The sequence below is a fragment of the Hydra vulgaris genome, chromosome 06, assembly GCF_038396675.1.
Source record: "Hydra vulgaris chromosome 06, alternate assembly HydraT2T_AEP".
Taxonomy (NCBI): Eukaryota; Metazoa; Cnidaria; class Hydrozoa; order Anthoathecata; family Hydridae; genus Hydra; species Hydra vulgaris.
In genome coordinates this window covers 44,966,184-45,038,272 of record NC_088925.1, presented here as the reverse complement: position 1 = coordinate 45,038,272, position 72,089 = coordinate 44,966,184, and the positions used below count along the sequence as shown (strand labels likewise).

The window sequence follows — 72,089 nt, the reverse complement described above, 5'->3', positions numbered from 1 at the left end:
ATGACCACTATGAATTATACAAAATTGAAAAATAATTTTTTTTATAAGTTTAAAAAAAAAAGTTAATAAGTTATATTAAATGATGTTATAAAATTTGTTATAATTTTGTATAAAAAATTGACTCTACGACTACCAAAAGCTTGTTGCTATGCAAAGTTATGTATGTGTAACAACAAAAATTTAACGTTGGCACATCGTTGTATTTTAAGTTAGCGTTGCATTTTAAGTTTATTCGACGATATACTTTGTGTTGTATGTTCATCGGAATCATAATTTGAATATAACTTTTCTTTCTCTTATGTTTATTTGTTAAGAAATATCTGGTCACATGTATATATGACGCATGCGTTGGTGTTAAGTTTATGATTGATATCATTGCCAAACAACTGAATGAGGTTTTTAACATTCTTTCACTTTAAAAAGATGCAATAACATTTCCGACAATCACTCCGTTAAGCTTAACGGATATATGTGAAAATATTTAAGAAAAGAGTCAAACTAAAAAAGTAAATTAAAAAAACCTGCAATAAATAAAGGAGATTATCAAAAAAGTAGAGATACGATGGAAAATGTAGGTTGACCAATTTCAGAATGTGTAACTAATCCCGCAAAAATCCCCTAAAATTTTTGGTAAACTTTTCCACCCACCCTAAGCTTAGTAATACTCCCCTTTCCTCCCCGTTTATTTTTTTTACTTGTTATCTACAAAAAAATTTATATCTTAAATCTAAAACAAACATTCAGTGAAAATCGGTCTTATTAGGAATTATAAACTCAAAATAAAAAATAAAAAATACTTAATTTGTAAAATGGTATCCGATCGGAAGATTTTGCAAACTGACCGAGATAAATATAGTTTAGAAGAAAAAAAATTCCCCCCAACTTTTTATGAAACCTCTCAACAACCCTCATCCCACCCCCTTTTACTAAATCTGGACTAAAATTCAAATCTCTCTCTTTATTATCAACCCCACCTTATTTTAAGGACTCGAGAGTAATAAGAGGTCAAATAAGCAACATTGGTACGGGAGGAGGCGAAAGCATCCTTGTTAAATGCATTTCCGTAGTGCTCTATGATGAGACCGTTAGGTCTCCTTGGAGAATAATAATTTTTCAATAATTTCATCTGGTTATTATGGTGCTTCAACAAGACCTATCGGTTTTGTCGCGGAAGAGCGTTTAAGGAAAAATTTCACGCTACCTTATTTACCTAGACCAGGTATCGAACCTTGGATCCCTCAATTATAAACCAGTGCTCCAGTCACTGCGCCACGGCTGATTAAATTCAGCTCTGATTCAAATCAACAACAAATAAATAAAATACATACCGGAAAAGACGTAGTTATAAAGTCGATCGAAAAAACAGTATGTCGAAAATACAGTAGGTTGAAAATACAGTAGGCTGGAATATCAGTAGGTTGAAAATTCAGTAGGTTGAAAATGAAGTAGACTTAAAAATTAGTATTTCATGTTTTAATTAGTAGTAAGTATGAAAAATCAAAAGTTGTAGGTTGAAAATCAAAAGTATAATATTCGATTATTTGAAAAATTTCAAAATTAGGTCCAATTTATATATATATATATATATATATATATATATATATATATATATATATATATATATATATATATATATATATATATATATATATATATATATATATTTATGACCCAATTGTGTAAACAATAATTTCATGATATGATTTGAAAATCACAAACAATTGCGGTATTGATCTTGAAAATCGCGGTATTATATCTTGATACCTGGAGGGGTAAACAAAATATTTTGAAAAAAAAAAGGGTTGAAATAGTGAAACTATTGTAACATATTGTTTTTACGGTAGTATTACAAAAATCTATCAGTTTGTAAATATCTTTTGAAATTAAACAAAATTCGCTTTTGGCTTCATTCTCTGATGTGTCGTCTAAATTAAATCTTTGATAACTGTGGTAAGGCAAAGTTAAGTAATCAGAATTATTAACATCGTAAAGTAATAGCTGCTCTTCGTTATCTATTATCTTATCAGAATGAAAGATAAGTAACTCGTTACGGACCTCGGATGACCATTTATTTAAAGATTATTTTCAATTTTGATTTTTTTTTGTGATGTCGAATGAAATTTTCGCTTCAAAAATATATGTATTTATATAGAAAAAAAATTTATACAGAACTATACAAAAACTCTTCATTCCGTGACGTTTTTATTGTAATTTTTGCAACGATATTTTACTTTAAACTTCTACGACAACAACAAAAATTATAGCTTTTGCAGTTGGCGTTTTGATTTTGTAAAATCGCTATTATCGGTACTGTGAAGAGGTCTGATGGAGATTATCTCTAAGTTTGAGAAGGTCTTCTTTTTTATGAATCTGTTTTATATTGTACAAAAAAAAAAAGCAATTATTCTGAGTACTCATTAGCTAATCAAATTTTAACTGATAATGATAGATTAAATGTGCAAAAGACATTTTAATTAATTAATCCAAAAAAAATCAACATTAATTTTTTTTCCTGATAAAGTTATAGGCTCATTACAAAAAGTTCTTTAGTTTGACGCTTAACACATCGATATTTTAATGTGGCTCTAAAAACAGGTTCAATTTCTAGTTCTTCAACAAATTACTTCGCAGTTAAAATGACGAGTCCAGTATATCTATATTTTTTTTAAAACACCATATTTTTTAACATTTCTATACATTTACCGAGATGCATGTCTGCTGAAATTTGGGGGGATTGTGCGGCGCGGGGCCCCCTGCGTGAGTCATTCAGATTGAATGTTCTATATTTTTTTCGTTGTAGATTTTTACATGCACATATACATACGTACATGCGTGAATGCATGTACGTATGTATATGTGTATGTGTACCTTTATCTTTGTATGTTAGAGTATGTATATTTTAATTTTATTTAGGTGCCTCAAGAAGTCCTTACAGTCTTATCACAGAGCCCCGCGTATGAGCATTTAATTGAAAGTTCACGCTTCCCTCCTAACCGGTGTCACAAAACTTGCCCTGAGGTGGAGTTTGAACCATGGATCCTTTGTTTCTGAGGCAAGTGCGCTACCACTGCACCTCGGCTGCTCAATTATGTTACTAATAATAATATATTACTATGTAAATATATATATATATATATATATATATATATATATATATATATATATATATATATATATTTATATATATATATATATATATATATATATATATATATATATATATATATATATATATATATATATATATTTATATATATATATATATATATATATATATATATATATATATATATGTATATATATATAAATATATATATATTAATATTGCTATTATTATATAGTAATACAGTATATATATTAATAATGTAAAAAGGTTTCGTTAGACAAACCCATTTTACAATGGTTTTTAGCAGTAGTAAACAGACGTTTTACTACTGATTTCCAAAGAATTGTTGTGCTAATAGATATAAAAGTTGGCTACGTTTGGAATTTGCAGCAGCTAATGAGAAGAAAACCAGGAAGACAAAAGATAAAGAAGCTCTTTATCATTGTACCTCTTGCAATTTGAACTTTAATAGAATGAGTTGCCTAGTCATAAAAAGCAGAGACACAAGCAAAATCCATGCTTTGAGACAAGAAGATCCAGTATTCAATATCCAAAACTGGAAACAATGTATTACAAATACATCTGCCCCAGCCTAATAGATGAGGAAGGGGCGCGAGGCTGGTCAACAGGTAAAAATTGTTTACCCCTTAAGTCTTTGCCTAGAAGGCCTTCTACCAAACAATAGCCGTATGCGTTTAACATCTGCCCAAGATGAGTATTTTTATCGAGAAACTCGATAAAAATACTCACATCTTTAGCTTTTACTCAACCAACAGCCCCAATATATATATATATATATATATATATATATATATATATATATATATATATATATATATATATATATATATATATTTTATTGAAATCAGTTTATATATATATATATATATATATATATATATATATATATAAATTGATTTCAATAATAAAAGGCAGCGTATAACTATTTTTAAAATATATTTTCATATAATAATATATTAGCAATATTTCGCTGACCTATTGTGGTCAGTGTCATCAGGTAATGAAAAGAAGAGAAAAAAAAAACGTTACAAAATAACATAAAACCAACCGTTTAAAAAAGAAAACATTAAAAGATTAAAATATTAAAACCAACCAAATAATATAATAGTGACATCAGTTAAATTTTTATCAAAATTGGTCCCCAAGTTTTGATAAAACTTTTTTACTGAATTTAACAAATTTAATTCAATTTAACAGATAGAATCTGTTTACTGTTTTAGTGAATTTAACATTCACTAAAAGAGTAAACATTCACTCGGTGTAGTTAAGGCAATTTACAAATTACTAGAATTCTTTTATTTGGAATTAGCATGGTTTTATCAGCGTATTATGTCCAAACAAGAGCTTTATGGTATAACTTTTTTTGGTTAAGTTTTTTTTTAATATTTAAAAAACTTTTCCTTTTTTATATATAATTTTTAAAACCTTTTTACTACCCGAATGAATCTGAAGAACACCATTTCGGAGTCTTTAGATCAATTCCGCTCATCGGCGTTAACATGAATTTAGTTAAAATCTTTTGAAAAAGTTCCTGAATTTACTATTGATCCTTGTTCTATACAGTTCTGACGTATATTAACTTTATATAGTTGTCAAAACACAATATCTCCATTAATTTTTACAAAAAATACTAAAATTCCGACCAAGAAAGAGCTTCCAATTAAGAAAAATTGCCAATAAACGACCAGAACAGATCATATTGTTAAACTATAAAGTTCATGTCACAAAAAAAACGTATTTCTTTAAAATCTTGGGTTTTTTCCCATTAAACATTTATATTTTATGATACGGCAAAATTTATCCTTTTAATTTTTTTCGTTTTTTCATAAGTTACGTATTTTTCATAGTTTACATAAATTACGGAAATATGTCGTAGTCAACAAAATATCATGCAAACGCTATAATATTTTAAAATTACCTTAACTACAACGAGAATGTAGGACAATCTACTCCGGAGTAAAATGTCCTATCGGACAGTTTACACCAACGGACAGTTTTCTTCGTGACAGCCCCAATTCGGACTTGGAAGGATGGCACGTTCTGTGCCCATTAGGTATAAATAGAAAAATTTATTTCTCCGATGAATGTTCTGCGCTTTATAAAATCTATATAAACTTTTAAATATATGCCGCCATAAGTAAGACTTCCATATGGCCGCTAAATGAATATTTTTTGAAACTATGCATGGAAAATCCCTCAGAGATATTATAGATGGTACCGTTAATAACAACAGTAAAAGCAAATTTACAAAGATCATTGGAAAATCAAATACTAACAGTTGATGAAATGGTTGAGTTTTGTATTGCTAATATAAACACAATCACATTTTAATAAATTACTAAAGAAACATCAATAGCTGATTAAAATACCAAAGAAATAGTTGGAGCAAGAAGAAGACATAATGTCTTATCACCGAGCACCATTTTTATAAAATCGTAGTTTACAAAATTTTATTATAAAGACGTAAATATATAAACTAGAAGATATGGTATTATTTTATATAAGTTTTGATACATAAAGTAGCAAACAGTAATTGCTAAACTGCTTACATTTTCTTCAGTAGCAAAAAAAAAAAAAAAAAAAAAAAAAGAATATTACACTCATACACATGCCATTATGAGAGAGAGGTAATATCATTAATAGACTTAGTTATATGGATTTTGATAATAAATGTTTTTTTAATTTATCTTAATTTATATATTTGAGTTTAACTTGATTTAAAAGAAACATTTCAAATTAAGCATAGTGTAATCCATAAATTAGAAGTTCTGTTTTGATTCCTTTTTAAATAGATCTAGAGAGGTAATCTTTTTATTAGCTACGTCTGAGAAAGTTTTCCATAGAATCCATATGGTTCACGATACTCAATTAAGTATGAGCTCAATTTCAAACAATATCTTGGAACAGCGACGTTGTTTTTCGAGAATCTTGTAGTGCACTTATGACAGATTTCGCTAAAATAGCATTCAAATATTTTTGGAGATAATCGTAACTTAGTTCTATACATAAAGACAAAAACTTGATTCAAATTGATTTTGTATATATTTAATGGTCCAAGTAAACACATGAGAAGTTCGTAAGGTTCTTCTTTCTTATCACTAAATACAATTTGACTTGCATGTTTTTGTTTACTGTAAAGCTTTTTTTGTTTTGTATGATTAGTACTTGCCCAAGCGATGTGACAGTATGTTAAATAACTATGAATAAAAACAAAGTATAAACCTTTTAGTGATTTAAAATTAAGAAATGGTTTAGCTCCATATAACATTCCATTAACTTTTTTCTAGACTGTTTATTTGAAAATTCCGTGGTAAATTTTCATCCAATTTCACGCCTAAAAAGTTTACTGAAGATTTCCTTTTAATAATAGTTTGTTTTTAATAAAATTTGGAAATTTCAATGGACTTTATCAATTTTATTTGATTTTTGGAATAGTATAAATTTATTTTTGTCAGCCTTCAGAGAAAGTTTATTACTTGAAAAACCACTCATTAACTTTTTCTAATTGTTCATCAATGTGTTTAAAAAGTATTTCAATATCTTTTTATGAATAAAAAAGATTAGAATCATCAGCAAATAGAATTTAAATTATAAGATTTGATGATAAATGTTGATCATTTATGTACATTAAAAACAATAATGGCCCTAACATAGAACCCTGAGGAACCCCACAAGTTATTGAATCGTAACATATGAACTGTTTTCTGTTCGTAAGGTAGTTTTTGAACCAAAGTAAATTTTTGTTTCTAATGCCATTTTAAGTTTAGTTATCATGGTTTACTGTATCAAAGGCATTTGACAGATCAATGAAAACTCCTTATGTAAAATAATCGTAGTTTAGAGCGTAGGGCATCTCTACGCAATTACTGAAAACGACTACGGCATGTTCAGTTAAATGCTTTTTTTTTAAACCGAACTGTTTTTTATACAGAACGTCATTCTTTGTTAGATAGTGGTAGAGTCTGTTGTACATTATAAGCTTAAGTATTTTAGAGAAAAAAAGCAAGATAGAAATTGGTCTATAATTTGAAATAAAAGAGTTAACTCCTCCTAAAAATAGGTGTGATTAGATCAATTTTTAAGTTATCAGGAACAATACCCGATTTTGAAGAAAATTTAAAAATATGAAATAACAATGGATCAATGTCATCAAATACAGACTTTACACCATTGACGCTAGTTTTATCAAAACCTGCACTTTTATTTTTTTTTAAGGCTGTTAAAAGCATCTCGCAATTCGTAAATTTTAAGATCAGTTTCGTCCATTTGAGTACTGAACCATTTTAAATAAGAATTAAAACTTGATGAGCTCAGCGAAATTGTTTCAGCTAAGTTTGGCTCAATATTAACAAAAAAGCTGACAAGTTAGTGTTAGCCCACGCAATGTAACCATAATAACCCGAGCCAAAAAGTCCTATAGAATCTTATAAAGTTTGGAACAAACAAAAAAATTTTAGATTTTGAACCTCATTAAATTAAAAAACATAAGTTAAAAAGTGTTTATAGTTATCAAAGATTTGTCTTTTTTTTGTTCCAAAATCCTATAGGTCCTATAGGACTTTTTAGCTTCGGTAATGTAGCTATGAATTAGGCTAAAGGTTATTAGTATAAGACTTTGAGTATTTATGAATGGGCAAGTTCTGTACAATAATGATTATTAATAATAACTGTTTTCCATCTTAGGGGATGAAATCATTGTCATTGTAAATGAAGCTATATATGTTAAAACTTGTTTGGAGCAGAACCTAATCTTAGGTGTTTAAAACGCTAGAGAGGAAGTTTATAATTATTCGGAAATTATTCCTTGTATTAAGTAGGAGTGCATCATATAAAAAACATCAAAATTATTCTAGAAATATTTATATGTTTCACTATTCCCCACTCTTCCATACATCTCAGTTATTACATAAATTTACAATTTTAAATTACTAACCGTTTATAAAAACAAAATACAAATTCTTCTAAAAAACCGAGCTGGAATACCAAATAATACTATCGGTACTAAACGTTACAAACACAAACGAGACTTTTTATACCAGTATCACTTAATCTCTTTTATAATGTGAGCAGCAACACAAAGTTTTTGCAATTGATCAATGGAAGACTTGATAGTTATCACGGTACCGTTCTTAGACGTATTAAATGAAGGGTTTAAGTTTATACGTTGCCGTAATTTTGTTTCTTTTTTTTTTTTTTTTATCGGTACTGTATTTCCAATATTCAGATTTCCGAGAAGTTTTTTTAATTTTGGTATTTTTTCTATATAGCTTAGCATTTTATTGTCTCTTCTTAGCTTGATCTTTGATATTTGCATCAACTCTTGTTTGAAATGATGGTATTGTGAAATTTGAAAGGCGGCTGAGCACAAACATGGATGTGGTTTTCGTTTTGTACAAAGTGGTTCATTACAGTAAGAGAATAAAAAGTTGTATGTCTGTTTTTTTCTTTTTGTTTAAAGAGTGGTGCTCATATTTTTTTTAATTAGTAGTTTCATCATAGATTTAGGTTGTGGATGGAATGGATTGGATTTGGGTTCACGCCTAACCAGTGGCTTAAGAGGCGTGAGTTTTTTACGTTCAATATTCAGGTTTTTTTATATTCAATGTAATGATCCTTTTGTGCTTGTTAAAAATCGCTTTTGTCATAAATAAGATAAAAGGTGGTTAACAATTATTTTTTGTTAAAAATTGTTTACGGTATTCCATATACTGTAATCGTTTGCTCTCATTCAAGTAGTTTTAACCAGATTGAGTGTGCTGTCATGGTATCATATTAAGTCTTTCAAACATAAAGATACTAATCTTTTGTCCTATATTAAAGGCTTTAATGGCATCATACAATCAATGTATTATCTGCGTAAGCGGAAACTTTGGCATAGATATTTTGGGCCATATAACTACATTAAAAGATTCATTTTGGATCTGTGTTTTTCCATGAAGTGAACGATTTAAGTATACATCTTACATTATTTCTACATATTTGATATTTAATTTAAGCATAATTTAAATAGGAAGGCCATGACAAAAAAATTCATGGTTTATACTCAATGGTTCCATTAGCTTTACCTTGATTGCATTAGCACTAATTCGTCAGCTAAGAACCAAGGGGCTGTATGTCCACATTTTTTTTGTTTGTTTGTTTATTATCAATAAATATTTTTCAACCAATGGAACATGTGTCCCCTAAATAAGATATCAACAAAAAATAAACTTTAGGAAATACATAAATAATCAATAGAACTTTCTAGCACAAAGTCTTTACATACTAAAATCTAAAACTCAATTTTCTCAAAAACACAAAAGTTGGACATTTGGTCTCCAGGTTCTCGGCTGACAAACTGTCTTTACTTATGGGACAGTGTTAGTAATGCAAATTATTTTTCTGTAAGATACTACATCAAATAAACATGCCAAGGCTAAAAATCTCATACCTTCAAAGTTGTCACAATTTTGTTTAAAGTAAACACAACAGTAATTTTGCAATTGATGATTTTTTTCATAGGTAAAACGGTGGTTACCATTTAAAACTTTGATCTGTTTTTTAAATTGCCAACAACAAGATCCAATGCGCTTTTAAAAATGTCATATATAATACTATTTAGTTGCTTCAATAACCTTGAATATGCTTTTAACAGGAAGTGCAGCTTTTGCTATCACTATCACCTAAGTATTTTGTGACCACAAGTTAATTTACTCTGTTGAGCAATTAAATATCTTTTCTTCAACAGCTGTTTCTATCCAACCGGCTGATCCAGGGTAGTTTTTACAGTTTTTAGATTATGCTTCAATGTCTAAAACCTTTCAATTTTAACAAAAGTCATCCCATTTTTTAAACTTTAAAAAATTTTTTAAGTTTCTATTTTTTAAACTATATCTCCTGTTTTGCCATGCATAATCATCAAAATCCTTAGTATCTACTATATCATTCGGAGATTTGTTTTCCCTCTAAGTATCTACTATATCATTTGGAGATTTGTTTTCCCTCCGAGTATCTACTATATCATTCGGAGATTTGTTTTCCCTCTTAGTATCAACTATATCATTCGGAGATTTGTTTTCCCTCTTAGTATCTACTATATCATTCGGAGATTTGTTTTCCCTCCTAGTATCTACTATATCATTCGGAGATTTGTTTTCCCTCTTAGTATCTACTATATCATTCGGAGATTTGTTTTCCCTCTTAGTATCTACTATATCATTCGGAGATTTGTTTTCCCTCTTAGTATCTACTATATCATTCGGAGATTTGTTTTCCCTCTTAGTATCTACTATATCATTCGGAGATTTGTTTTCCCTCTTAGTATCTACTATATCATTCGGAGATTTGTTTTCCCTCTTAGTATCTACTATATCATTCGGAGATTTGTTTTCCCTCTTAGTATCAACTATATCATTCGGAGATTTGTTTTCCCTCTTAGTATCTACTATATCATTCGGAGAATGGTTTTCCCTCTTAGTATCTACTATATCATTCGGAGATTTGTTTTCCCTCTTAGTATCTACTATATCATTCGGAGATTTGTTTTCCCTCTTAGTATCTGCTATATCATTCGGAGATTTGTTTTCCCTCTTAGTATCTACTATATCATTCGGAGATTTGTTTTCCCTCTTAGTATCTACTATATCATTCGGAGATTTGTTTTCCCTCTTAGTATCTACTATATCATTTGGAGATTTGTTTTCCCACTGAGTATCTACTATATCATTTGGAGATTTGTTTTCCATCTTAGTATCTACTATATCATTCGGAGATTTGTTTTCCCTCTTAGTATCTACTATATCATTCGGAGATTTGTTTTCCCTCTTAGTATCTACTATATCATTCGGAGATTTGTTTTCCCTCTTAGTATCTACTATATCATTTGGAGATTTGTTTTCCCACTGAGTATCTACTATATCATTTGGAGATTTGTTTTCCATCTGACTATCTACTATATCATTCGGAGATTTGTTTTCTCTCTTAGTATCTACTATATCATTTGGAGATTTGTTTTCCCTCCGAATATCTACTATATCATTTGGAGATTTGTTTTCCCGCTTAGTATCTGCTATGTCATTTGGAGATTTGTTTTCCCTCCGAGTATCTACTATATCATTTGGAGATTTGTTTTCCCTCTGAGTATCTACTATATCATTTGGAGATTTGTTTTCCCTCTTAGTATCTACTATATCATTTGGAGGTTTGTTTTCTCTCTGAGATCTACTATATCATTTGGAGATTTGTTTTCCCTCTGAGTATCTACTCTATCATTCGGAGATTTGTTTTCCCTCTGAGTATCTACTATATCATTTGGAGATTTGTTTTCCCTCTGAGTTCTTGTATATATGCATAGATTCATCAGTAACTGCTTATGCCGTAATTGTCAATTTAATTATCATATTTTAGTATTTTATACGTGACTTTTTTGGCATATTTATAAAGGTGGTAACTTGATGTTTCAAGTCCATTTTGACCTTGACCGAAAGTTTTCATGGCTTACATCACTTTTATTAATATCATACCCTGCCTAATTTCTTATTATCAAAAATGGAACCAAGAACAGCCAAAACAAACCAAGAACATATATTTTGAGTTTCTACTTAATACAACTACTTGCTTAACTTTCCTTTTTATGCACTTTTAATTTTTAAGATGTAGTTTCAAATATATTTTCAATATGTACATAGTCTGCCATATTTAAACCATTACTATTAGAATTATTTACACCAATATTAGCACATTTTTCTTTCTTTCTCAACCTTAAAAATTATATTTATGCTTTGGAAGAAATTTAATTAATAGATTAACTCTATCATTATTGTATACAAATATATACTATAAATAAATACTATAAATATAAATATATGCCACTACTTTCTTTGTGTATAAATTAGAAGCTTAAAAAGATGACTTATAATGAGAAGTCTAAACAAACTTTTTTTAAATGTGGTTTTGAAACATGCCTTAAGAGAGTAGAATGCATTTCTGACAAAACTAAAAAAAAAAACGATAAAAAACGTGAAAGTAAACATAGGTGGTTGTATAAAAATTTCATTTATCCTAATAATAAAGGTGAACTTTTTACCAATGATTTTTTATATAAATTTACTTTTAAATTACTTAAAAAGAAAAATTTATTGGGAGTTTTTCTCCTAATTAGTATTTAGTGTGTCACAAATCAAAAATGGAAAAAAAAATCTCTCTATGTTGTCGGAAAACAATTTGTGGATGACAATAAACTTGATTCTGTTTCTACTTTACATGCTAACTTATATTTCATACTCTATATAAAGCTGTTTCCGTTAATGAACATGGTCAAAACTCTTCAAAAGATTTGAATTATAAGTAAAGTAACATTATTTGCTTTTCAATGAAGTATATTTTCTGGAAAGGCTCAAGAGAGACTGGCTGAAAAATGTTTTTAAGATCTCCAGCGAAAGTTTTACTTAATAATGTGTCACAAAAAAATCTACTACTATTTATTTCTTTTTCATCCTCTTAATTGAAGACTTGATGCTTTGATTTACACATTTAGAAAATAATACATAACAGTTAGACCATGTATAATTATAACAACTAAATTTTGAACTAAAGTGATGACTCACAAACTTTGTTTATCTATTTAGATTAAGTGAAATTAAAATTTGTTTTTAAAGGTACCTTTAAAAACAAATAATTGCAGATGTAGCATTACAACTGTCATTAATATTATTATTATTTATTAATTACTATTATTTATTAATTTACCCGAAATAATAAATTGAATGTAATGACCCTATTAAAAGAAACCAAAAAATAATGTGCTATTATGACTTTCATTAACTAAGGTGGTTCACCAGGAAATAAATTTTTTTTTGTCAAATTGAATTTTTTTTTTAATTTAATGAAATAGTTCCAATAACGAATTTTAGATACTCGTTATCAAAAAAAGTTTTTTTTTTCAAAAACACATCAAATTTTAGCTAAAAAAGACCGAAAACTGTACACATAGATGAAACAAGAAAACTCAAAGATAAAATATATTTTTTTCACAAAACTTTGAATAAGAATTCTTGATAATATAATCTAGCTCTTGAACTAAAATGAAACTCATTGCATGGGTAAAAAGGTCAAAATTTAAATTTTACTATCACTATTAGTACTTTTTTGCATGAAAATATTATGAACAATGAGCAATAACAATAACTGTAAATATAGCACCTTACGTCTTGATTTTAGTTCATTCTCTAGATCTAAGTGATTACTGAAAATGCTGAAATTTCAGCACAATATCTCAAACCAATCTGAAAATATCTTGCTCCACGTAAACATAAATTCCTCACACTTTGCTGCTGCGATTGCCAATCGAAACCGTTACTTCCATAATTCTCCAGAAAACAGACGTCTGTTTATTACTGCTAGAAACCATTGTAAAAAGGTTTTGTCTAGCGCAAAAGCCCTCTATTCTCAGGCATGGCCTACTGTTATTATACGGCCTGATTTGTTGCATTTTCCGTGAAAAATTAAGAGGCCAGTTTTTTTACGGTTTATTTCTAAAATTTGAATTATGTATGAAAGGTTTATTAACAACAACAACGATAACAATTTATTTACCAGTGAATATTGTACAAAGGTGTTGAATAAAATATTGAATTATAATATTGTAACAATTACTATATAAATATTTGCTTGCATGCATTTGTTTATGCTTTTATAGTCATTTAATATGTAATATATTCTGAACTGATTATTATGTGAATTTATTCTGATTGATTGCCTGCTTCATTATATTCCATTAGAGAGTGGAATAATGAAATAGACACACAGACAGTCTATTATTATTACTGTATATAGTTGAACTGCTTTTTTATGCGATTTTATTTAGTGGAGATAATTCCAATAATAAATGTAAGTGAACTTTATATTTAAAAATAACTGTGTTACATTTTTTGATTTGTTTTAGTATTAAAATGGTTAATAAATGTGTTGTTACAAACTGTAAAACTGGTTACTCTAATGGTCCAAAAAAGTCAACATTTCATTTTCCTGAAGAATTTGATTTGCGAGAACGATGGATATACTTTGTTAATAGAAAAGATTGGGCTCCATCAAAATATTCAGCTATTTGTGTGAATCATTTCGATGAAAAATTTATTAATTACGGAAAAAGATGCACCTTGAAATGGAATCTTCTTCCAGTTCCAACTATTCAAACCGATGAAATAAGTGGATCGTCATCTCTAAGGGTTCCAAAGTTGCCCCGAAAAACACCAACTTTGAGATATTTAGGAAAAGATGAGTTTGAAGATTTTCAAAGTGTTGATAAAATAATTAATCTTTGAAAGAACAACATTCTCCACCAGGCTTTACATTTAAAAAAGTTCATGATAGTGTTGTTTATTATAAATCAAACAGTTGGTGTTCATGATAGTTCATGATAGTGTTGTTTATTATAAGTCAAAAGTTCATGATAGTGTTGTTTATTATAAGTCAAAAAGTTGTTTATTAAAAACAAACTATGTTTTGATGAAAAATCAGGCATTCCAACTGTTTTTGAGTCAGTAACTGTAAATAAAGATTTTTATGTTTCATTGTCATATAAAGGCTATCATATTTCTTTACCTGAATGGTTTCGTAGTGGTCATAATTGCAAATTAACAAACTGTAGTATGTTAGAAAATTTTCCTGTCTATATTAGAAATAAAGCCAATGATATGAATTCAATTTTGACAGAGTTAAATGAAATTAGATACTATTCTCCTCAAGGCAGACCTCCATATTCTGCATCCATTATACGTTATGCGCTAATTTTACGTCACACTTCAGCACAGTCTTATAAGTTATTGTTAGAACAACTACCTTTACCATCTTTTAGTTTACTTAGAAAAATCCAAAGTGATGATATAAATGTGTATAAAGCTAAAACAGTTTTGTTACAAAAACATTGTGTATCAAGTGATTGTGTGCTTCTTGTGGATGAAATGTATCTTCAGAAATCAGCCCAATATCAAAGTGGGAAATATATTGGTGAAGATTCAGAAAGTATTCTTTATAAAAATATTGTTGTTTTTATGATTGTAGGGCTTCAAAAAGCTATTCCTTATGTTGTGAGATCATCACCTGAAGTTTGCACAACAGGATCATGGTTGAAAAAAGAAATTGATGAATGCATTACCTCATTGCACCAATCAGGTTTTAAAGTAAGAGCTATTGTTACAGATAATCATTCTACCAATGTTAATGCATTTTCAGAGTTACATAAATCATATACTGGAGATGGAAAACTATTTATTTATCATCCAGCTTATAATGGAGTTTTAAAAACATATCTATTATATGATATAATCCATTTAATAAAAAATGTTAGGAATAACTTGTTGAATGGAAAAAAAATTGTTTTTCCTTCTTTTTCGTTTGATTTCTTCAGAGACAAAGTTGAAGTTCCAGCTGGTTTTATTACTTGGGATTTGTTTCATAAAGTTTATGAAAAATATCAATTATTAAATGGAAACTTGAAAAAAGCGAGAAAAATTAATTATCAGGTCACTCATCCTGGAAGCAATAAACAAGATGTTAACCTTGCATTAGCAATTTTTGAAGAAACAACTACAGCTGCGATACTAAGTTATTTTCCTGAAAAAAATGATGCAGCACAATTTTTATCATTGTTTCATAAGTTATTTATCACTCTTAATTCAAAGCAGATGTTTAATACATCCACTCAGCTCGGCAATGCTGCTGTAAAAGGAGATAAAAAATCCACATTTTATAGAGAAATAGCAAATTGGATTGAAATTTGGTCAACATGTGAATATTTTACTTTAACCAAACAAACTTCTCATGCTCTTATCACAACATTACGTGCAACTGCATCTCTTATTGATGATTTGCTTCAATATAGCTATACATTTGTTCTTACTTCCAGGTTACAAAGTGATCCTTTGGAGCTACGCTTTAGTAAGTATAGACAAATGAGCGGTGGTCGATTTCTTGTAAGTCTTTTAGAAGTTTGCAACAGTGAAAAGATTTTAGCAGTAAGAAGTCTTCTAAAGGAAGATATTAATTTCTGGGATGAAAATATTTATCAAACATTTGAATACTCTACATTAGAAAACATTATGCAAGATATTACATTGTTGTCTTCAGAGATATTAGAGTGTCAGCTTTCTGAAGATAGCATGGAAGTTGCTGTTACCATAGCAGGTTACATTGCTAAAAAATTGAAAAAAAGATTTAAATGTCTATCTTGTGGTCAAAAAATGGTTTCTACAGACCAAGATGTTTTTAATAACGAATATCTAAAAATATTATCCAGAGGTGGACTTATATGTCCAAGTCAATCCTTGTCTGATTTTATTTGTCATTTTTTTAGTATTCTAGATATTATTTCTCCTATTCTAATCAAACATTGCAGTTATTCTTTATCAATTAAAAGTTTTACAGAAGAAATATTTAAGATTTATTATAGCAGTGTTGATTTTACATGCGAGAATCACCAATAATGGGGAATTAAATATGGATCTCGAATTGTTATTAATATTTTTTATAATAATTTACAAAAAGAAATTACAGATTCTGTAAGAAAGGATCAGGTAAAAGAGTTTAAAAAAAGACAAAGAACTGATAGCTAATGCTAATAAAAGATTTTTTCTCAAATCCTTATTACATATAAAATTACAAACCTTTGTTTTTATTTCCTCATAAGAGTTGTAAGTAGTCTTTGCAATATGTAAGTTTGTTTTAGTAGCATTTTGATACATAGCTATTTGAAAACCTATTTCAGTATTTCATATGCTATCGGAATATACTGAAACAGGGAAACAGTTAGCAAAAAATATTGAATAGCATAATGTAATTACATGATGATAATCTCAAGTATTCCTCGACCATCTTAATAAAATAAACATGTGCCGTAAAAAAACTGGCCTCTTAATTTTTTACGGAAAATGCAACAAATCAGGCCGTATAATAACAGTAGGCCATGTCTCAGGTCATGAAATCTCGCATCTCATCTCAAAAATTAGGCTCTCGTGACTTCTGGAGAATCTTTAATAGTATTAATAATTCAGACTTTTTCACCTCACCTAAAGACAAAGCTGAATTGTTTGCTAAAAACTTTTCATCAATATCATCTCTTGATTCCACTAGTTGCGTTCTACCTGATATTGCCAACAAACAAATTGATCCACTGCTTGACATTTGTATCACTCCAGCTTCTGTATCTAAAGTGATTTTCTGTTTGGACTCTTCTACAGCTTGTGGCCCGGACAACATATCTGTTATTGCCTTGCAGAAGTGTTCTCCGGAGCTGTCGTTTATACTCTCAAAACTGTTCAACAAGTGCTTATCAGATTCTTTTTTTCAAGCATACTGGAAAGTTGCATCTGTTATCCCTATTTTCAAAAGTTCTGAAGAGCGATCTGATTCGTCTAACTACCGTCCTATTAGTCTTCTTCCTATCATAAGCAAGGTTTTTGAACCTTTAATTAACAAACACTTAACTTCTCATATTGAATCTAATAACTTACTTTTTGACCATCAATATGGATTTCGATCTTCTTGTTCTACAGCTGATTTGCTAACAGTAATAACCTATAGGTTTTATCGTGTATTAGATAAAGGTCAAGAGGTTAAGGCCATCGCTCTTGATATTTCAAAAGCTTTTAATAAAGTTTGGCATGCTGGTCTTCTCCATAAACTTTCTTCTTATGGTGTATCTGGTAACATCTTCAAGATTATTGAATCCTCCTTAACCAATCGTAGTATAAAAGTTGTCCTCGATGCACTCTTTTTCTCATTCTGTAACTTCAGGGGTTCCTCAAGGTTCTATTCTTGGTCCTATACTCTTTTTATTTACGTTAAGGATCTTTCAGATATTGTCACATCTAAGGTGCCATTGTTCACTGATGATACTACCATTTATTCATGTCTTGATAAGAAGCTAACACTCTCTGATTGCTTGGAGGGGGCATTTGAGCTTGAAAAGGATCTCACTTCTGCTACAGCATGGTGGGGCTCGCAGAGGCTGGTGAACTTCAATACAGATAAAACTGCAATAATTTAGATCTTTCTATATTTATGAACAGTAATGTACTTGATAAGTCTTCCACTCTTCATCTTCTAGGATTAATTCATACTTCCGATCTTTCTTGGAAACCATATATCAAATCTGTTGCAAAATTAGCATCTGCTAAGGTTGCATCTCTTTATCGAGCTCGTCACTTTCTTACTTCGGATTCTATTCTCTATCTCTATAAATCTCAAATCCGGTCTTGTATGGAATACTGTTGCCATATCTGGGGCGGTTCTTCTAATGATGCCCTTTCTCCTTTAGACAAGGTGAAAAAACACATTTAAAACATAGTTGGACTTGCTCTTGCAGCCAACTTCCAACCATTAATACATCGTCGTAATGTTGTTTCTCTTTCTCTTTTCTACAAATACTATATTGGGCATTGCTCTAAAGAGCTAGCGTCTCTTGTGCCATCTATTAAAATTCATTCTCGTTATACTCGTCATTCAATTAAGTCTCATCCTTTTTCTGTGACTGTTCCTAGGTGCTCCAAAAACTCTTGTTCGTTTAGTTTTTTTTTTCAAACGTCAGTCCTTTGGAATTCGCTTCCTTCCTCTTGCTTTCCTAATTCATATAATTTGCAATCCTTTAAGTGGTCTGTCAATCGTTATATTGCTCTACAATCTTCATCCTATCTCTTCCAGTAACTTCCAACTTTAATTAGTGGTTGCTTGCAGCCTTGTTGGAAGCGAAGATGTTTAAAAACAAAAAAACATTAAAAAATTTAAATAAATAGTGAAAAATGACAAATTGAGAAAACAACATTTTAAAAATAAAAAATGGTCTAAAAACTTCCAGATGCATACGATTTTTTAGCTTCAAGTTCTTGTTCTTTATCAAACCAGCTTTTAGAAAACCCTCCTGAATTTTTATTTTTTTATTTTTAGTTTTATCTTTTCTCTCCATATTACTAACTCGACACATGTCCTTTTTTGATGAATTGGTTACAGTCTTACCACTGTGTACAATATTAGGATATTCAAAAACACGTTTAAGACCAGATGTTCCTTAGTTAAAACTCAATATAGCTGAATTCACTCCAATTTCAAGGGTACCTTTCTTCACAAATACATTTTTGGGACACTTAGACAAAATAACATTATTGATCCCTTCATTACAATTTCGTGTTTCTCCATGAACACACTTTTTCAATTACTGGTCATCGCTTAAATCGTTAAAATCACTTAATATAATATAATGGACCCATATTGGTAGATTTACTTTTGGTTTATAGTTGTCATTTCCCAGGTAACCTTCTGCTTTTTTCCACTTACAAAAACTTTCAGATCCTATAGGACATAAAACATAACGACGCGATTGACTGTTGAAATTGGTACAGTGATAAAGTACTGCTTTGATGTCCTTTTTCATCTGGTATACTTTTTGTGTATCGTCTAACTTGCCATTTTTAGCAGTTTGGTGAATAGCTATTTCAAAATAGTTTTGGACTAAGTTCACTGCCCTTTCTGTCAGATTGTTTTTTCCAGTTAATTTTAGCCCTCCTTGTTTCTCTTTCTGAGGATTACGGAGGCGGGTCCTAATTCTCTTCTGAATGTCCCCAATTATATTATATTATTTATATTCAGTGATCAAATACAAATACAATAATCTATTTATAATTTGATGAAGAGGTGCTACACCAGGCCCCCCTATGCTGACGAACATGGAGATACAGAAGCTACAGACAAAGCAGCAATTGTATCTATAAAGTTACTTTCTTATGTTGTTTTTGAAAGCGTTGATGGATTGAGCGTTCACTGCTTCTTGCGAAAGCGCATTCCATGGGGCGACAATTCTATTTGAAAAAAAGTTATACCGCTCCTCGCAGTTTTTTACCATCTGACGTTCTAGTTTATGGTTATGGCCTCTTAGAATATACTTATCTTTACTTTTTGAAATTTTTTGCGGGACAACAAAACTAACAAGCTCGAGTTTACGAGTGATTTTGAGTTGCTCGATAAGATCTGCTCTTTTGCGGCGCTCTTCAAGAGTTGTTAAACCGAGCCGTTGGAGTCGATCTTCATAGGTCATGTGTTTAATAGTCGATATTGTTTTTGTTGCTCGATGTTGGACTTGCTCGAGAATGGCAATGTCTGATTTTAAATGCGGTGACCAGGCTTGTACAGCAAACTCAAGATGGGGGCGAATGTAAGTGAGATACAGAGTGCGCTATAAATAAAAACTGCGACTGCGAAATGTTTTTTTGAATCGCCCTAGCACTCTACTCGCTACTGATACGGCTGACTCTATTTGCGGTCTAACGTTAAGGTCATTCGAGACCATCACACCAACGTCTCTTTCGACTTTGGTTTCTCCGAGAGGACGACGGGTGCCGTCGACGTTTGACATTGAGTATTTGTACATTGACTTGTTACATCCGCGCCCAACATGCATTACTTTGCATTTCTCAACGTTGAAATGCAAGAGTCAAATATGTGACCATTTCACTGCTCTGTCAACGTCATCTTGGAGAGTGATGTTGTCCGACTCCTTTTTAATTATCCCTATTATTTTGCTGTCGTCGGCAAACAGTTTCATATGATGAGTAATACTGTCCGGCAGGTCGTTTACAAAGATTACGAATAGCAATGGGCCCAAGACTGAGCCTTGAGGCACTCCACTAGTGACTGCTTTCCATTCAGAAGTAATGCTGTTTATAACCACTCGTTGACATCGATTGCTTAGCCAAGCTGCGATCCAGTTAAGAAGAGCGCCTTGAATACCGTACGCTCTCAGCTTATGAAGAAGGCGTTTATGTGGTACTTTGTCAAACGCCTTTGCAAAGTCTGTGTAAATGACGTCTACTGCATGTCTGCAGTGAGTTGCTTCCGTCATGATATCCCGAGTTTCCAAAAGGTTTGACACACATCCCTTACGATGAACAAAGCCATGCTGATTTAGAGAAATTAGACCAATAGCAACGCAGTGTTCCATTATTCTTTTTTGTAAAATACTTTCCATAATTTTGCAAGGTATGGAAGTGAGCGAGACTGGCCGGTAGTTGGATGCTTTAAGCCTACTCCCCTTCTTGAAAATAGGTGTTACATTCGATTTTTTCCATAATTCAGGAACTACACCAGTTGCAAACGAGCACTTATAGATAAGCGAAAGAGGCTTGGCAAAGGTAGCTGAACATTTACTAAGGACCCTTGGATGTAATCCATCGTAGCCGGTTGATTTTCTTTCATCAAGGTTGTTTAGGCATTTTTGTACTATATCGATAGAGAAACTTGCTGGATCGATGACACAAACTGCTTCAGTACGACTTTCAAAGCCTGGCATTGAACCTTCGGGCTCTAAAAAAAGACTGATTGAAAATAGTTATTTAACGATGCGCATATATCGTCGGTATCGGTTGTGATGTTGCTATTGACTGTTTCAAGCGATGTAATGTTGTTACTGACGCTCTGCTTGCTTCTTACATATGCATGTAAGCGTTTAGGGTTGCTTTCGGAATCCCTGACGAGTAGCTCTTCGTACTTCTGCCTGCCAGCTTTGACCATTTTTTTAACTTTTTTGCAGGCAGTGCGATGCGATATTTTGAGAAATTTGTGCGTATCTCGACCTGCATTAATGTATTTGGCCCAAGAGGTGCGTTTAGCTTTGACCGCCTCAATTAGTTCTGATGTTACCCATTGCTCCTGTTTTTCTGTAAAGGGAGTGGTAGTTGACGGAATGTGTAGGTTAGTGGCTTCATTATACACGTTTGCTAGAAGCTGGTACTCATCGTTTGCATTTAGCCCAGTGAATACTGTTTCCCATTCAACAGCTGCAATATGTGCTGATATTGCTGCGTAGTTTGCTCGACTCCAAATGAGTCGAGGTTTTAGCGGCAAACTAGGCGAGTTGTTGAGGCATGCAACAGCAAATTGACCTTCGATGAAGCAGTGTGCTTGGCCCATTGGAGTGTCACCAAGAGAATCGCCTTGTTTAATGAAGATTAAACGGTCTGGCTCATTTGTTATAATAAGATCGAGTGTGCTAGTAGGCTCGACGTGTCGACTACAACGGTAGGTTGGGAATGTGATAAGCTGAGTTAAGTGACATTCATCAAGCCACTTCTCGAACCTGATGTCGCCTTGACGCTCACCTCTCACGTGAGCAACAGTTGCAATTTCGCCGTTAACTTCGATAGGCTCATAAGACGTATGGCTGAAATTGAAGTCGCCATACAGTAGCATTGCAGAGCAGTTTATATTAGGCAGTATCTGTTGAGCGGTAGTGATTGATGTGATACACTGAGTAAGAACTTGATCATTTTCGTCGTGTGGACGATATAAGCAGCCGAGGAGAAATGATTCTTGACCAAGTTTTATTTTTCGCCAGATTTGCTCAATTGATGTTGAGTTAAGCTGAGTAGAACTAACTTCGCTGACTATGATATCGTCTCTTGTGTAAATTGCAACTCCACCGCCCCTCTTGTCTCTGTCTTTGCGATGTGGTTGGTAGCCGGGTACGGTAACGTTTGATAAATCTGTGAACCAAGTTTCCGCAAAAAATATGACGTGTGGCCGGCTGAATATATGTAGAGCTGATAGTCTAGCAAAAAGCTCTTGGCGTTTTTCATTGTTGAGTGAACATGGGTTGTTTGCCCAGTAACTTAGATGGCTAGGTGAGACTGTAGAAGCGTCGGGTTGTATCGGTTTTATTTTTGCTTTAGTTATTGGTCTAGGACGTCTAGTTGGCAGTGGAGATTTCTGAGTTAGGAACGGCTGTGTGGTTAGCGTAGTCTGACAGAGCTCTGACTGGGGATGAAAATACGTAGCACTGATTGGACGTTGTTTCGATGACATCGATGCAACAGATGCGACCTGTTCTTCGATGTATAACATTCCGAAACGGATTATCGAGAATGTTAGCAGCGGCAATTTTGTCGTACAATACAATCTAACTTTTCTAGCTTGATATTATACTCAGCATAAGGATCACTTTTTACTACATAATTAAAAGAAAATGAGTCCCTATCTCCAAAATTATTTTTATATATAAGACCATATAATTCCAAAGAGCGCTGAAAGATATTTAGTGCACCAACTTTTTTCATAGCTCCTGACAAACTTGTGTGATTTAAAGAACAATTGTGATTTGTTTTCCAGTTTTCATAACCTGGATGTTGTTTTCTGTTTAACCAAATATGACACCCTCTGCAATACCTGCTTAATACATCTACATCAACACATCGGCCTTCACTTATAGCAGTAACTATACCATTAAGAAAAGAATATCCTCACTTCTGTCAAGTACCATTAGTAGAAACTTGTATTAATGGAACACCAGTAGGGAATATCTCAACAGCATTTGATTTAACTTCATTTGCATCAAACTTCATACAACCTTTAGCAGCAGAATCATATGCAACTTTGATCAATTTATGATTATATTGAAAAGCATTTCCATTCATGCAACTAATATTTGCATACAATTTTGTGTGTTTTTGTATACAGTATTACTTTTAAAAGTGCATCACTCATAAGAACAAGATGTACATTTGGTTTTCAAACTATGTGAAAACCCGATTCTCTTTAAATAGCCATTTTTTATAGTTACTCCATTTTGACAATCTGGGCAGCTACAAACTTGCACCAAAATTTCTTTGAGAAGAGGAAAATACATAATCATATTAAAATCATCTGAACTCTGTTTTTCATTCAATTTAAATTTGCTAAGCTTCTTAGCACTACCTGATTTTTTTTAGTAAATTTGTTTCTACTATTTCGATATCACATGCTTTTTGGAACTTGTTCCCAGAGAATGTTCTCTTAACTTTTTTTCCATAATTCTTCTTATTTCCCATTACTTTTTATATTAGCTAAAATTAAATAGATAAACAACTAAAATCTATTAAGACCTTCATTTACAAAGATATATTCACATATAAAGTTCTATCACTTATTTGTTTCTTATATAACACTAAAATTAAATGTAGTTTTCTTATTTTTATTGCAAACTACGGTATAGAACAGACTTGGCTATTATACTTGAATTCAAATTTTTGAAAATTATCCGAAGTATACAAAAATAAGCCCAAAACGGATAAGAAAAGTGTGTTGCTAGGGGCCGTTGCTACGCGAAATATATTAGACCACCTTACTTAAATCTTAAATTAAACCTTTTTTGTTTAATATACTAAAAAACAGATTTCAGAAATACACTCAGTGGTAATTAATTGTCCTAAAACAATGTAAACTAAAAATTTGAAAAATATCAACTTTATTTCCTGGTGAACCACCTCAAAGCAACATATATATGTAAAAATTATAACATAATAACTTCATTAAAAATGAACATTGATTTCTCTTCAGCTTATCTAAAACTGACTCTTACTTTTAAAAAAAATAAACTATGCTGGCTGAGTTTTTACATTCATTGCAAAACAAATAATTGCAGATATGACAGAGATTGCGACTGAACACCATCCGATAATGTAAGACCAGCTGTATTTTAAATCAACATTTGTCTCCATGCCTGATGTGTATGTACACAATCCAAATGCCATGATTGCAGCTATAAAAAAAAATTATATTCTGCATAAACAAAAACATTAAGCGCTACTTTGATAAAAATAGTTTTTCATAAGACTTTTGAACGGGTTTCTAAATTTACTCGACAAATAGGCTTCAACATAATGGTAGAGAAATAACCCGAGTAGCGTAAAACCAAACAACTTACATACGCTCCTGAACTTTGAAATTAAGTTACAAAAAATTGTAAAAAAAAAATCTAAAAATGGATTAAAAACTTTTTTCTATTGTAATATTGTGAAAAGATGTAAAAAAAAATTTCAAAACGTTTCAAAAACCTTCCAAGACGTCTTTTTGGACCAAATGCCGGCTGAGTAAGTTCGTTTTAAAAAGAAGCGTTTAAAAACTTTTTTAATTTAATGCAACAAAATAAATACATGTTATAGATATATAAAAAAAACAAAGTCATGCTACTCGGTGAAGTTCAGGCAATATTAAAATATTTAAATATCATGCGTCTGCATGATAATTTGTCGACTAGGACATATTTCCGTTAAATGATCAAGTCTGCGAGTTATGAAAAGACGAAAAAAATTAAAATGATAAATTTTGCGGTATTATAAAATATATATGTTTGTAGGAAATCTTTTTAAAATTACAATTGCTTATCCAAAATAAAATTTAAATAAAATTTTAGATAAATACGTTGTTTAGGTGAAATAAACATCACAGTTTAATAATATGATCTGTTCTAATTGCTTATTGGCAACTTTTCTTAATTATAAGTTCATTCTTGGTTTAATATTAAAAAAAATATAAGTTTTTTTTAATATTAAAAAAAACTGAAGCAAAAAAAAGGTTATAACATCTAAAGATCTTGTTTGGACATAACACACTGATAAAATCATGCTAATTCCAAATATAAGAATCCGAATAATTTGTAAATTGCCTTAACTGCACCGAGTAAAAAATTACAAATCATAAAAAATCTTATTTGACTTTATATAATTTTTCATGACAGTATTGATCTAACATTTTGAAATGAGTATATTTTTAATTTGATAAATAAAAATTATTTTTACAAATGGAAGTGGTGTAACCAATTTTAATACTTTTTAAAAATTTTTTAACAGATTAAACTACCCAACATTCTTAAGTCTAACCACACGCGTGTTAATCCAGTTACATATGAAGCAATTGAAACATGTATTAAGTAGTTGAATAATGTAAGAAATATTGTAAAGAGGGTAAAATATTTTTATTTAGGGGGCATTATAACATTATTACATCGTACAATGATAATATGTGTAATATATTATTACTAATAATAGTATATAGAACTTGCAAATATTTTTACTCAAAAATACATTTGAACTACCGTTAAACATTGTTGTGTATATATATATATATATATATATATATATATATATATATATATATATATATATATATATATATATTTATAAAATATGCTACTTTTAAAAGTAGTTGGAATAAACTATGTAATAATATATGTAATAATGTAACATATTTCATTTTGCGCTGTGCTTGCAACAAAAAGTATTTATCTTATTACATTACTGAAGCCACAATAGCTATTTCTATCGGCTTAGTGTTCAAAGATATAACTGTTTCTATAACAATAAGTTTAAAGTAACTTAAGTTACTTTTAAACTATTGTTATAAAAATAAAATAAAACCAAATGTCAATTGAAGTTTACTACTGATATAAAAACGAAACGAGTATGAAAATGAAAGTAACTTGTTTATAAAGTTTACCGCCTCTGTTTTTTAATTGTTTACGCATTCTGAATGGAATAAATTACTTTTTCAAGATGGCCGAATAAGTCCCAAGTATTTCAAAAAATGACTTTAAATACCGAAAACAGTTTTTTGAATGGGGCTAAAAGTTATGATTATTTATGAAAAAACGTAGAAAAATTAACACACAGTTTATCTAACGTTATTGTTAAACATACTCATTTATGGTATAGAAAATAATAACTACAGTTTTCATAAAAAAATAGTTTTTTATGGATAATTTTCCCAAATAATGTCTGATTATAAATGTCAAGTTACATTCATTGAAAACAAACACTAATACGTGCTTTTATAAAAAAAATCAAATCCTTAGATTTATCTATAGCCGAGCCTCAAGGTACTTTATGTTAAAAGCTACAACTTTTCTAAATAAAACTACGCTTGACGCTATGATATAGTCGCATAACTTTTACCAGATTATAATAGTGAATAAAATAATCTTTCCATACATTCCAAATATGTCATACTTTTACAATAAACTTAAATATATTGTATATATATATGCATACAAAAAACTTACATGTATTGTAACTAAAAAAACTTATATTTTTGTTCGGAAAAACGTGTACCATGCCTTAGTTGCATTGAGTTGTCGCACTTTCCCCGTAAATGTGAAGTTATATATCTCTTGAATATCTTTGAAACAAAATAATCTGACATAAAAAGAAAGATAACAAACTAATGATTACAAACTCAATATTATGTTTGTTCTACGGTAAAATAATGGCAGCGTACGTGGATTTTTTCCACGTAGGAAAAAAAAATTAATTTTGATTTTTCAATCAAATTGACGCAACTCAGCTTTAAACCCATTTTTCTATGTCATATTATATGAAAAAACTGATGGAAACTACTTTAAAACATAAAAAAAACATGAAATTTTTGAATATAATTAAACAAAATTACTGAATCATTTCAAAAAAGTTCTGTACAAAGCTAGAAAACCTAATTGTCTCACTTTGCCCCGGTGTCTCGCTTTGCCCCGGTTTACCCTAAGCGAAATTTTTGTAAAAATAAAATTTTGTTGTTGTTGTTTTTTAGAGAAAAAAAATTATAGGAAATAGAATTGATATAGTTAATGCAAAAACGGTTAAGATCTTAAAAATATTAGTTATAATACATATTTGCTATTATTTGTGATTGACATCAGATCATAATTGGTAGCAGAGGGTTTCTTCAACACGGAAGAATGGTAAAAAGAAAAAATCAAACCCACTTGTAAAAACGAGTTACGCGAATTGAGTAATCAATTAACAAAGACTCATTAAAAGCAATTGAAGGACTTGACATTTGTCATTCGCTTATGAAGCTGCGAAAAACTTAATAGAAAATATGGCGGAACAAGGAGAAAAGTCCTTGTGTATTTGGATGAATTGAATAACTTTAAACCTATTTGGGAAAATAATCCAAGAAACGTAGAAAAGTATGCGGATTTGTTAGACGTGGCAGTAACAAACTTAAAAGAAGCAAGTAGAACAGAAAAACTTGGCGGTGGCACATTGTACCATCAACTGCAAAAAAGTCCTAGAGATAATGTTATTAAGATACAAACGATGGGTGTATGAGAACAGATTGAACGAAAATGTTGAATCTCTAAAAAAGTTTTCAGATTTTCAAATTGCATCAACGGAAACTCTACATTGTTTAAAAAAACTATTGGTAGCAAAGCGCACGAAGGAAATTCTTACTTTGGTAATATTATTCAAAAAAAGAAAATAGAAATACAGAAATGTTCTGTTGCAAAAATTATCATTATTAAAGAAAGATGGAAGACAGCTAAGAAAAATAAACTCTGCTTCAGATTTGAATTCTGACCATTCGTCTAAAGAATGCAGTAACACAAAAATTTGTGGGATTGATGGCTGTACAAATACTCATAATCGTTTGCTTTGCAAGAAAAGACATCTAAATGAAACAATTTCTGAAGACTTCAAGGAAAAAGACACGATAATAGAAAATTCTCACACGTCAAACATCCAATTTCATACAAAACACGTAATGAATTGTATATCTCTTAGAACGGTGCCAGTTATTCTTCGTAATGGAAATAAAAAAGTTTTGGTTAACGCGTTGCTTGACAATGGAAGTACCAAGACGTATTTGAACTCTGATGTAGCGGCTAAGTTTTCACTGCAAGGTAAAGCCGAAAAGGTAATTGTAAGCTTGATAAATGGAAAAATTGACTCAATTGAAACGATGCTGGTAGAATTCCAGTTGAAATCGTTGAGTGGAGAAACAAAAATTAGAGTGGAAGCTTTTACAGTTAATAATGTAACTGGAAACTTAAAAGCAGTTAATTGAGCAAATTTGTCAAAAAGTTTGAAACATCTAAGAAAAATCGAACTCCCATATATTGGACCATAACTAAAAATTGACATTCTAATCGGTGTGGATTATGCTGAGCTGCACTGTGCAATTAAGGAAGTGAAAGGAGGATTTAATGAACCAGTGGCTCGACTTACACCGCTTGGATGGACATGTATCTGCGGTACTGGTGGATCTCTTCAAACCCATTTTATAAAAATAACTTCTAGTACAAAGGAAATAGAAGATGCAAACAACACCATTAAAAAGTTATGGGAAATTGAAGGCAACGAAGAGATGCAATTAACAAAAACAATAGCAAGCCTAGAAGACTCAACCCCCCTTAATGTAGTAACTAATTCGCTAAAAACAGAGAACGGAAGATATGAGCTAATATTACCATGGAAATATAATAGAAAGCTGGACAATAATTATACAATGGCATTAAACAGACTACAAAACACGGAAAAACGCCTAATAAAAAACAAGTCTAGGAGAAGAGTACAATAATATTATTAAGCAGTATCAAGAGAAAGGATACTTGGAGAAAATCAATAAAAGGAATCTTGGAGATGGTTGGTACTTAGCACATTTTTTAATTCTCTGTCCTGATAAATCAACTACAAAAGTCAGAATTGTGTTTGATGGATCTGCAAAATATAATGGTAAATCAATTAATGATGTTATTTATCAAGGTCCAAAACTTCAACAAGACCTTGTGACAGTTTTGCTAAGATTTTGAGAATACCCAGTGGCTTTAGCTTGTGATATAGCAGAAATTTATTTAAAATTTGAATACAAAAAGATTACCAAAGGTACCAACGAATTCTATGGAGAAACCTAGATCCAACTGCGAAGCCTGAGGTGTTTCAGCTTCATCGATTGGTATTTGGAAGCAACTCAGCGCCTTTCGTGGCTCAATGGTAACTTACATAGACGACACAATAACTTCTGTAGTTGATAAAAGTAGGAATTCAATTATATAAGAAACTCATGCTACTATGGGGTTCAGCAGAAAAGTTTGCACGAAAGTGGCTTTCAAACTCGGTCGAAGCTCTTAAGATAACATCAGAAAATGATTGTGCATAACATATAAGTTTATATTCTGGAGAGTTACTTGCTAGAAAGCAAAACCTGATTTAATTAGTTTTTATTCTGTTGCAACCGAAGAAAATACGGTATATAAAAAACGAATTTTGCTTAAAAAAATGGCAACGTTGTTCAATCCATTGGGTTTTTTAGAACCATATATTATTCGAATCGAAATAGTTTTGCAAGAATTGTGGATTGATGGAATTGAGTGGGATGATGCAATTCCAGATAGGATTGCAAATGATGTCGATCAATAGTTTCAAGAACTAAAAGATCTCCAAAAAATAAACATTCCCAGATGTTTACAAACAACTTCAACTGTTACAAATAGGTCAATCCATGTTTTTACGGATGCGTCTTGTAAATCTTACGGTGCTGTTGCTTATCAATAATGTTTAAATGACACAGGAGAAGTGACCTGTGTGATCATAATGTCAAAAGCCCGAGTAAGTCCATTACAATCTATTAGTATACCAAGACTTGAGTTACTTGGAGCTGTCCTCGGTTTACAACTTGCAGAGAAGATTGTCAAAGTATTGAAGCTGGAAACTAAGGACGTAACTATATGGTGTAATAGTCTTAACGTTTTATGGGGGATAAAAGTCAAAGCCAAAAGTTGAAACCATTTGTTGCCAACCGCGCACAGTGACTCAAAACAACAACAAAAATGGCAATAAACCCCTCACAACTTTTCTATAAATTAAGTGCCCTTTTGCAAATAAAATTAAATTGCAATAATTTTTTATTTCAAAAGTATAAATAATTTTTTCATAAAACTTTTATTTTGTATTTTATAGTTAAAAGAAGTGAAAAAATTTGTTATTATTTTCAAAGAAATCTGAAAAATGTGAGATTTTTACTTAACCAAAATAAAGTACTTTTAAATAAGAGTATATATTTATTTTGAAGAAAATCTTTTGGCTCTATATATTTCAAATTTACTATAAAGAAAAAAAAAGTCTGATTTTTTTATTTTAGTTTAAAGACTTTTTTTAAAAAAAGGCAGCAAGTAATTGTATTTTTTTGATTTATATATCAGCTAAAAAAATGTTCCACCGAGTTTCAAAAATATAGTTATATTTTCTAGTTAATTAACATTTCTACTTTTAAAATATAAAGGGATTACTGCGGTCTCTTGCGGTATTGGAAGTTATTAAAGAAATACAAATGTTGTTAAACACTTAAAAGCCTTGTTTTACGCCATTTTTGAAAGTATTTTGTTATAATTAAAACAAATGAAAATGGCGGGAAACTTACATTTTAATTTTTTACTGGTATTACTTGCTCTAATATAGTTTTTAAATCATAAATATTAAATATAGTTTTAAAAAACGTGCTTTTGTCATTATATACTATTTAAAAGTTGGTTAAGATATTTATTGAAAATTTTAAAGAACGATTTATTATTCGATAAGTACAACATGTTTGAAAAAGCTTAACTGAACAACTTTATTATTTCCTGTAATATAAAGTTAACTTAGTAATATAGTGTTTTTACAGGATGTAACAATGTGACAGTTGTTAAAGCCATAACAAAATAAAATTTTAAACAGTGTAAATAAAAAAATATATAATGTAATTTAAAATGTGTCTGATATATTATTTTAATTATATTGATGGTTCTTAAAAACAATAACAATGAAATGATTAGATCTTATCCCAATTATACGTGAATTAGGAGTGGATAAATTAAGGTTATGGAAGGATTTAATACTGAATACTGAAGAAATTCGCAAGGAAAACTTAAATAAAGTAAATGTTGCTTTAGTTATATTTATTTCAAAGGTGAAGAAAAAACTAAAACAATGTGGATGAAATTATGATACATTTATACAAAAAGAAAATCGTTGACTTCAAAGAAATCTTATGAACAATAAAAACAGCCCTTTTGGTTCTGGAAGGCCCCATAAACAATGGAGTGTTCTTGGAGAGCAAAGCAAAAGAAAAAAAAGAAAAGAACCAGCCACTGAACAATATCACATGCGATAAACAATATCAAATGATCAAAAACTCAGCTCTTGTACACAATGTACAAATTTATCCTACCTTGCACGATATTTTGAGGAAAAATTGAAATGCTATCATGAGAATATACACTTTTCTGAAATTTCTGCAAAATGTATATTCTCAGTGTAAATACTCTTCAAAGCATGTTAGATCACACTGTGAGTAGAATAACTGAAATGATTGATATGCCTAATTGTGGTCAAGGTAACAAAATATTTGGAGTTTTATATGGAAAGATTGGTTTTGATGGAGCATCAAGCCAAAGTATTTATAAACAGAAATACGAGACAAGTAACACAATTATAGAACTTAAAAGTGAAGAAAATCTTTTTAGTACAGCTTTTGTGCCTCTATTGCTCAAAGTAGAAAATGGCGAAATTTGGAAAAATGGAAATTCTTCAAGTTGTCACTTTTGTAGACCTATACCTCTAATATAACAAAGAGAGTCCAATTTTATCCAGAGAAGAAAAACCAGATCTAAAAAATCAAATAAATACCTTAAAGACGTTTTGCAAAGTTTTTGATATTGCCGGAAGAAAGGTGACCTTTAATATCAGCTATAGAGTTGATCTTACTATGTTTGATAATAAAGTAGTTAACGCACTTACAGAGACAAAATCCACTCAATCCTGCAATGTGTGCAATGCTAAACCCAAAGTAATGAACAATATTGATTTATTAAAAGCAAAAACTGTGAATGAGCTAGCCTTGGGGCTCGGATTTTCAGCTTTGCATTGCTGGATAAAATGCGTGGAATTTATTCTTCATTTGAGTTATAAATTTGAAATTAAAAAGTATAAGCCAAAAACAATTGAGGAAAAGTTATCTGTAGAGTTAAAAAAAAAGAGATTCAGGTACTCTTCAGAGAACGGTTAAACCTATATGTTGACATGCCTAAAACTGGGTCTGGAAATACCAATGACGGCAATACTGCCAGAAGAGCATTTAAAAATACTGAAGTTTTATTTAAAATTACTAAAGTTGGTTGTGATATAATTGAAAAATTGCATAATATTCTCATAACCATATCTTACGAATATCCTGTTAATATCAATGAATTAGATTTATACTGCACTGAAACAGCTAAACTTGTTGTGAGTTTGTACGACTGGTATCTTATACCTCCTACTGTACATAAACTGCTACTGCATAGTTCTTCTATATCACATAAATTACCTTTGCCAATCGGGGTATATTCGGAAGATGCATTGGAGAGTTTAAATAAACAGATAAGAAATTCTAGACTAAAGCATACGGCAAAAATATCAAGGTTAAACACAATGATGAATCAGATGCATTACCTTCTAGTAAGATCAGATCCAAAAGTATCAAGCATATCTTTTAGAAAACATAAGAGCTATCGAGGAAAATCATTACCAGACGAAGTTATTAAACTAGTTGTAATGTAAATAATAAAATAAATGTAACAAAATATAGTTTTTTTTCTCTATGTTTCAACATCCTTTAAAAACCTTTTTTTTTTAAATATCAAGTAGAGTAATATATTAAGATAATGTGTTAGTCTTAAAGATTCTGAAACTTAAAAAAAAATTTTGTACGCGTATATTCACCTTTAACGCGCGCATATGCGCATTATACGCGTCGAAGCTGCGCGTAAAAAAAAAATTTATCAACAAATTTGAAATCTCTGACTCAAAAAATATTATAATGATACATAACATTATTTATTTACAATTTATGTCAAATTTTATTTAATTTTTGCCGTTTTTTGAACGTCCTGGGTCACTGCCGCGTTGGATTCTTTCAATCAAAGGCTGAACTAAAACAATGGAGATATATACCAACAAAGCTAATGTAGCTGATTTACTAATAAGAGGAACAACAGTAAATGATTAAGAAAGTAATAATGTATGGTGGTACAGACCAAGTTTACTTAATTCTTTAGAAGAAAAATGGCCACAAAATCACATTGAAGTCGCACAAGAGGCAACAATTGAAGTAAAGAAAAATCCAGTATTAATGAATTTTGGATTATCCACTGAGGTAACAAATCAATTCTTGATATAAATGAATTCACATGTTGGAAAAGACTTGTCAGGATAAATGGATGGATCCATTGGTTTATAGGAAATTGTCAATTTGAAACAGACTTTCGTAAAAAGGTTTCGTGATGTAACAGTTGATGAATATCATGAAAGCAAAAAAGAAATCATAGCTAATGCTCAAAAAGAAAGCTTTAAAGAAGAACATAACAACATTAAAAAAAAACTTTAAAGAAGAATATAACAACATTAAAGAAAACTTTAAAGAAGAATATAACAAAATTAAAGAAAACTTTAAAGAGTAGAACAACATTAAAAAAAGAAAACCGATATCGATATCAAGCAAAGCCATTTCTTTAAATCCGCAAATTGACGAAGACGGATTATTGCGATCTTGTACACGATTGCAACATGCCCATTACTTATGTCGTCAATTACAAAATGCCCCCTACGATGTTAAGTATCAAATCATTTTGCCGAGAGGACATACAATACCAAAATTGATTGTTAAACATTACCATGACAAAGCCAATCATGTGATGGGAAAAAATCAACTATTAACAAAATTATCAGAACAATATTGGTTCATACAAGGATGAGAAGAAATCCGAGATGCTGAAGCAAAATGAAACAAATGTAAATTAAGAAGATGTAAACCTGCTCAACAGCTGATGACCCCTTTACCAGCAATGTGCTTAAAAAAACCACTTCGTGGGTTTGCTAGAATTGGTATTGATTTTGCTGATCCATTTGTTACTATGCAAGGTAGATGGAAGATACAACAAAAGAGATACTTATGCTTGTTTACCTGTTTACAATCACGAGCAGTACATCTTGAGATGGCTTATAAACTAGATTCAAATTCATTCCTCAATAATTTTTATCGAATGGTGAATAGAAGAGGATTACCATTGGAAGTTTTAACGGACAATGGAACAAATTTTGTTGGAGGATGTCGAGAAATAAAAGAAACTGTCAACGACTTAGATAAGGATAATATTACTAACTCTACAGCTAATAAAGGAATCAAGTGGCACTTTAGTGCTCCACTAGGACCTGATCTTGGCGGTTTGTTGGAGGACAGTTTGCACCTGACTCGGTTCAATCTAAAGACTATCATCCTTAAAAATGCTGGCGTCGAGTACAAGAACTACTACGTTATTTTTGGAAACGGTGGATAAGAGAATGGCTTCCATCTTTATCTAAAAGATATAAATAGAATCAAGAAAAACGCGAAATAAAAACTGATGATATTTTGTTAGTAATTTTTTCAGATACACCCAGAGGACATTAGTTGCTTAGTAGAAAAAAGGAAGTCTTTGAAGGTAAAGATGGACGTGTAAGAGTTGTGAAAGTTAAAATTGGCGAAAAAGAATTTATACAACCAACTACAAGATTGTGTCTTCTTGAGTTTGACAATTAAGAATAAAGTCTATCAAAAAGGGGAGAATGATCGGAAGAAAACCGAATCAAAATAAAAGAAAAACAACATTCCAATACCACGATAGCTATAACAAGTAAATAGCGCCAATTTGACTATAACGAACTAAATAACAATTAAATGGCGACTATTTGAACAATAGTGTTTTCTTAATGTTTTGTTATTGAACGAAACTTTTTTTATTATAACATAGATTATTACATAAATTATTAACCATGCCAACCAAATTTCGAAATAAAGTGGTCGTGTGTGGTAGTAGATATTGCCTTTGAATAAACACCAAGCACAAATTAATGAAGCCACATCTAGAAACTCAAATGATCTTCCACCTTCAATTATAAATCTAAACACTGCACGATCATTTTTTTTAAACAACTTTATTTATTCATGGTTTAATAAGTATTGTGTTTAATGAAGAGCCTGATACTTTTCAACTATGATATCGGAAATTTTTTTTTTTAGCAGATACGCACTTTTTAGTTGCTACACCACTGATAACTGGTAGCCAATAGGAGACAGTGTCGCCGAGGATCACTCTCTGTTTTCTGTTAGTTAAAAGTTTTCTATCCATCTTAGATAATTTCTCACAACACCATATGATTGAAGTTTAGTGATCAAACGAGAGTGTAGTACTTTATCAAAAGCCTTTTCAAAGTCTAGATATAACATATCAGCTGCGCGGCCATTTTCTAGTGCATCTGTTATTATACTAAGAGTTTCCAATAGGTTTAATGTGCAGCTTTTAATTTTTCTGAACCCATGCTGATTTTCATTTAATAAAGTGTTTTTTGTTCGATAATCCATAATTTTATCTTGAATGATTGATTCCAAAACTTTACATGGGATAGAGGTCAATCAGATTGGCCTGTAATTCGATGCATTGTTCGCATTACCATTTTAAAAATCAGGGTTATATTTACTGATTTCCAGAGTTTAGGTAATTGTTTCTCAGTAAATAATTTTATATATATTAGATTTAATGGTTCACAGAGGGCACCATAATATTTACTTAAACATATGGGCTCATATCATCTACTCCAACAGCTTTGTAAACATCTAATTTTTTAAATTTATTTTCAATTGTATAGCGAGTTATTATATTGTTTACATCTACTTCTAGAATAATTTTAGTCTTCTGCAGCATGTTTGGTAAGTTAGGCTCATCTTCATTAACAAAAACTGAAGTAAAACTGTTGTTTAAAATATTTGCTATAGGTTCTCTATTTGTTGCAGTGTTATATGTTACATGTTATTGTTAATAAAGGTTAGTATCGTCTTATATTACGTCTTATATTATCGTCTTACATAAGAAAGCTTTCTGTTTTAAACATGGATCTGGTGTATAAGGATATCAAAGTTGTACGTAAAACAATAATCAATGCACTTACTCTTCTGTTGATAACAACAACAGTAATAATGAAAAACAAAAAACTTGATAGTCTTGTTAGTATTTAATAATCTTGCTAATGTGAACCTAGGCCAGTTCAATCAGAAGATTGATAACAGTTGTATGTTTAAATTAGATTCAATGTAACGCCAGTTCAAACAATGTGAAGCACGATGTAGTCTTATTTCAATAAATTCCAAATATATAATGATGTCTGCTATATAGTAAAAAGGTGATCTAAATTTTTACTAACTATTAAATTAAAAAATAAGTAGACGCCATTTTTAATTAAAAAAACACGTCTGTTCGCCGCAACTTGAAAACACATGTATATATATATGTATATATATATATATATATATATATATATATATATATATATATATATATATATATATATATATATATATATATATATATATACATATATATATATATATATATATACATATATATATATGTAAATTAAGTTAGTGTATTTTACAAATAGAGTGCTCAATGTTCTTAAAGAACAGAGCAATAATAAATTAGTAAAAAACACTTATCTAACTTTTATCTTCTACTTTAAGTTTCATTATTGCTGGATCATCTGGAAGACTCTTCCTGATGATCCAGCAATGGTGAAACTTAAAGTAGAAGATTAGAAGTTAGATAAGTGTTTTTTACTAATTTATTAATTTATATATATATATATATATATATATATATATATATATATATATATATATATATATATATATATATATATATATATACATATATATATATATATATATATATATATATATATATATATATATATATATATATATATATATATATTTATATATATATATATATATATATATATTAGGGAAGGCCAAAGGATCACATAAAATATTCAAAGAGTCGATTTTACTTATGCCTGCATCAAATATTGTTCTTTTTAATATAAGAAACATTTTTTGTTTCGAAAGTGTTTACGCAGCATATCTTTTAGTTCCGCCGATTTTTATTTCAAGTCTGAATTATTCGAATAACGTCTTAAACACAAAACTTCCATTATATCTGTTCCATTTTTTAATTTGTTCGGTTAAATACTTACAAATAATGGTGTATTTCAATTGTTTTTTACATAAACAAGCGTGCTTCGCGCATGCTTTTTTAATTTTACCGCACCAAAAAATTGTTTTTCAAAAAAACATGCTTAAAATACTGAATAAGACTTTATACTAAACAATAAGCTTATCGTAGCTTGTATTTTAACAAATTGTTAAAACTAGATATAACCGCTCTTTAAAATAACAATAATGCATAATAATATATTTTTTTTTTGTAAGAAAGTTTATAATTTTTAAATAGTCGTTACTGAATAAATTTTTATTATGATACAAATTTAAGTATCGTTATTAAAAAAAAAAAATTCTACAGCTATATTAACTTTTGCATTTGTTTTAAAGTAGAAAATCAATCATCATGTTTAGTTGTTAATATTATTCTATTAGTCATAAAAGTCTTAATTCATTTTAAAAGTGGCATCTCATACAAAAGAAACATAAATCGACTTAAAACAATCTGGCGGAGTCAATAAAAAAGAAATGCACAAAAGCATTGAAACCATCAAATAAAATTTGGTTAGTTGGATACCCGCTTGAAAATATTAATACTAGTTCTCTGCCTACTACTCGCAATATCTACAAATTTTTTAGGTTTATGTATTTTTTAAATTTTTTCAAATTTCAATTGGTGTATTACATACTTTATATATATATATATATATATATATATGAAAATAATGTGCTTTAATTGAATTTCTGTAATATTTAAAAAAAAAAATCAAAAAAAATTTTTTTTTAATTGTTCATAATTTTTAAGCGATACGTTAAGGTATCACTTAAAAATTATGAACTCGTTTCAAGTTTTTTCCAAATATAAAAAAGAATTAAATATTAAAAGCGATATTTCAAAATTAAAGTTAGCAGCTAAATTAACAATAAAAACTGTTAAAGTATTTTGGGATAAAACTGATATTCCTTGCAAGTAGGAAAAATACATTATTGAAAGTATTCTAAACCTTCATGATAAATGGAGAAAGCTTGCAAAGTCTAAATGTAAAAAATTTTCAAAGAAAGATTTACTTGTTCAAGATTTCAAAAAAGTAATGGATGATATTTTCGATATCAGTTCTCCAAATTGGAAAGATTATATTAAAAAAACCAGACCATGTAAAGATGCAGAAGAAGATATTGCTTGGTTTGCAGCTTTTAAATGTGGATGTAAACTGGAAGAATAGTTGGGAGAGATAATTTATAAAAATTGAGCTTAAAATAAAGAAGAAGAAAAAGAAAAATCAAGAATTGATAAAGAAAAGAGACGAAAATTCAACAATGAAATTAATTTTAACATTGATAGTAGAAGTGACTCAACTGAAGTATGATTTGTTGCTGGGTCTAGAGGGTCTGAGCGCTCTGATTTTCAGAGCTCTTCTAAAATTATTCATAAAGTAAATAACTTAAAATCATCTATAGAAATCATGGAAGATGTTATGTCACAAAATACAAACTTAACTTTATTAAGAAACTTTATTTGTCATCCAATGATAACAGCAACAGCTGACATATCAAATGCACAGCTAATGATGAATATTTCTGCAATTCTGGTTCTAGTTTTTTGTTTTGGTTTATGTTTTTATATTGATTTTATTTTTGATAAGCATAAAAAACTCTAAAATATATTTTTAGGTGGTGTTAAAGCAAAAGAAGTGGACATTTCAATAAATAAAATTAGAAGAGCACGTAAGCAAAATAGGAAAATTATGTCAAGAAGTATAATTTCAGAGTTTAAAACAAAACTTAAATTAGATTATTTAATTCTTCACTGGGATGGGAAACTCATGAAGCAAACATCTGGTATTTTTGATACAATGGCTTGTAATACTGGAGTGAGAAACGGAGCTGCAACTCTTCTTGAGAAAACCAAATCTATGAAAACGCTTCTCTGGCTTGCATGTTACCATCATGTTTTAGAACTGATTCTTGGGTCATTTTGGAATGTTTTCTTCAAAAGGAGACAACATCTGATGATAATATAGAGTTTAAAACTTTTAAAAAGGAATGGCTTAACTCTGAAAAAACTACTCTCAAAATTTCTAATAGGACCTTTAATCTTGAAAATCCTTTCTTAAAAAAAAAAGCAAATGAAACTCACAATGTTTTTGAGAAAGTATTACAATCTAAGGATCATGCACGAGACAATTATAAAGAAGCTGCAGATTTAGCAATTTTTCTATTAGGTGGAGAGGAACCAAAGAAATGGAAAATATGTGGTACTAGTCATCATGCTAGATGGATGGCGCATTTACTGTATGCACCATAGATGTTAATCTTTAAAGAAAAATTAATGGAAACTGATTTAAGCAACTTAAAAATATTTTTCACTTTCAGCTCAGCCATTTACATTATAGCTTGGTTAGAAACATCAAAAGCTAATGATGCACCAATTAATGATATAGAGTTTTTTAACGATTTAGAAACTCTTAAAAGTATACCAAACTTCTGCATGGCCGCTGAAAAAGCCCAAAAAGTTTTAAACAGACACTCTTAGTATCTAACCGAACAGGTGTCTGTATTAAGTTTATTTTCAAATAAACTTTCTCTAATTGATAAAGAAAAAATTGCAAAAAAAAATGTTAGATTATGGAAAACCACTTGGTATTAATTGAGATAAACCAACTCTTTCATTAATAAAAAAAAATTCTGAAATATTTTCTTATATTGGGAAAAAGTCTTGGTTGCTTTTTCACAACTTAATGGATGATGGAAAATGGCTCAAAACCCCTTCATCGGAATGAGGCAAGAATACTAACTATTTGGAGATGAAGCGATATGTAAAAACTTTAAAGGTAACTAACGACGCGGCTGAGAGAGGAATCAAGTTGTGTTCCGATTACCTTCAAATACTTACAAAGGTATACTAGAAAATTAATTAATAATTTAGAAAAAAAATCATCAAAAACAAAGTAAATCATTTAAAAAAAGATTGATATAATGTTTTTAATGATTAAAATATTTCTATCCTTTAGGATGAAGCTGTACGAAACGATGTTTTTAACGTGGTCAAAAATCACAGAAAAGTTGTTGGCAATTTAAATAAGAAGCGGTTATTTGTTGATTTAGCGCAGTACAAATAACTGCTTTTATAACACTTTTTTTATAGGATAAAATATCCTGCATTAGAAGATAGTTACGTATTTTAATGAAAAAAATATTGTTTTAAACAATTATTTTTTATAGAAATGAAAACTATTATTGTTCCACTAAGGGGAATGTCTTTCCTACAAAATTTCAATTAGGACGTATTTTAGATATAAAATGAAAATAATCCAATTCGCCAGCACTTAATAGTGTTTTTATAGATTTTTTTTAATAAAATTTGAATTCTTATGTGTAAAGGATCGTTTTTCTTTGCAGACAAGTGAAATTTTCGAAAAATTTTGTTTTTGGCCTACCCTAATATATATATATATATATATATATATATATATATATATATATATATATATATATATATATATATATATATATATATATATATATATATATATATATATATATATATATATATATATATATATATATATATATATATATATATGTATATATATATGTATGTATATATATATATATATATATATATATATATATATATATATATATATATATATATATATATATATATATATTATTGTATATATACTAAACTAATAATATATAATAAACTAATAAAAGTAATAAGTCTCTAAATGTGGATAAAACCAAATTTATTTTATTTCATAAAGTAAATAAATTAAAGAATATTCCCATTAAACTGCCAAATCTAATAATTAATAACGCTAACATTAAAATAGAAACTTCAGTTAACTTTTTGGGCGTAATATTAGATGAACATTTACTTTAAAGTGAACATATAAAAAGCATTTAAAATGAACATATAAAAAGCAGAAAAAAAAATCAAAAAGTATTGCCATGATATATAGGGCTAAACCATTTCTAAATAATAAATCTTTAAAAAGTTTATATTATTCTTTCATTTATTGTTATTTGATTTATTGTAATATTGCATGGGCAAGTATAAATCATACAAAATTAAAAAAATTGTACAGTAAACAAAAACATGCGTGCAGAATATTATTTGGAGCTGATAAAATTGTACCATGTGAGCCTCTTCTAAGTATACTAGGCGCATTAAATGTTTCTAAAATCAACTTACACCAAGTTTTAATGTTCATGTATAAAATAAAGATGAGACTATCTCCTAAAATATTTCAGTCCTATTTTGAAAAAGTAGTGCAGAAATACCCGACAAAATTTTCAGATAATAACTACATTGTCCCTAAATATAATTCATAACAAATTACATACTCAATTCAATATCGTGGACTTTATTTGTGGAAAAAATTTCCTAATATTGCAAATACAAAAAAGTTAGTATACAACAGTTTAAAAATGAATCGAAACAGGTGTTATTACTTATGGATTTTAACATGTCCGATTTTAAATGCTTCTTTTAAACTAAAACTCAATTATATAAAGTATGTCTCAGAATTTATCAACCTTAATAGTTATAATTTTAATAATTATAATATTTATTTATCAACCTTATAATTTAGTCAGAATTTATTATCTTAATAGTTATTGTTGTAATCTGAGTTCTTGAATTTTTTTTTTTAACTAATAATGAATTGTTATTGATTTTACTTCTATTCAAATTAGTTTTAAAATATACATAAATATTATGGTTTTTGTAAATTAAGTACTCTTCTATTTTTTAATTTTTCATTCTTTATTTAAATACTACTTTATTACAAATTGTTATATATTTTATTTTCATATTTTTCAATACATGCTTTGTATAATATACGTAGATATTGTGGCGCTCGTAAATACGTGCTCTTTAATTAATTAATTTTTTGTTTTTCTTTTTTACGTTTCTTTCAGTTTTTCTTGTTTACTTGATTATTACTCTTAACATGATATTGTTCTTGAAGTATTTGTTAACCTAATTGTTATTTATTCTTACATTTATAATTTTCAATAAATAATTTGTAAAGTATAAATATATTATACGGTTATTGTAAATACGTAAGATTGGAGCTCGGTGATAAGACAAAATAATGTCTGCCACTTGCCCTGCCAGTTTATATATGTATATGTATATATATATATATATATATATATATATATATATATATATATATATATATATATATATATATATATATATATATATATATATATATATATATATATATATATCAAGACTTGTTTATTTTTTTAATCCAATAGCATTATGCTCGGCCTGGGCATTAACATTCATAAGAATTCACCCATTTAACGGGAAACAAGGTTTGAATCCACAGGCTATTCTTTTATGTGCTTTCATTTAGCACAACTGCACTCTATCGCCTTTCTCTTTGTTCTATATTGCTCTCCTTTATCTCAAGACTGCACTCTTTTTGATGTTATTTCTGATCATATTGACCAAGCCCTCTCTCTTTATCCATCAGCTAATATAGTTGTTGTCGGTGACTTTAATGCTCACCACTCTGAATGGCTTGGCTCTAGTGTCAGTGACTCTGCAGGTATTAAAGCCAACAACATTTGCCTTTCTCAATCCCTAACTCAAATAGTCAACTTTCCAACTCGCTTTCCTGACAACCCGAATCATTTACCTTCTCTACTCGACTTATGTCTTGTTTCTGATCCTAGTCAGTGCTCAGTTTCTCCACATTAACCCTTAAGTGCTTCTGATCACAGTTTGATTTTTCTAAAACTAATATTTTATTCTTTTCCATCACCTGAATCCCCCTATTATTGTGCCTCTTACAACTACAGTAAAGCTGACTGGGATTCTTTCCGTGATTTTCTTCGTGATGGCCCTTGCGTAGAAATCTTTTGTCTTCCTGTCGCAAATGCGCATCTTACATAACTTTGTGGATTCAGGCTGGCATGGAATCTTTTGTTCCCTCTCAACGATTCCAGGTCAAGCCACACTCTCCTCCTTGGTTTTCCTTACACTCTGCGGCTGCGATTGCCAATCGAAACCGTTACTTCCATATTTACCAGCAAAACAATTCTCCAGAAAACAGACGTCTGGTTATTACTGCTAGAAAACATTGTGAAAAGGTTTTGTCTAGCGCAGGAGCCCGCTATTCTCAGGTCATGAAATCTCGTATCTCATCGCAAAAAATAGGCTCTCGTGACTTCTAGAGAATCTTTAATAGTATCAATATTAAGTACAAATCTTTAATTCCACCTCCCTTGTATGGTTCAGACTTTGTCACCTCGCCTAAAGACAAAGCTAAATTGTTTGCAAAAAACTTTTCATCAATATCATCTCTTAATTCCACTAGTTGCGTTCTACCTGATATTGCCAACAAACAAATTGATCCACTGCTTGACATTCGTATCACTCCAGCTTCTGTATCTAAAGTGATTTTCTGTTTGGACTCTTCTACAGCTTGTGGCCCGGACAACATACCTGTTATTGTCTTGCAGAAGTGTTCTCCAAAGCTGTCGTCTATACTCTCAAAACTATTAAACAAGTGCTTATCAGATTCTTGTTTTCCAGCCTGCTGGAAAGCGGCATCTGTTATCCCTATCTTCAAAAATTCTGGAGAGTGATTCGTCTAACCACCGTCTCATTAGTCTTCTTCCTATCATAAGAAAGGTTTTCGAATCTTTAATTAACAAACACTTAATCTCTCATCTTGAATCTAATAACTTACTTTTGACCATCGATATGGATTTCGATCTTCTCATTCTGCAGCTGATTTGCTAACAGTAATAACTGATAGGTTTTATCGTGCATTAGATAAAGGTGGAGAGGTTAAAGCCATCGCTCTTGACATTTCAAAAGCTTTTGATAGAGTTTGGCATGCTGGTCTTCTCCGTAAGCTTTCTTCTTATGTATCTGACAACATCTTTAAGATTATTGAATCTTTTCTTTCCAATCGTAGCATAAAGTTGTCCTCGATGGAAAGCACTCTTCTTCTCATTCTGTAACTTCAGGGGTTCCTCAAGGTTCTATCCTTGGCCCTATACTCTTTTTAATTTATATCAACGATCTTTCAAATATTCTCACGTCTAAGGTGGCATTGTTTGCTAATGATACTACCATTTATTCTTGTCGTGATAAGAAACCAACACTCCCAGATTGCTTTGAGGGGGCATTTAAGCTTGAAAAGGATCTCACTTCTGCTACAGCATGGGGCTTGCAATAGATGGTGATCTTCATAACAGATAAAACTCAATTTTTTCAGCGAATTGTTATCGCAATAATTTAGATCTTCCTATATTTATGAACGGTGATGTACTCGATGAGTCATCTACTCTTCATCTTCTAGGATTAACTCATACTTCCAATCTTTCTTGGAAACCAAAAATACTACAAAAAAGTAATATGCTTTTTTAAATTACTCGAACACCTTGATGTTTATTATTAGGCTATACATATATATACATATATATATATATATATATATATATATATATATATATATATATATATATATATATATATATATATATATATGTATATATATATATATATATATATATATATATATATATATATATATATATATATATATATATATATATATATATGTATATATATATATATATATATATATATATATATATATATATATATATATATATATATATATATATCAGGGGTGGATCCAGTATTTTTATTGACTGTAGCAAAAATGCCATAAATATTTTTTGTCCAAAAAATGTTCATGGATTTTCACATTTGCTGACAGTATTAGAAGTGGACTTCTAGTTTGCCGACTGAATCAAATGATCTACGTATGCCGGTTTGCTGGTCTAAAAGAGCTAAGTTTGCAGACATAATGAAATAAAATTCATTGTGGGGGAGGGTATCACACACCATTCGCGCCAGCCTCTGGTATACAGTGGCTTATAGTGATACAGGAGGTCCCTTACCACTGCTTTATTCTTTCGTCTGTTTAGAACGAAAGAACGTAACTTGATTTACGCGACGTTAAAACCATCTTATTAAACTGAACTATTGAGGTAAACTGAATACTTTTTAACTAAATGATAGTTTACTTATCTTTTATGACTTTTAATCATGACTAAAATCCTGACCGAACCCTTATCCTCAGTCAATGTATTTACATTTAGTTCTTGGTATTCCTATTGCCAGTCAATGAATTTATATTAAATAATACACAAAACATTATCACATAAATTTATCTATATATTTAAATCAACAAAATATTTGTGGTTGTTAAAATGTTTTGGTCTGCAAAATAATTGGAGGTTGATATTTGAAAATGAAAACAACAAATTTAATCTAAATTTATTTAAAGTTTTTTTTCTAATATATTAATATAAAAGTTAAAGTTTTTTATTAAATTAAAATTAGTTTTAAAACACCTTATGCTTTATTTAATGGCTTACTTTATAAAAAATATGAAAATTAAAATAAACACTATAACAATTTATAAATATTTTCATATTTTTAATAATAAACTTCATTACTTTATTACAATAAACTTTTTATCAGATAATGAAAAAAAGAAACAGGTTTCAAATCAAATAAAGAATAGAACTAAAGTAACTAAACTTTTCTATAAAAATATATTGCTTTAAATAAATAGGGAATGATTTTAAAATCCCAAAACAGCAGTATTCAGGCATATTACAATTGACAACAATACAATCAACAAATATCAGCAAATAATAAAAACCAAAGTATCAATAAATAAATGTCAACCTAAAAAGATAAACCTAATATGGTCAATCATTGTTTAAAACAACATAGTTCTTTGTTTGATTTTGGTGCAGAAAGTTTTCAGTGGGTTTTGATAAATTAATATAGGAAAGTATATTGTGATGATAACACTCAATTTCAATTAAGTAATGCAATGAAGCGTAAAAGTATTGAATATGGAAGTTAAACAAACTTTATCTTTAATCAAATTGAAATTCGAAAGAAAAGCCATTGAACAGTATTGTCAAAATGACTTTTTAATCGACCTTTAAAATTTTTTTAATTTCAAATGATTTTGGATATTGACCAACGTTTAAAAAAATAAAGCATTATACTGTCAAAGTTTCATTTTCATTAAGCAAATCTTAATTTCAAAATATATGTTAATGTAAACAAGAGACTTCTTTGGTTTCGAAGAGCGCTTAAAAAATATGTCTTAAGATACTTTTCTTAAATTTCTAAATTCTGTTTCAAGTAGTTCTGTAACAAATTTTCCTAGCTTAACATATTAGTAACAAAAGTGTTTCTCTTGATAGTGTTTTAATCAGCTAGACTATTTCTTCATGAGAATAATTTGTGAAATGCCTTGTGACATGTGATGATATTATATGCCTATTTTCTGATTTTTTTCATGCATAATGCTGTATCGCAAAAATCCAAAACAAACTTTTGTTTATTGTTTAGATCTCTGAGGAAGCTTTTTGATTATTATTGAATCTAGAATATATCCCCACACTTTTTAGATTAAAAGTTATCCATTATGTGACAGCAAGTTTAATAAAATCACCAGTCTTGTTAATGCTTGAGATAGTAGAGGTTTCAGGGTGATTAAGAAGAACATTGTAAGCATTATCATTAAAAAAAAGTTTCAATTTTTGAGTCCATTATTTTGTATGTTTTTGATAACGTGGACAAAAGTCAAACAATAACAGAGTTCCATATGTAGTTAATCAAGGTTTTTCATTAAATATTAGAGTTAGATTTTTATCACAGACTGCCTTTGCTATTTGACTTTCTTTCTGATTCTAAAGTTAAATGAATTTGATCACATAAAAATTAGGAATTTATTTGTTCACAGGTTTTCACAACATTTTTAAAAGAAATTTAGGACCATCAAAACATATAACATCCAAAACACTTTTTGAAAGAGAATTTATATCAATAGTTTTCCCAAAACAGCAACCTCTTTTTGTAACATACACCTTGTCACAGAGAACAATAGTTCCTAGTAGAAGTTAAAAAAAAAGTAGTAAAAAGTTCAACAAAATGGGTCAATAACATGGAAAGATGTTTATTACGTTGATTTATATCTATATTATAATCATTTTCAAAAAAGAATTTATCACTGGTTTTCCAAAAACAGCAACTTCCTGATAAAATAACATTTTTGTAACATACACTTTGTCACAGAGAATAATAGTTCTTAGTAGAAATTTTAAAATTAAAAAAAAAAATAGTAGAAAGTTCCTTGCAATTTTAGAATAAACTAAAAATCTATCTGAGAGGAAAATTGTGCAAAATGTTATTTTAGTTTAAGTTTTTTGAAGTTTTTGATGTCAATCAGATCATATAATAAAGTGTTGCTAGACGTTTTAAAACTCGCAATAGGTAAACATTTTATCCAACGTGTTTTACTCTCTTTGTCTCAGGAAGGTTTATAAATTTTTTTAAACGTTTTTAAATCGTTTGACTTCTTCAATGATAAATAATTCGTAGAACAGCAATAAACACATTTCACCATTTTTCATAAACATAAACAAATTTCATCATTTTCATAATAGACTATATAATGAAACCAACAGACAGTGTCTTTATAATTATAAAACCTTTTCATTTAATATTCGCGACCCACTTAATTAAAAAAAGTCTTTTAAACGGACAGCGATATAGTAGGATAGAATTGCGAGTTGACCCGGACAAAAATAGTATAAAGCTGAAACTTTGCACAGAGGAAGTAGACAGTCTCTGAATGAGCTTAAAAAAAAGCCCCGTTGATTGCGTTACGGGAACATCCCTTTTGGGGCAATTTGGGGCAACAATAGGCTAATTTTGACAACACCAAAATATCATTAATTATATATTGTTGAATCAAGAATTTTTTGCTGATCAATATTTATATAAGAACTATGACTTAAAAACTATTATTTTTTAAGTTATTTACGTTTGAAAAGTGTAAAAGTGTTAAAAGTGAATGCCGCGCAAAACTTCATTCGATTTTTTGTTTTCAAAAGAAAATTTTTACTGCGAAAAACTTAATCATATCTTTTGTTTTCATAACAAAAGTTTTAAATGAAACATTTTGTATGAATGGAATAATTTAGTTTTACTCCGAAAAAAGGTTGCGTCTTATTATATTGAAACTATTATATGGAAATGTAAAACAATAAAGTAAAACGCTACATGTAGTAAAAGTTTTACATTTGAAAAAAAAATGAATGCTGTTTGTGTATTGTGCAAGCTTGGGTTTGACAAAGAAAGTTATGTCAAAGTATATGGAAAAGGTCTCAAAACATTGATTCGATTAAGCGAAGAACGGAGTATGAATGAACTACGCAGGTTAAAATTTGTTTAAATATACAATCTTATAAAAAAGATTTTTTGCGCAGTTTGTTAAATTAATTAATTAATTAAGTTAAATTAATAGTTCATTAATTTTACGAATCATTTCAAATTAGGGGATGCCCATTATTTACGTCAACAAAATAGAGAGGAAGTGGGTCTGAACTTTTTGACAATTGTGACACTGGGGAGGTCAAGTAAAGTTGACATCAGCAATGTTTGTTTGTTTTTTTCAATTTTATTACTCAAAAAACGTAAAATTAGGTTAAGTTTTAATTCTAAACTCAATTGTAACGTAGCTATAATTTGAGAAGGATTTTTGCATATTTTTAGTTTTCTTAGAGACCAGTTCCGACAGAACACGCATAACAGTACAACAGTATTAGTCCATCATAGCTGTATAGTGTTCGGCACAAATTCAAATAGTTTGATCAAATATGCGTCAAATGTTTGAAATGGCCAAATTCAAATCTTCCTATTTTGAATTTAGATCAAATTCAAATCTTTCCAAGATTTGATGTATATTTGAACGTTATTTAACTTATTTCATTTATTAATTTTAGTTATCTGAATCTATAAATTTTATTCATATTGCAGCATTTGTTACTATTTCTCACACATTACAGCTTCTTTTATTCTTTTTAATCCAACCAAGACTTCAAGCACTGGCAAGCTTGAATGGTATCTGCAGAGAGAAGATTTCTTTTGTCAGTAATAAGATTTTTTCCTAATGAGAAGAGCCTTTCTGATGATACAGATGTAGCAGGAATGGCCAGGTAATTTCTGGCCATTCTGGATAGGTTTGGATATTTGTCAGATCGAGATTTCCACCAAAGTAATATGTTGCTATTATTGCCGCCATCTATCTTACTTGTATCATTACAATAGTTTTCAAACTCATTACATGGGTTTGATGAAACACGCGATTTGAACGGGGTATATGCTCTTTACTTTCTCTTTAATATTAACAAACTTTAATTAAAAACTCTTTTTTTTTTTTTTTTTTTCCGTTATTGAAAGGCGACCGCCATTCCGGAAACCACTGCAAAGACCCCGGAATAAAGTGATATATATGTTTGCGGGCCTGTAAAATTTGGCGTTTTTTTTCAAACGCAAAAATTGAGAACAAAGTGAATATTTGAAAATCAAATCCAAATCCTCCAGATATTTGTCAAATCAAATTCAAATCTATCCCCTCAAAGAACAGTTCAAATTCAAATCTTTAAAGGTTTGACGTATATTTGATTTTGCCGAACACTATAGCTGTAGAAGAAAGTTTGTGGATAGTCGTAAAGATCTATCATTATCTGTTCCAAGAAAGAAACTACGATCCTCATTTGAAGAGGTATTTGATTGGAAACCAAAATATTTTTTTTGTACTAAAAAGGTAAATCACAAACATTCCCTGATTTCTAAAGTTAAGACCATACCATTGATTAAAAAAATGATTGAACGTTCATTGAATCGAGAGGATGATTGGGGAAATGCTGTACATTCTCGTTTGATGTCTTATTATGATCTTTTAGTGGAAGAAGCTATTTATCATATTTCGTGTATGAACGACTTCAGGTTTAAAACTAAAAGCGACAACCAACGTGGACGCCCATTAGGTCTCATTATGTTTGAAAATTTTGAGAAACTCTGTTTCTGGTTAGAAGAAGAAACTGATTGCAAACTTTATACTCTTTCAGATGTGCACATTAAAATGAAAGAACCTAGTAATGGTTATCCGCGTTACTCGACGAAATATTTAAAACGAAAATTACTTGAACATTATCGTGATCATATTTTTTTTGGAGAACTCTCTGGTCAATCTAATTTAGTTTTTTTCAGAAATATGGCTTCTTTTGTTATATCGAATTTTCAAAAAAAGAAATGATATTATTTCTGCCGCTGCAAGTATAATTAAAAGCGAAATCAGAAAAATGAATGTCGATAAATCTGTATATCTGTCACTAGAGGATATGGGTGATATTGAATATGGACTCAAATGGGTTCCAAAGAGTTTACAGCTATTTCTAAGCCATTTAATTTCAGTTAAGCTTCGACAAATTAGTTTAGGACATTGCATTGCTCAAGCTTCGCGACCAAGATCTATGATAGCACCAATTCCATTTGGAATTGGAGTAGATATCGATAAATCTTTTGGAACAAAATGGCTTGTGGATCACCTTTACAAATTTGGAATTTCAATTTCCTCCGATGAAGTTAAGTTGTTTAAGTTATCTGCTGCAGTTAGTAGAGTAAATGCCGCGCAAGAACAAGAGCCGAACTTCCTACATTGGGTCGCTGATAACGTAGATCACAACATTCGAACATTGACCGGAAAAAGAACATTTCACGGAATGGGTTTAATACCAATATGTTCGTCTTCTAAATGCAATTATGAAATCATAACACGTTTGAAACACAAGTCTATTAAAAATTTATCTGATATGTCTTTAAAAATAACGCCTTATCACGGATCAAGCTATCAGGGTTTATTAAATGTAAGTTTTAAACCAATAAAAGATATTGTATCTGAAGTATTCCGTGCGCCCGAAATGAATCTTGATTATATTTGGCATGTGGCATGGTTTTTTAGTTCAAGAAATAATCCTCGCCCAAACTGGTCAGGTTATATAAGGCATACTACATCACAATCAAAAACAGTTTATGAAAAAGCATTCATAAAATTTTTACCTATTATTGACTTAAATTCTTCAGATGAAACATTCATATATTCTACACTATTGTTCATTATTGATGAAGCCAATAAATATAAAATAGTTACTCCCTGCTTTACGTTTGATCAGCCATTATGGCAGAAAGCGCTTGGTGTTATAAAAGATCAGAACCTCAATATAGTATGTCGACTCGGAGGGTTTCACACATTGTTGAGCTTTCTTGGAAGCATTGGAAAACTAATGGCAGGGACTGGCCTGGAAGAAGTTTTAGAACAAGTTTACTCTGAAGATACAGTAAAACATATGCTTAAAGGAAAAGATGTTGCAAGAGCTTTAAGAGGTCACATGTTGGTCCAGAGTGCATTGATGAGTCATAATAAAGATATTTTAGTTGACGAATCAAAACTAGAAATGTCCGCACTTGAATGCACTTATAAAATCGCAATGCAAAATGGTATGAATGAGGAAGAGTTAATCAGATTTGGTAATACAGATGCTTTCAAAAATATTGAATGTGCCATATTAACCTATACGGAAAAGAATTCATATGAATCACGCACTGCAAAACTTTGCAAATTTTTGCAAACAAAGCAAACTTTGCAAACTTTTGCAAACAAAGCAAACTTTGCAAACTTTTTGCAAAAAAAAAATTTTTTGCAAACTTTGCAAATTTTTTGCAAACAAAACATACTTTGCAAATTTTTGCAAACAAATTTTTGCAAAAAAACACTGCAAAACTTTGGATCTTGTACATATACTATATTAGTACTTGTAACTGGTACTTGCATCTTCAAACAATCTCAAAAATACTAAACTTATTTGCCGCATCAGGGCATTCAAACTATGCCAAGTGCTCCAGGTTATATTTGCAAGAAATGCAATACCTTTCAGAAACGAATCCATGGTTACATCAACAATTCTTAGATGGTCGTCACGTAGTGCGCCGATCTGAAAGGTATTGGGCTGGCTTATCTTCTGATCTTGTAATAGAGCAGACCCTGATGCGTTCTTTAAAATGCAATGGTGGTTTAACTAGAGGTACAGGGTTTGATGAAAATGTATGCAACCTATGGACAATGAGCACCTGTTATGCTGCAAGTGTTCATAAAGCAATGCATAAATTATCTGGTTTGACATTGAAGTTGATGTCAAATCCAAATAATTATGAACATTGTGAGTTGTTTTATGACTGGCTTTCTGTAAGAAATTCATTCAATACTGTCGATAGAAATCTATATTCATTATCTACGGGTCTTGTGTCAGTCAATGGTGAAGATCTTGTCAATTGTGACGAGGCTGAGAACATAGGTATTCGTCTACAAATATTTCTCGACGGCCTTAGGTTCAATGAAACAAAGTTTGAAAAGAAGAATACATTTTTTTCTTTAGATGTTTTGACCAATATCGTAAAACTAGACAAACAAACTGATTGTTGTGTCAATCCAACACTCCTTTTTAATAGACTTGTAGTAATTGCAGAAAGAGAAGATGACGTTGAACTATATTTTGATTATGAGCTTACTCATCTCCCACAATCATTATTTAAAAATAACCTAATGCTGAAAGCAAACAAATCATTTTTGCGCAAAGTGATTCTTCCGGACGATGAAATTAAAGCAAGTACGAATGTCAGTTTGTGTAAACATGTCCTTGATGGAGGTTCCTTACTGCACAGAGTTTTTTGGAACAAAGGTATGAGATTTGTAGAAATTGTTGAGACCTACATCAACTATATAAGAAAAAATTATGCCACCACTTATATTATATTTGATGGTTATGATAAGAAATCTTCAATTAAATCTAATGAACACATCAGAAGAAAATGCAAAGGTTCTTCCCAAAATCTTGTTATAAGAGAAAATAATCAGGTTCCGTACTCACAAGAGCGTTTTCTATCGAATTCACACAACAAAGCACAATTAATTTTATTTTTGTCAGATTACCTTAAACGAGATGGATATAAAGTATATATTTGCAAAGGGGATGCTGACACGAAAATTATCTCTAAATCGGTGGAAGTTGCAAAGGAAATTTCATCATGCATTGTTGTTGCTAATGATACTGATATAGCAGTTATGCTAATGTATCATTGGAAAGATGAATTAAATGAGACTTTTTTTTATCAAGAAAGAAAGAAAAAACTCTGGAGTATTAAAGACGCTCAATCTCGAGTAATGGATTTTAAAGAACATCTGTTATTTGTTCACTCATGGTCAGGATGTGACTCGACATCTTCAATACTGGGAAAAAGAAAACCTAGTTTTTAGATTTAGAAAGTGTCATAGTTTCATAGTATTTTTCTTAGGTATTTAAAATATAAACAAATGGTTTGTGAAGGAATTATTAAGCCAGAAAAGTTACCACCCACAGACCGTACTGCTTATTTTCATGGTCTTAAAGTTCACCTACAAGTTGTTGAATGGAAAATGCTAGATGAATCTTTCAACTTGGATCCTAAAGAATGGGGATGGAAGTTAGATAATGGTTGTCTTCTTCCAATACCAACGGACAAAGATGTGGCACCACCCAATATATTAAAAGTGATTCGCTGCGATTGTAAAACTTCGTCAAGAAATATGTGCAGAACTAATATGTGTTCTTGCAGGAAAAACGGATTAAAATGCATGTCTGCATGCGGTGGCTGTTATGGAAAAGACTGCAGTAATAAAACGGTAAATTTTATTTTTTAAATATATACATAATCTTCTTTAAATATTTTTGCTTTTTTTGGAATACAAATATTTTGCATTTTTAGGATTTTGAAATTGAAGAAGATTCAAGTGATGAAATTGAAAACGAGAGAAATTTATTTGATGATTTGTTTTGAGAAAAGTAAGATATAGGACATCTAGTTTTAAAGAAATTTGCATTCAAGTCTTAAAGTTATTTTAAAAGAATATATTATTTTCTAATTTTTTCCCATTTAAAATTGCGCACAGACAAAAGTTATATTATTATGTTTTGAAAACAAAAAATATAACATTTTAACGATTTTACACTTTTAAAACGTAAATAACTTAAAAAATAATTTTTTTCAAGTAATAGTTCTTATATAAATATCGATCAGCATAAAATTTTCGATCCAACGATATAAAGTTTATGATATTTTGGTGCTGTCAAAATTGCCCCTTCTTTGTACCCCAAATTGCCCCAAAAGAGATGTTCCCGTAGCGCAATCAACGGGGCTTTTTTTTTACGCTCATCTAGACACTGTCTACTTTCTCTCTGCAAAATTTCAGCTTTATACCATTTTTTTCCGGGTTCGACCCTATTTTTCGCTAATTCTCTCCTACTAATATTTAGCGGAATTTCTGTCTTTGCTACTCAATTTTTTTTTTTTTTTGCTACAGGTTCTCGCTTAATGACTTTTAGTCACAACGTAAGACCTCCTTGTTAATAAAAAAATTGCAGCTAAATAGTCTAAATATATAATAAATTATTGGGGGTATATATAGAGTTGTTTTAAAATCTGAGAAACTGACTATAGCTACAGTTGCTTCAGTCGATTTGCCATTTTATTTAACTCCCAAATCAATTTAAGTTGATACGCTGCGAAATGTTTAACATTCTTTAAAAAATTTATGGGAATGTGAGACAAAACCCGTTAAAAACATGGGTTTTTCAGAGAAGCATTTCATTTTTCCGAATAAAATATTTCCGTAATATAGTCAACTTGGCTCAGATACGATTTTGAATAAATCTTTGAAGCGCCGTATTTTGATTACTTGTAACCTCCAGATCTTATTCAAATTATTTTTCTCTTTTGCATTAAAAAAAAAAAAAAAGTATGTAAAAAACAGAAAGAAAAAAAAACTGAGCTGACTGTGCAATTGCTGCACTTGATACAGCCTGGATCCGCTCCTATATATATATATACATACATACATACATACATACATATATATATATATATATATATATATATATATATATATATATATATATATATATATATATATATATATATATATATATATATATATATATATATATATATATACATATATGTATGTATATATATATATATATATATATATATATATATATATATATATATATATATATATATATATATATATATATATATATATATATATATATGTATATATATATACGTATGTATGTATACATATATGTATGCGAATTTACGAAAAACGACACAATCTAACAAATAGATTTAAATCGGGGCAATTCTAACAATAAGTACAACAATCATGTGTTTTTATGTCCTTTGGTTAACTATTATGACCTCTAAACATAAATGAAAACATACAATAGTTTTAAATCCTTAACTATTTATAATTCTTTTTTTAAATTCGTCTTACCTGTTGCACAAAGTACAGCTCCAGATATTTTGTGATTTTCCAGTTTTTTTAGTTTCTTAAAATAACTTACCAAGCTTAATCCAAAAGCAAGAAAGTATGTCAAACAACCAATAACCATAAATGTTTCAGTAAAAATTAGAAAAGCTAAAAAAAAAAAGTTTTTTTAATTAATAATAATTTTATGTCATTTCGGTGTAGAAAATTCCAGAGTATTATTTGACGAATACGTGGTATTTTATATAATTAGTTCTTAAATATTTTAATTGTTATTTTATATTAGGCGGTTTGGATACAACGAACAAAAGTAATAGCTATAATGCAGAATGTGAAATGCAGAATGTATAATGCAGAATGTATAATGCAGAATGCGAAATTGGAATTTTTCCGATTCTTTTTAAAAAAACTGGTTATTTAGTATATGATACTTATAACGTTAAAGATGAGCAAGATGAAGAGGAAGTCGAGTTTTATTAGCAGATTTCTCTGTGGATGCTTTTACTCCATATGAGCTTTCTGCAATACAAAGATATAATTTGCTTACCTAGCTAAACTGTCAGAAAAGTTTTTTCGATTGGTGTTAGTCTTTGGTTTGCACAAGGATTTATCATCAAGATTTTGAGCCGTTATGGATTTAGTTGATGTTGTGTTACCCAAAGTAAGAGCTTTTTTGAATTGTTTATGCGTAGATAATGCTGTTGGTGCTGTGCTTCGAAGATAAGCAAAATTTAATAGTTGAAATTTCCGTTAATGTGTTACAACTGCAAAGAGTTGAATCATATTGCGAAACACTTTAAATAATATAGTTCAATCACCTTAGGATTACTTGCAAAAAACCTGGCTCCAAAGAATATTTTTCGATGTTTTAAATGTAGGGATGCAGGATATGTGACTTTTGAATGCCTAAAGATGCAAGGGAACGAGTACAGGAGCGAGGAGAATGCGCTACCTTACTCCTGAAAAATGGTGGAGTCAATGATTCATCTGAATGGTTATTGCGTATTATGTATAAACTGTTGTATGTATTATATTATATAAATTATGTTTCATTCATCTGAAAAGTAATGGCATCGTACAACTATACTAGACACGGGATTGTTCAAAGACAATCTTCAATCAAAATATTTATTCTAGAAACTAAAATGAATTTTCAGAATCCCCAAAAGTGGTAACTTTAGACGGAAAAATTTATCAATGTAATGATCAGCGGTTGTCACTATTGAGGTTCCTGTTATCCAAGTACGAGACGAAAATATTTTCGTAGATTTTTGATTGTTTGGAGTAAATATGATGCTTGAAATAAGTTTTATTAAGTTACTAAAAAGAGTTTTTATTTCCCTATCTGGAATGTCAAAGTTTAAATCCATTTTGTGTAAATTGATGGCAATTTTAAACAAAGATACAGTCAATAAAATTAAGTAATTAAAAAACAAGACCATGAAGCAAAATTTATTTGTGTTAAATGGAAAGTTAAATGTAAATAGAATGATGGAGAAGTCCCCAAACAATAATTTAACAAAGTTGCCAAATACGTCATATTAAAATATGCAAAAGCAGGATACGAAAACTAACTGCATATTTGGATCAATCTTAATTTAGTATGATAAAAGTAAGATGGGAGCAATTTATATCAAATATAAATTATAAGAAGCGATTTCCTTAATGGCTTTTATTCAATGAAATTAAGATAATAAAATTAGACCCGTTTTAATCTAGGAAGAAGCTAACAGTTTAATCGAGACGCATACAGGAGAGGCATATGTGTTTGTTGAGAAGCTGAGGGAATGAAGAAGAATTGGATAGAAACCAGCAATCATTGGTTTACGCAACGCAATTTCCAGTTAAAAACTGAGGAATTCTTTAGCAATTCTAAACGATGAAGTTCCGAAACAGAAAGTATTTTTTGACACAACTTGGTTTTGGATTGAACGTTGCAATAATGATTATAAAATCTGTTGTGAGTGCCATTGTTGATCAAAAACAAATTGGTGAGGAGGGAAGCCACCGCTTATGTGGACAACGTTTTTATTAATGAGGAACTATTTTATCAATTTTGTCACATTTCTAAAAATATATTTAAGAGTGTAAGTAAGTTGAACAGAACAGTTATTAAAAATGTTGAAGTTTTTTTTTTTGTCTAAAACTTGTTGTTTTTATTGTTCATTTTTTTAAAATTCTGATCCTCTCATTTATTAGGATTTCCCCATTTACTTAAGATTTCCCCATTTGGCACATTTTACTTGGCAGGTGAGAGTATTAATCTATTTGTTATAATTCGAACTGAATAGATTCTGTTTTTTTTTTTGAATTGCTTAATATTTCGACTCTAGGGATTATTGAGGTATTGAGGTAACCTGTTTATTAGATTTAATAATTATGTTTTTTCCCCTTTTTTTTATTAAGGTCTCCTCGTTTGTTTGGCAGGTGAGAATATAAACTTATTCTTCATATTTCAAACTGTACAGCTTAGATTTTAATCAGAAGCAAAAAAAAAATGCTTACATGAAACCTTAATAAAAGTTAATAAAATGTGCAACAAATTATTATTATTTATTAAAAAATTTATTATGAGCATAAAAACTAAAATTTTGTCAATTTCAGAACATCGTAGTACAAAACAGCTGTAAAACAAAAACCTAAAACTTGTTTTGTAATGAAACCAGTAAACAAAATTAGTTTTACTTCAGTCATGTAGAATTCTTGTTTCTTTTTAACTGCTGACTAATACGCTGTCCATACTATTAAATATATGATCGAGAATTCCGTGTAACTTGGAACATGAATAACACAAAAATACTCTCGTGTGAACGTAACTTGAATAAAAGTTCTAGAAACATTTTAGTATTTTTTGTACTGTTTCTGCCAACCCAAAACAAATAAATGGTCCCGAACATTTTATAAAGTTGATTCAAACATCCTCAATAGTCAATCAAAAACTTTAAAGAATAAAGATTTAATATTTCTATTCTATTGTAATTTTGTCTGAGGCAGCCTATATCATAACTTATAAATAAATTTTACTTGTTATTATAAATTTAATATTACAATTCATCATCGTAACCTAAGATCAATGTTATGCAGTAATTTCGCGTTACACTTGAAACAAACGTCTAAAAATGGCATTCTGCCACCCGAGAACCAAGAGGCCGTATATCCAGTTTTGACTTTTTTTCTGTTCAATAATAAAATTCTGTTGAAAAATGAAATCTGTGTTTTGGTTCTAGTCACATAAATCATAAAACTTTATTTTAAAAGAACAAGAAGGCCGTATGTCTAAAAAAGTGATGACTATATTATCAACTGGCAATATGTCCTTTGACCGATCAGATTAGTTAAAACTTTTAGAAACTTTTAAAAGCATATAGAGTTTTAGCGGTTTTTTAAGCTGTTAAACAACCGCTAAAACTCTATATGTTATTAGTAGTATGGCGTACCATGAAACCACTGATGAAGTCTATTAAAGATACGAATATAAATATAGAGTTCTCTTAATTAGGAAATTAAAAATAGTCTACACTATTTAAATAACTCGATCACTCTGACCCCTCGGAAATACAGAATTGAAAAAAAAAGAAAAAATTCATATTACTATATTGTTTCTGATGAACTAATACGTGTTGGCAAAGAATTTTATCTATGTACTCTAAATATTGATAAAAAAAGAATTAAAAACTACCATCTAACGTTAAACAAAATAACAGGAACACCACAATAGTATAAAAGAGGTAAAGTACCTAGTCGAAGTGTCCCAAAACACATTACCACGTCAGCACTCCGAGAATCGATAGTCACTTTTGTCGCAAAAATACAAACAAAAAGTACGTTGAAGAAAATGTGAATATGACCATTTTGTAGAAAAAATATTGTGAAAAATGTTTAACACAGAGAGATCAATATTTAATACTGAGTTTAACATTAAAGTTCATAAACTAAAAAAAGATAAATGTGACAAATATGAAAGTAAACTCAAATGAAAAAACAGAACATGAAATTTAAACAATGAACAAAGCTGAAGCTAATGAAGAACGTAATTTTGATAAAAGCAAGTGTATTATTTGCTTCAATATGGAAAATGTTTTCAGCCTGCCAAGAGCAAACGTTTCCAATTTTTTTTTACAAGCTAAAGTCGACTTTTTTTATTTTTCATTTGACTGCGCAATGCTTAATATAAAAAAAAATTATAGTGCAGTCTGTTTAAAACTTACTAGTGAGTTACTTGAATCTTGAATCTTTTAATTTAATACTTATATATAGTGTATATAAGTATAAGAGTATAAGTAACAGGTAGAAGGCATCCAACATTTCTAATGGATCTAGTCGAGTAACTTCTCAGACTCTCAACTCTTTTTTAATCAACGTAAAAGCATAGTTTGTAACAATATTTTAAATAAAAATCATGTTTCCAAATCAAGTCATACTGAGTTGCCTGTTTGTTTATTCTTTCCAATTCGGAAAGTATCTAATTACTCAGACTAATCTAGTAGAGAAAAATACTTTCTCGTTTTAAAATTTTGTCTATTTTTACTCATGTCTAATTATATTCATAGAACTTTTACTTTGTAATTTAGAAACAACTAGTGCCTGGTCGCAAAGTGTACATTGACCATGTAAAGTTAAGCATATGTAACAAACCGCTTGGTATAAATAGATTTTTAAAAGGTCTTTTGGTGTCATTAGTGGGAAACATGATTATTTAATAAACCTCAGTTTATCTGGCATACAAATTAATGCTCACTCAAAGTAGCTAACCCAAAGTTTGTCAAGATCTTGTTGATAGTGTTGGTGGTAACTAAACATAGCATTTAAATTTCTTTATTAAACAAAAGATATCAATACTTAATAAAACTCTTTTGTCTTTTAGCTTGTCCTTATCAGATACTGAAAATGTAGTCAAAGGATGTGCATACGGTAATCAAAATAAAATTAAACAAAAGTTAAACAAAGGTTGTGCAAACAGCAACCAAATTAAAAAAAGGATGTGCAAACAGCGATCAAAATTAAACATTGTGTTGAAAGCTAAAAAGATTTTAATCACAAAAGATGTTATAAGAATGTACGTGTTTCTTTTTGATTATATAATATTTAGGTAATTTGCTTTAAAAGTTTATATGCACTTTTTTTTACCAATAGCAAATGTTACTTATACAATTTATTCAAGTGCGATATCTAGTCTGTGCAGAACTGCACAGATTATATATTGAAAAACAATGTTGGTATACCTTGGACTTTTGAATTATTATATTTCTAACCACCTTATTAACCATAAAATTATTTTACCACAAATCTCTTTTTTTACTTAACTAGACTTTAACTTAAATAGCTGTAACTTAAATTAATGGGCAATATTATGTGTTAGATTTTCGGGGCACACAGACCTGTTCATAAAAGCCAAAAGCTATAAAGAAAGGGAAATAATTTTTATTCAAGTATAACTTTATTATGTTTCAGAGACTATTGGTAAATCATATTGATTTAATTCTATTTACATAAACTAACTCTTGATAGCGATTTTCGTTTTATGTAATGTCAAACTGATTTTAAGTGTGAATGCTACAAGGAATATTTTTAGAAAATTTTGTTCCAGGAGCATTTGTTGCGGCATAATTTTCCACCAAACTTTGCCAGTGTTAATATGGTTTAATAAATAGTATAGCAAATTTCAAATAATATAAATTTACTAAATTTAAGTTATGTTTTAACAGAAGGCAAACTAATAAATCAACTATAAAATCATTTGAAAAAAAAATATTTTCAATAGATAATGGTTTTCACTTATGCAGCTGCTAAATCTAATCGAAATCATTTTTTTTTTATCTTTTTCAAAAGAACGACTCTCTCGAGAACAAATGCCTATTTACAATTGGAAGAAATCAATTTTAAAATGTGCTGTCTGAAGCTAAACTCCATTATTCCAACTAAATCTTGTATCTTATATCAGAAGATAGACTCTAGAGACTTTTTGAAAATCTTCAACAGCCTTATTAACAAAGGTAAGTCATATGACTAATCTTATTACCTCTCCCAAAGCTAAGGCAGAACTATTTGCAATGGATTTATCTTTTAATTTGGCTCTTGAATCTTATGGCCATACTCTGGCATACCCATTACAGTTAAACAGGTTAACCCATTAATAGACATTCATATCACTCCAGCTTCTATTGCCAAAGTCATATCTCAATTAAACTCTTCTACCGCAGACAGCATTCCTGTAATAATCATACAAAAAAGTGCTTCACTTAGTCTTTTTTTTTGACCCACTTCAACTGTTGTCCAATCAGTCTTTGATCTGTTGTTAACAAGGTTTTCAAGTCTTTGATCAACAAACTTCTAAGAACCTATTTTTAGTCAAATAAGTTACTGACAGAATATCAAAACGATTTTTAATAATCATGTTTTATGGGTGACTAGCTAACTGCTATGACCGGAAGATTATATTTTGCATTAAATGGAGGTGACGAGGCTAGGGCTATTGCTCTTGACATATATAAAGCTTTCAATAAAGTTTGGCACGCTGGTCTTCTCCATAAGCTCGATTTATATGTTGTATTTAAGAAAGCTTTTGAGATTATCAAATCATTTTTTTCAAATTGCTTTATTAAATTTATCCTCGAAAGCCAACATTGTTCTTAATTTCCAGCGAGTCTTGGTTACCTCAAGGCCCTATCCTTAATGCTGTTTTGTTTCTTATCGATATTATTAATCTTCTTGACAATTTTCCATCTTGAGTGGCTCTATTAGTTGATAATTCAACTTTATACTCATGTCTTGACAAAAATTTATCTTTTTGATCGATTAGAACTGGCAGTTAACTTTGAATCTGATCTCACATCTGTAAAAGATGGGGGCTTGCAGTGGTTTATGAATTTTATCTCCAACAATGCTCAGTTATTTACTGCAAACAACTATTGCAATACTGTTGAAATTCCTGTATTGAAAAATGGCAACAGTCTCACTGAGTTTTCATCTTTATATATTCTTAAATTATTATTCACGACTGGCCCATCATAAAAATCATATGACCAATTGATTGCTAAATTAGCATCTAGTAATGTTGCTTCTCTTTTTTGTGTTCACCATTTGTTAATTCTTAATTTCATTCTTAATTCAAAATATATTCTTAAATAAAATTCTTAATTGGACCTGCATTATAAACGTAGTTGGACCAGCTCTATTGGCGAAGCTTGAGCCTCTTTGCCATTATTGTATAGTTGAAATTTTTTCTCTTTTTTACAAATACTATTTTGGTCGCTGCTTAAAGGATCTACTATCTCTAGTTCCACTAACTTAATTTCATTCCTGCTTGACCCATCATTTAGCGAAGTCTCGTCTTATTACCGTATCTGTTCTTGCATGCTCTAAAAACTTTTATTTGTCTAATTCTTTTCCCCGCACTTTAACCCGTTTGAATTCTCTCCCATCTTTATGTTTTTATACACCTAACAACTTTTCAAGCTTTGTCAACCATTTCCTTGCTCTTTAACTCTATTTTTTGTTTTCTGGCAAATCCCAACTTATGGGATTAATACAGAAACTTATGGGATTAATAAAAAATCTTTGTATTAGATATGCACATAATTAAAAGGTACCAGCAGTTTTTGGTAATTAGTTGCTTCAAGCTGGATTAGATGTTTTTTAAGAAAGAAGGGTCAACTCAAAAAAAAAAAATCTAAAGTTACACATTGGTTAAACTAATAAACTAACACATTGGTTTATTTAATTTTTTTGCATTATGTGAAAGTTTTCAAGCTAAAAAGATGTTTTTTTTATAAAACTTAATTAAAAATAATTTATGTTTTATTATAAATAAAAATATGCGGTAAAATGTGTTACACAAACACCCATTTTAATTATTCATTATTTATAATTCACCCAGTAGGCAGAGAGCTTAAAAAACGTCTTTGGAACGTTTAAAAGACGTACAAAACGTTCAAAAGACGTTCAAAAGACGTACAAAATGTTCAAAAAACCGTTTAAAAGACATCTTTTTTACGTCCAGTGGCCTTTGTGTAGTTTATGTTTCATAATGAATTATGTGTAAAAAAATTAAGTTAAAATAAGATAGGAATCGGAAGACTTGCAACTTGCAAATTTCGCTTACAATAATTTCAAATTTATGGTATAATAAAGATACTCCCGCTTGAAGAAATTAGCTTATCTCAAAGTTTAGTTGTCAGAAATGTCAAAACAAAGTCAGAAGCAAATATCATTAATAAAATTTGTTTCTTTTTTTTTTTTTGCAACTATAAAATAAATACTTTTAATTTAAAAAACAATAATAAAAAGATACCATGGTATCTTAAGATACCAAAACTATCAAAAGTTAGCGGCGTTTTATTAAAAAAAAGTCTTGAAAACGATTCCATGAGGTTGTACCATAAAGTTTTCCAAATGCTATTAAATTTTCCATTTCGTATAAATAAAATTTGAGTATACTTTTAGCATCTTATATATCGAAACATTGATAAGCAATGCCTGGTATAACAGGGTAGTCAGAACATGAGATTTTTTTTTTAATTAAAATGAAAGGAAATTTTTAAATGGGATTTGTTCTCATATAACTTTCAATGTTGGTTATTTGCTGTTTTATAATAGGTTTGAATTCCAGTTCTCCATGACTTTTTTCGCCAAATAAAACATTTTTATTGAAATAAGTTAAGTTCCACAGACACTAAACGCAATACGATATTATTTAAAAATATATATTGATCAATATTGTTGGAAGACAAAGGGGTGTAAATTTATTTATATAGAAGACGTACTCCATTCTTTTTTATTTTAAGTTTCTGTAAAAAAAAATTACTACAGTTATATTTACTTGTTTGTAAAACATCTTCGAAAATTAAATTGTTTAAATGGATTTAGTTTTTTTTTGTAAAGGTATCTTGAAAGGTTTATAAAACGTATTAAAGTTTTTATAATAAATGTTTTTGTTTTCTTCGTCAATAGGTAACAAATCTTTTCGTTTGACTTTACATGTTCTATTAAAATACAAACTTTGCCTATTTAAAAAAAATAAACGAGTAAATATCCTTAAGTTATAAAATTGGACCGTTTAGTAAATTTCATTTTGATGACTTTTCTTGTTGTGTTCTAATACGGATACTTTCTCTATTGTCTGATACTAATTTTTACTACATCGCTGTCTTTTTCATATTTTCGTAAAAAGCATTTTGTTTCAACAGATGAAGGTTTTAAAAAATCTTAGTTTTTGATTTTTTTCTCTTTTTCAAAGCGATGCAACTAATTATAAGTAAGTTTATTTTTACGTATTTTACTATTAAGGTATAGATCAATCATACGTTAAACTTTAGCTTTTGCATCGTTGCCATCCAAATTTTTAGGAGCTATTTTGCTACTCGATTTTTCTGTTACGTTTAATTTTTGTTAGATGGTTAATAACTTAAAATATAAGTCTTGAATTTATTTTGGTTTCCTAATTTTTATAAGCAAAAATTAGATTAAAGCTATTCATGTGTGCCAAATCAGCTTTAAAATACTCATGAGGTTTTTCATATGAAATGATAGCTCGTACGCATTTCGTAGGCATAGAGTTCATGTGGCGCTTGATTTTTGCGTAAACATCGGCGGTTTTATTAAAGAGTAAAATTAAATCCTCTAAATATGTTTCCTTAGTTGATTATCTATTGCGTGGCTAAAGGAATTGTTTCCGATATTTTTTCTAATGCTTTTTCTCCAGAAAAACTTCAATCAGTAAAGTTTTTACTTTTTAAAAAAGCAGAAGAGATAAAGGTATAGGTTAATTTGTAAAGGATAAATGATATTGATCTTCAGATCGGTTAATTTTGTTTTCAGCCAAAAAGGAATTTACATTTAACAATACTCCTTAATTTAGCATAAAAAAGATATTTATACAAAAATTGAGTTTTGATAACGATATCTACAATCGCAGCTAGAAATTCTTTGAAATCAACATGTTGATGTAAAAGAATCTCATCGAAAATTTGATTAATAAATAATGTATACTTTTAAATCATTTAAAGTAGCATTTCCATTACGAGGTTTGTATATACGTAAAACGACATGGTCAGCACCAAATTGATAATTGATTTGGTTTGTACTTTTGTCTAATAAAAATAGAGGTAAATTTAAAACTTTTTTCAAATTTTTACAAGCATAAATTTCGGAACTTTCGTGATCTTCAACCACTTAATAATTTACAAACTTGTCAATACATATACTTTTTTATTTTTTTAAGGAAACTTATTTAAAGAACTAGGTCGTCAATTTACACTTTGCTGCACTGGCTTTAATGAGTTTATTATGTCTCCTTCTTGTTTAGACGTATATTTGTATAAGTTTTTCATTTTTTGAAAAGTTTTGTTTATATATTATTCATCTATTTAAGCATTAAAGTTGTTTTGACGATTCTGATTTGTAATTTGACTGTAAACAAAGGCTTTAAGTCAGCTCATGCGTTAAGGTAGGTTTTCAATTAATCTTGAATTGTAATTGTTGGTGTAGCTAAATCTCCACCAAGCAATATATTTACGGGTAACAGTTTTATAAAATCTTTCTGAAATTGCAGTTGTCCTTCAAATTTTCTTTTTTTTAAAACCTCGTAATTATTGCTCACAAAACCAGATATAGACTTGTTTTTATTTTTTATTTTTTCAAGATGACTTTTCCGTTTTCTTTAAATTGAGGATACGGATATTTTTTTTTTACCAAAGGTTTAATAACAAAACAAACATTTTGTTAAAAGGGATTTACCAATTTGCTGTCTTTTGTGATTAGGTAATAGTTAACATTTTAACATTTTAACTGCAGTTAAAATTAAGTTTTTCGCCTGTTTATTTTAGCAACAAAAAATTGCGCTCGTTCGCCCAACTTTTGCTTGCCGTTGTACTTTCTTTAATTGAAACAATTTTATACAAAGCTGCAATGCATGAGTTGCTACAGTTTATTACTGTCCCTATTGTACGGTAAAACTTGAATTTATTTATTCTGATCCCGATTCGTTTCCAGAGTCTGACTCGTCTGTAGATTTGCACAATCCATAACAGTTTTTTCTTTTATATTCCTTGAGTAAAAGAGGAGCTCTTTCACTCTCGCTATACTTTCTGTTTTTGTTCTTATTATTTTATTGCTCTTTATAACGTCTGTCTTTTCTTTGATAACACTATTTTCCTCCACTTTTTCTAGATCATAAGCAATGTGATGAAATTTGGGAAATTTTTTGCTTCAACCAACGGAAAAACTTAAAAACTAACAATTTTTTATCAACGCTTTTACTTTTGTAATCAAAATCCAATTCTTCTTAGGAATTGGTAGGATAAAAGCATTTTGGTTTTTAGAACTAAATAGTTGTGTTGTCAATCTGGTGACGAAACAATTTATTTTAAAGAAATTGAGATGTCCGAATTTGCTTGTTTTTTTGTAGAGTAAATTAGTAACAATCTTCCGGTATATGGGAAGTCATTTTTAAACATTTTTTCAATTGATTCATTTTTTTCTAAATTGATTTATACTTGAGTTGATGTAGTAGGCACCGCATGAAAGACGATTGAAGTATCTACTCCGTGATGAGAACCGCAAGCGAATACACTTGGAAATTGTTGAGTTTTAAGACAAAATTAACTGGTATTATAATATAAAATAATTGCTTTCAGTAAATGTTTATCATTGTTTTGAAAACCATATTTGACTTTTGAAAAGCTTACTATGCGTTGAATAAGTCCGTCTAATTATATTTAGAAGAGAGATAACAAGCTTTTGCTAAATTTTAATTAGCACTTCTCTCGGTTCTCTTATTTAAATAATAAATAACACTTTAGCGTCGAGATATTTCACATATTGTAAAAGTTCGCGAGCCATAGCGGACTTACCGCTAAGAGTAGTTCCTGTAACCAACGTATTTTTGGGTTTAAAAAAAGCGCATTTGGTTTTGAAATGAAAGTTGGTCATCTTTGTTGTCAAACGTATCAACATTTCCTTTTAAATAAAAAGTTTAATTATTTTTTTGTTTAAAATTTTAGATCTAGAATCTTTTTATATATTTTTTATGTTAATAGATATATTTTTTTGTTTCCATTTTTCAAACAAATAAAACCAGCAAACATACGATAGCAGCTCTTTTGAGCATATGATAGCATCATATACAATAAGATTGCAATCGTGCTCGCTGATATCAGGATATTTATTTTTCATTGGATTCATATCTAAAGGAAAACTATTTGTTACAGCGACAGTTATAATGTATTATTTTAAAAGATGATATATATTTATGTATAATAGTTTGTTAATTTTCTTTGCTTGCGATTTTCTTCTATTTTTTTTTTTTAAATAGTTAAATTTTTTTTACTTTTATATCATTTTTTTAAATAAAAAATCCATGCTTCATTTTATTTCATTAGAAGTATTTTAATTATAATATAATCACTAGATGTTCATTAAGAAACGCATTTTCATGAAATTTCATATAAAGCTTCAATTACTATATTCATAAATACATTTTTTTGGTTTACTAGTCATTACATCAGAATTGCATTTATTAAAATGGGTTATTGAAAACAATCATCTTAATATACCTGACACTACAATGCAAGAAAGTGAACGTTAATAGCGCTTGCTTGACATCTATAGAAAAGGAAAAAAAAAGAAACACTTGTTAGAATTTTTATTATTTCATTGAGTTGACCAGAATGATATTTTGTTTATAGTAATATATATATATATATATATATATATATATATATATATATATATATATATATATATATATATATATATATTATATATATATATATATATATATATATATATATATATATATATATATATATATATATATATATATATATATATATATATATATATATATGTATGTATATATATATATATATATTTTTTTTTTTTTTTTTTTTTTTACATTTAGCTTGTAATCCAAATAACTATTCCTTTCTTTTCCTTAAATTGAAAGTTGATTGTTATAGTGCCCGAGGAAAGTAAATACGTTATAAGCAGAATTTGTGATTACACTGTTGCATTGTTGTTAGATATTGCATCAATTTGTTTTTGATAAAACTTCTTTGATTTCCCTTTATAGATAGAAATTAAAATTAAAATATCTGAAAACAAGAACATTAGCTAGCGAAAAAAATTTACTGACTACAAAAATCTGTTTTAAAAAATCCGAAAAAATTAAAAAAAAAACTACTATTCAATGCTTGGCAAGTATTAAAAGAAATTACTGGAAAACAAAAAAAGATGCTTAAGTTTTTTGCCACAAACGCCTAAAATCAACAATAATAGCTTATATGAGCCTAATAAAGAATTCAATAAATATTTCACTCAAATCAACTATACCAATTAAAATATCAAAACCCAAAACCTCACTTTATGAATTTTTGATACTTATTGATAAAGACAATATTTTTGCTCTAAAGAATTATCTGCCAAACTATCACATGATAAATTAGAGAAAGCTTTTAAATCTTTAAAAAAAAATAAAGCAACTGGTGTAGATGAAATAAATGGAAATATCTGTTATAGATTGCTACGAACAATGTAAAAATAGCTTTTTTAAAATTTTAAAGCATCCGTTCATCAAAGTATTTTCCCATAACGTTTAAAAATTACCATCATCACATTTTAAATAAAAAAAAAATTATGGTTTAAACGATAGTATTTATATGGTTTGAAAGTTATTTAATAAATCGTTTTGTATTAGCTGGTAGTGATGTAGATGATGATGGTAGCTGCTGGTAGTGTCTCTTCTGACTTGTATTGATATTGATAAAGTCTTTTTAACTACAAACAAAAAACTCAATCAGATTTCTATTTGGTTCAAAGCTAATAAATTACTAATACAAAATGGATTTGATTCCTGCGCAAAAAGAAAAACAATTCCTACTAAATAATATGCATGAAATTTATATTGATGAAACTATATAAATGCAATACTGTTATAAAATTATTCGGTGTTTATCTTGATGAGAAAATTACTGGAAGAAAACATATTGATTATGTATGCACCAAAGTTTTAAAAAATATTTGCATTTTGTACAAAGCCCAAAAGTAAATCTAAACAAAAAAAAACTTCACCCAACTCTGTTATTTATTTATACACAATTGCACAAACTACGCTTCCATTGCCTGGAGAAGTACGAAGAAAAGTAAATTGCATTTTTTATCGCCGTTAGTAACATGACATCTCCGTAGTTAACTACACGGATCGTTTTTTAATTTTTTTTTGTTTTTATTAAATAAAGGCACTCGGTATTTTTAAGCTTAACATATTTAATGTTTTATGTTTTACTTTTATATAGAAAAACAGTTTATCTTCATTTGTTTTTTAAAGACCTTTTTTCTTTACAATCAATAAATAAATAAACATTAGGAAATAACTTTTTGAATGAAACTTTTTGTTGAACAAAGTTCCATCAATTTTGTATTGTCTATCGTAGGAATAAAATAGTATAACCAAATTCTATTCTATTTATTACCTTTCGTGTTTTTAAAACTAATTAAAAAAATATATATATTTTCTAAATGTCAAGCATTTTAAAATTCAATTAAAAATGTATGTAATATGTATCTGTTAAATTATTGTGTATTTAAATGTTAATATGTTGTACTTTTGCATTATGTTAAGTCTTTAATATATCTATTTATTATAAATAAATATGTTTACTTTTTAAGGTGCTGATGTAAGATCTCTACGATCTTAAATCGGAAATCTACCCTTCTTTTGTTACTACGCTAAAGTATATATACTTTGTTATTGTTTCCTATATTTTTATGTATCACGACTTATATTATTATGTATCACGACTAACTTTGTATACTGAAAAAAAAATAATTTATTCATGCATAAATCGTGATAAAAAAGAAAAATACGATTTTGTTTTGTCTATCTTGCATGCTTAATAAATGCATCCGGATACGCACCTTTTACACTTAAGAAAGTGGCAGGCTAGAAGCAATGAGGATAAATATAATGTCAAATACCGATTGGAAGAAATCAAACAGATAAACAAATGAGACATATTGTAGACAGACCGAAACCTAATTATGGCAATACAATTGATGGCAAGCGCTATTAACTATTATATTTTAACAAGCGCTATTAACTATTAACCTACAGCTTGTAGGTTTTATCTAAATCCAGAAGTAAGCAAAGAGATTACAGGGTTAGAATTTGAATTGATTAAAAAATATAGTGATTCATTAAGAACAATTGAGTCAAACTTAACAAAAACCTAATTTTGAAGCTAAAACGTTATATCTAGATTTATATTTGTGGTACTAAATGTCAGTTTCCGCGCATAACATGTTAATGCATAGCATCGATTTTACATCATATATGTTAGGCCTCACCTCAAGTAAGGCTGGACGTTGGTGGTGTAACACAATAGTCGTACAATGGTTGTCATACCAACAGGAAGGCAGTTGCGTTGGTGAAAATACAAAACGGTGTTACAAAAACGATTTCTGCAATTAAAACATCGGAACACCGAGTAGCGAAAAGTCGTCGTTGTCATTGTCGTCATAATAGTAGTAGTAGTAGTAGTAGTAGTAGTAGTAGTAGTAGTAGTAGTAGTAGTAGTAGTAGTAGTAGTAGTAGTAGTAGTAGTAGTAGTAGTAGTAGTAGTAGTAGTAGTAGTTGTAGTAGTAGTAGTAGTGGTAGTAGTAGTAGTAGTAGTATTAGTAGTAGTAGTAGTAGTAGTAGTAGTAGTAGTAGTAGTAGTAGTAGTAGTAGTAGTAGTAGTAGTAGTAGTAGTAGTAGTAGTAGTAGTAGTAGTAGTAGTAGTAGTAGTAGTAGTAGTAGTAGTAGTATTACTGATAATGGTAGTTCGAAGCGAGTAGCGCGTTTATAGATTTTTCCTGAAAATATTTTTTAACATTGATTTATAAATATTTCTATACAAATATTAGAAATTATCCTAATACATACTGATAGTTGTTTTTTAATTGCAATAATTATCATTAATAATTATTATATATTAACATTTAAATACACAATAATTTAACAGATACATATTACATACATTTTTAATTGAATTTTAAAATGCTTGACATTTAGAAAATATATATATTTTTTTAATTAGTTTTAAAAACACGAA

The 72,089-nt window shown here is 29.3% G+C and overlaps 1 protein-coding gene across 1 annotated transcript; it reads right to left on the bottom strand.

Moving 5' to 3' along the window:
* Positions 1-21,454: 21,454 nt before the first annotated feature.
* LOC136081424 (uncharacterized) lies at positions 21,455-22,990 on the bottom strand. Its single transcript, XM_065798737.1, has one exon. The coding sequence runs from the start codon at positions 22,988-22,990 to the stop codon at positions 21,455-21,457; it is 1,536 nt and encodes a 511-aa protein (XP_065654809.1).
* Positions 22,991-72,089: the final 49,099 nt, after the last annotated feature.

Bases quoted from the DNA above. Each gene is read 5' to 3' on its own strand.
- LOC136081424 (XM_065798737.1), bottom strand. From the start codon at position 22,990: ATGTTATACATCGAAGAACAGGTCGCATCTGTTGCATCGATGTCATCG.